This window comes from Adiantum capillus-veneris, chromosome 15, assembly GCF_014529385.1.
Source record: "Adiantum capillus-veneris isolate H3 chromosome 15, ASM1452938v2, whole genome shotgun sequence".
Classification (NCBI taxonomy): domain Eukaryota; kingdom Viridiplantae; phylum Streptophyta; class Polypodiopsida; order Polypodiales; family Pteridaceae; genus Adiantum; species Adiantum capillus-veneris.
This window is the reverse complement of record NC_140945.1, coordinates 150,589,012-150,661,100: the sequence shown is the minus strand read 5'-3', so window position 1 is coordinate 150,661,100 and position 72,089 is coordinate 150,589,012.

Below are 72,089 nucleotides of genomic sequence, written 5' to 3'. Positions count from 1 at the left end.
GAGGTGTTTTCCCTTTCAAAGCCTTTGTGTAGCTTTGATTGAGAATGTACACTAGTGTACTTACTGCTTCGGCCCAAAAGGAATCTGACATACCCTTGGATTTGAACATACACCTTCCCATTTCTACCACCGTTCGATTGCAACGCTCCACAACTCCATTCTGTTGTGGTGTGTAAGGTGTAGTAAGGTGACGTTTTATGCCATGCTCGTTGCAGTAGTTGTTGAATTCATTTGAGATGAATTCTCCTCCTTGATCTGTGTGAAGCTTCTTCACCTTCTTTCTTGTTTCATTTTCTACAAGCTTTTGCTACATTTTAAACTTTCCAAAAGCTTCAAACTTCTCACGAATGAAATACACCAACATCTTTCCTCTAAAGTCTTCAACTAGCATCAAAAAATAGAAAGATCCACCCAAAGAGGATGTAGACAGTTTACCACAGAGATCCGCATGAACCAACTCTAGAGAAAAATGAACTCGATTACTACTCTCTTGTGGAAATTCTTTTCTTTGTTGCTTGCCTATCATGCAAGCTTCACAAACTTCATTCATATCTGAGATTTAAGGCATGCGTGCCACCATCCCAAATTTTTGCATCTCTTTAAGAACAACAATGCTTAAGTGACCAAATCTCTCATGCCATAATTGAGTTGTATCTTTTTCTATAGTGACTGTAAGTGCAGAAAGTTTGTAGAGGTTGTTGCGTCCTACGCCCTTTCCCGCTGTGTTGCCTTTAGAATCCAAGATTTTTGCTTCACTTTTCTTGAAACGGACTTCAAGATCACGATCAGTGATTGTAGAAATGGAAAAAAAATTCTTCTTGATTTGAGGCACATACAACACACTCGAGGGGTTCACCATCCAATACCTCCTATATAACGTGCATTCGTGGGATATTAAAAAAACCCCTCTTTTAACATGTCTGAATGAATTATATGACCCCTTATTTTTGTAAATTTTTTCAAAATTGAATATAAAACCTCCTTATTTTAATGTATCTCTGTTAAATTGCCTAATTTTGTTGCATGTTAAAATCCCTCATTTCAAACTCACGTTATACATTAACATGATTACATAGTGCACCACCCGAGACAAGACATTAGAGAGCTCTTTAGTTTCACCTATAGTAGCTGATAAAAAGAAATTTTCCTAGACCCTTTGGTTGGACATTTGGCATTATTCCCTTCAATTACATTTATGGGTTCTTGTAGAGGCTTCCAGGAACTATATCAGTCTTTCTTACTACTCATATGTCGGGATGCACCACTATTTAGAATCCAAGAACCATCAACAAGCGGAATTTGTGCTCATGCAAATACCTCTTCTATGACGGCCCCCATAGTTCAGGGTCTGTCTTTCAAATTTTGAATTTTGGTGTGCTTGTGCATCTCATATTGGCAAGCCAATATGTTCCAAGATTCATGTGATGTAGTGGTATGCTGAACCAAAGTGAGGAAAGTATCACTTACACACATGAAAATGGCCCATAATGCATTTGCATTCCTTCTTTTCCACGCACATAGAGGAGTAGCATCTAGGGAAATTATAATGCTTGGATTTTCCGGATCATTTGTTGTTGTAGTGGGCTCCAAGTCTGCACCATTTGGCCCCAAAATCGTATCTAGCAGTTCGTATAAATCCACAATTGCGGAAATTTTGAATTTCCACAATGTGTAGTTGGTGCCGTCAAGCTTTCCTTCGGTGAATGCTGGTGGACGAATACGAAGCGGAGTAGCACCGGCTTAGATGGTGATTTAGACAACTAGAGCAAGTAAGAATACAAGGGACTAACAATCCTTCAACAAGGATGTGTTGTGTGTGTCAAGTGTGCACAACATTGTACCAAATTACTCATGAGAGGGCCTCCTTATATACATATAAGGGAGCCTTTAAATGCCCATGTGTAGCCGCTTTTAGATATCCAAGTCCAAGTAGGACTCTCCCATGTGCTCATGTGTAGCCACTTTTGGGTAGACAAGTCCTGCTAGAACTTGGCCACCGGCCCAGGGAAATCTGGCCAAAGACCACCGATGGCCGACCGGCCACTGACCATCGGCCAAAGACCACGGACAACCGGCCACTGGCCACCGGATGACCATTTTTCGATTGTCTTTCGGCCAAGAATTATGGCGAGAGGAATATTCCAGCGAATAAAAAGTCTTGAGGGCTTCCGCACTCAAAGCCCCCAAAGTTGGCCCTGAATTTGCTTCGTACCATCCATGATCACAAATAGAGATCTCATCAGCGTGCAAAGTTGGAATCCATTAAATATATGTGCACCATTGACTTCTTCTCATATGGAGGCCTTACAAACTGTGCAGCATATATTGTGGTGGCAAAATTGAGAGAGGTGGCCGTTGCAAGTATACCAACAAAAAGAACTATTATGTACATATTTACACACACTTAAGGGATCATATATGATGTTTGTCTCTTACTCTTGATATACCTCATCTTCTCAAGGCATAAATTAGATTTTTTTGTCAAATGCAAGATCAAGTGAAAATAACACAAAAATCAATAAAACAATGCTCATTTCTCATTTGATCAATAGGTAGAAATTCAAAATGCCTCCCCCCTCATAGTTGGAGTCTCGTGAATGACACCGAGCCGTCAGGATTGTGGTGTGCATGGGTATCAAAGCAGTGTTTATGCAAGCCTTGTGTTAGCATGTCGCCGCGACGGGCGTCTGCAGCATAGCTCTTTTGTACTAACATAATGTCAATATGCAAGGAAGAGACTCAAGGTGGGGCACGAAGACTTAATGAGGGTGTCAATCTCACCAAAGTGAACTCAAAGACTACTCGTTCGTACAACAAAACCAAATCAACCACTTCCTAGTCAGACAATCAGTATGCATCCATTCTCAACTCTCAACATAATCACGCCGTTTCGGTATCCAAACGAATCTGGAATGTCACGAAACTTAAGGAGAGGTATTACAACACTTATGGGCTCAATCCTACCAAGTTCTGTCACTATCTGGGGAGGTATATAAATCACGATCCATCACAAAAAATGTGCATAAAACTGAAACAGAAGTACTTGGAAAGATCCTCCTTAAGCATAGAAACACTTATCCAAGGTCAAAACATCAAAAAGCAACCATTTTAACTCCCAAATCAATGCATTTAGCTCACAAACAACTCGTCGCGAACCACTATGGAATTGGAAATGATTACACTTAGATGGAAGAGCAAGAGACAAGGAACACAATGTACTATTTGGAATAGAATTCTGATTATCCCTTCAGGAGAAATGATGATTACAAAGTGTAGACACACGAAGCTTTTTGTAGCACACATTTTCTTCTCCAAGCTAATGATAATTATCCCTTCAAAACTAAGGGTTTTGACTTTAAAAGTTAGGAGGCTTTCCCATGGCTAACCGGACTCTTACAAGGGGTAGACTCGGAGAACATAAAAAACAATATGGTCTAATCTTCTTCTAATTACAACTCATTTGTGGCAGAATTATAGGATTTTTGCCGAAAAAATAGAGTATCCTCCGGGTTTGGTGTGCATACGCCTGCTCGCTCGTATCCACCAAGCATTCCCCCCTTCCTATTCATTTGCACGCCCTCGTGCAAGCTGCATCTGAGGGAAGTCACTTTAGTGCCTTCTTTGTAGCGTTGCAGTGAGATTTCTGAACTTTTGCACTCTAGCTTCAATCTCGACTTTGGTTACCAGTTCTCTGAAAGGATTATTTGCAATGGTGCTCTAATAAGCGATGTGACGAGGTGTCAGATATTTCGTCATTAGATTGAATATGGAAGAGTCCACTTCAAAGAAATCTGTCATGAAAGCTTCTTTGAAGGTTTGCATGTATTCAGATGTCAGAAACATGACTCTTGCATATAATCCCATGATGATATTTCTGCTGGGGATTTTTGTCTCCATGTTCCAGTAGATGCCCCGTGTGCCCTCGACAAATACTTGCCATGGATGCTCTGCCGCTTCAATGTCTCTGAAGGCTGTAATGCACGTGATGAGCATTTTGGAAATCTTTACCAGCATCTGGCAAGCGAGATCTGGAATCTCCTTCATCATATTGATGACTCCTTTCAGAGTTTGCACCATGTAATGCTCTGATGGGGGGTTGTTATTGATCAGCTTGGTTATGATAGGGTAGTTCAACACTGCCGGTCTTTTGCTTTGCCAATTGTAAAAACTATCCCAAGATCGCCGCCTGTTGATTAGACAGTAAGTGGGGTCGATCCTGAGATGTTGGGGTGCATTCCTGTAATACATTTCTTCATTCGATCGCTGATCAAACCATTTCTTTCTCTAGAGGGGTTGATTGTCAAGGACTGTTTCAATCTGAAGAGCTGTAATTGGGACCTCTCTGTAATCCCCTCTGATGTTTGGTTCAATTTTTGGGAGCATCTTTTGCTGCCATAATTGAACCTCTTGCCGCATCAACGGTAGAGCGATCATTTCGTGCCCAAAATTTTTTACAACCTCATCTGGAGTGATCATGAGGAGGGCAGCTGATTCCAGTACTTTCAATTCATATTCTAGATATGCCTTGTGCAACAGGTCTTTGACTTTTGAGATCCAACGCTAAATTTCATCTTTGGCCAACTCCAAGGTGGATGTCATGGTTGGATCTGCAGACTCTTGCGTGCCTTTTCTAGTGCTTATAGTTGCTATCTCTGTTTGTTGAGTTTCAAACTTGAATTGATATGATCTTTCTCCTTGCTCAAATTCTCCGGTGTCCGGCTGATCCTTTGTCTGATTGGCTTTCAGATCCTCTACTTCTTTTCTTGCCTCAACCAGCTGCTTTTTCAAGTCTTCAATTTCCTCCTCTTTTGCCTGTTGTTGCAGGGCCCTATGACCTACTGTCATGATCTCTCTATCATATTTTTCTTGTTTTAGGGCTTCTTTTAACTCCTTGATCTCCTGGCTCAAGGAAGTAGAGCATGCCGGCATAGTCGAAGAGGAGGGTGTCTCCTGTATTGGCAAGAGTTGAGTGAGAGACCTACTAACCACGACGTACAAGCCTTGTAGCTTTTCATTCTATTCCTTTTCCCTGGTTAGCTCCTCCTCGAGGCGTTTTTGTTCAATCTCTAGAGCCGAGTTTACCTCATTGAATTGTTGCACTTCTTTATAATAGTAGCTTGCATTTTCTCTTTCTCTCTGCAGCTCCGATTGCACCTGGACTTGTGCGTTCTTCAGTGCCTCTATTTGTTGCGTCAATTGCTCGGATTCTGCTGCTGTTCTAGCTACCTCCTTTTTGTTATCTTCCAATTCCACCTCCTTGAGGTTATAAAGGGCTCTTTGACATTGAAATTGCAGTTTGATCTGCTCCAGTGACTGTCAATATCAAAGGAGCTAACCATCTCAGCTCTTTCTTTTATGGCCGCTTGAGTGCGTTGCATTCTTGTCCCCTGCTGATCTGAATGCTCGACCGCTTTAGCTTGCTTTTCCTTTTGTTTTAAACCCTCTCTTGTGCCAGAGGTCATGGCAGGCTGCGTCCGTGACTCCATTTGTTGATTGCCTTTTGTTCCGTCTGCTTTTCGTCGGTTTTTGCTCCGACTGTCCTGCACTTTCCCTTTTTTCTTGTTCTGACCTCTCTGAAACTATCTCAGCATCCTTGGGTGAACTGAGGTCTTGGTCTTGTTCTTCTTATGTCTCGTGTTGTTCCTCATCTTGCGAGAGACTTTTCTCCTCTTTTCTTTTTGTAGATTCGTCAGATGATTCTAAATCATCGACACGTTGCTTCTTTGATTCTTCTTGTTGTCTCTGCTCCATCTTTCGTTTCAGCTCATTGTGAATTCTTTGGCGCATGGCACTGGCAATTTCTCGTTTCTCTTCAGCTTCCTTTCTCTTTTGTTGCTTGATTTTTTCCAAGGCCTCTGTCTGCCTGCGTATCAGCGGAACATCCTTGACTTCATCATCTTCTTTCTCGTCATCCGCTTCTGTCTCTTGGGTTTGCTGATGATATTTCTTTTGTTGGCGAAGCTTTTCCCTCAATGCATGTGCCTCTTCCATTGTTCTTCTGGCATGAGTGATGGGGATAGCTTCTGCCAAATGTGTAGCCTTTTTCTTTAATCGAGTGTATCCCAGGGTGTAAGGGGTATCCTTTTCTTCCTCCGAAGATTGGTATTCAGAAGGAGTATCCCGTGGGTTGGATCCCTCCTCTTGGCTGCTGTGAGCATCCGACTCTATTTTCTCACTGTCCAAATCCCTTAAAGGTGCACTTTGCCTGGTTTGTTTGACTTCGGGATTTGGTCTCGTAGAAGGCCCTGCCACTAGTCTCATGGCTCTTTTGGACCTATGGATTAGGTCGATTTTCGCTTGGGCAGGTGGTAGATCATCAATCATGCCCAATGCTTGATAGGCTATTCGTGTGAGCATGGGTCCTCCATTCATGTAAGCTTTACTTCGTTGTCCGCCCTTTAAGTTTTCTTCCACAATCAGTCAAGGAGGTAGTTGCCAAAGTCACAACTGACCATCCTGCCTTCTGCCAATCCCATCGCCATCACCACTGCCATATGCAACAAAGGTTCAGTATATCTGGGTAGCTTCTGTACCTTGAAATGCTGGGATATGAGACGCAACGGCAGCTCCATTTTTTAGTAGATCAAGTCCTGATATGTCAGCTTGTGACCAAGTTGCTTCAAAAAGGTCTTATCATTTTCGATGGCCTTCATTTTTTGCAAGAGGTTGTGCGTCCCTTGCGGCATATTTCAGCTTTAATTTTTACCTTAACGACTGCCCCGTCCTTGTCTGTCAGAGTTGCTTCCCCATTGTACTGAATTGTGCTTATGAGCTCGTGAGCCCCTCTGAAATCCGTTCCCCAAGGAGGCAGTCTCAAGAAATTGTCGAGTTGTAAACACCTAACCCCTACTTGCACTTCTGGATTCTGGTGCAAAGTCCACATTTCCTGAGGAAAGATGGTGGTCTTTACAATTTCTCCGTTTGCGGCTTGGAACCTTCCAATGAAGATGTTTGCCAGAATTGCTTCAAGTACTTGTTCTATGAGGTGAGATTTCTCGTTTGATGAGATGTCGATTATCTCATAGGGTGCCACATGCCACTCCTTCTGTGCTTTCCTTCGAGGCATCCTGTTGCCAATTTGCAAGTGAAATCAGATTTTAGCCATTGATCAAAGTTGTCGAAAAGTGTAAACTTGACCATAAAATAAAAAAGTGAGCTTAAATCTGTCAAAACTACTCCAAATTTGACCAGTGTACCTAGGATTGCTATAGGCACAAAACTGTAATGAAAGAGATAGATTTTGGCAAAAAGGAACATGGATCGCGATCCATGTTGGGAAGCATTTTTAAATTCTAACCTTGGGAAGTTGTCCCTGGGCATAACGGGATGCCATTGAGCAATTTTCTCTAGATTTAGAGCTAAAGGTACATGGATCGCGATCCATGTTGGGCAAGATTTTGGAAAACTGCTGATACCATCTGGTAAGGTTCATCTTGAGTACGACTTGGTCCAAATAATTTGGGATTTGGATCAATGGTTTGACACTTGGGCTAAATTTTGAAAATCAGGTACAGATTCAAAGATTTTGGCTTTTGGAAGTGGATTTTTAAGATTCAAATGGCTTGGCACTTCATGGCTTGGCTTTCTTGATCATCCTGAATCAAATAGCATGGATTTTACTTATTTTGGCTCAAAAGGTACATGGATCGCGATCCATGTTGGGAAGCATTTGAACACAATTTTTGTGCACATTGTTTCCTATAGGTTTTCCTAGTACAATGGTGAAATTTTTCAACTTTGGACATGTTTTTCCATAGTTTGCCCCATTTCTTAGTTTATGGCCATATTTTTTCCATTTTGACCAAATCTATTTCTGGCCACCACTTTTGGAGTCATGCTTTGCCTGAAATCTCTCCTTGCATTGATTTCTGATGGTTGAGGTCTGTAGTTCATAGCTTTGCTTGGTTCCCTGGCAAGTTTCCCCAGACTTTGAATTCTTTTGGGAAGACAGACTGAATCTTGCAAGTTTCACCATTTTGCAAGTATACTTTTGCTTGGTTTTGATCTCATCACCCTTCTTAGGTTACTATTGCTTGTTGATAGACTTCGAGGAAAGTTTGAAGTTTTTGAAATTAATTTAGTAGTATTTTTGACCAAAAGACCATTTACAAACTGACTATAGCAATCCAAGTGGATCTGATGAGCTTTAGAGCATTGTTTGTGATCATTTTGCAACTCCCAGGACTATTGGTACATTGTCCAGCTAGTGAACCTCTTTGATCCTAATTTTGGCAAAAAGGTACATGGATCGCGATCCATGTTGGGAAGCACTTTGCAAAACTAGTCATGGGGTTTTGTTCTAGGCCTCTATAGTTGCTCCTGTAGGAGTTTCCTTGATTTTAGGGTTTTGGGAACATGGATCGCGATCCATGTTCCAGCACCTTTTTCCATTGTTCTTAGTTTGGTTGTAGTTGGGATCTACTGATGAAGTTTTTCTTGTTTTTAATGAGTTTTGGACCCCCACATTGGCCCTGTGAGTTTGCCGGTTTTGTGACCTTGTACTGCTTTTGATTTGTTGTTTTGGCACTGTTGATGCAGTATGGGTCAGACACACATGCTCTTGCAAGGTTAATGATGATACCTGTCAAATCTAGTGTAGTGTGATCCACCGAGGTGGTCGCAGTAGGCAGAAGCAGTTCTGAAAACACTATGCTCCTGTGGCTCTCTCTCTCTCTCTCTCTCTCTCTCTCTCTCTCTCTCTCTCTCTCTCTGAATGCAAATGAGCTCTTGCTGCCCTTTTTTGACTATATGATCCCAGTCTACCCGAAATGCCCCATTTATACTTACCTTCATTGCTCATATCTTGTTGGGCACATCACCTGTAGTTTGAACCATTTGTCATTCTGATGCTCGGTTTACAAATGGTGTTCGATCTGCAGTTTTGATCCTTCAGAAGATGGTCCAAAATTCATTTTGTGTTGAATTTTTCCATATTTTCCATGTTTGTAGTCCTTGCTTTGAAGTTTTGGCGTTTGCTTTCAAAAGTCGATTCTGACTTTCATGGCTTGTTGACTTATCAATTTTTTGTTGATTACCTGTCATTTTTTGCGTTTTTGTAAAAGAAACTTATTTACAATGATTATTAGTCGGCCAAAATTAGCCAAAATTAGCATCACCTCCCTTATATACATACTCTTATTTTGGTATTAGATCGTGACTGTATGGCTCATGATTATGCCGACTAAGAGTGTGTCAGGCTCTGAAAACTTGTGTTTTTAAGGGAATGGGAAAGAAAGGAAACGAAAAGAAAAGTAAAGAAATAGGATGATAGTAATGGTATATACAAGTGGTACTCCACCGCTTTTCTCCCCTTCCTAAAGTGAGCCGTCTGCGACGAGCTTATGTCAGAGTGCATGGCAATAAAGCACGTGTCTATGCATAGCCGTATAGTGTGGCTCTATGATGCTTATGGAGGATATGCATGGGAAAACAAGTTGCTGTGCAAGAGATAGGTGCTGAACAATATGTTCAGTGGCTGCAGGTGGCGAGGTTCCTTGGAAGCTGCATGGCCTGAACAATAGTAATTGTAGAAGGCGTGCTCTGTGTTTGACTATGCACTGCAAAAGTTTTCATGTTGCCGATGGTGGCGGTTGTTGGCATTTTTTGGTTGCCATCAAAATTCCCGAGGTGTGTATCCACTAGAAGAGGCATCATGAAGGAAATGTTTTTTTGGTTGCCATACCCATTTGAATGTGGTTGGATGACGAAGAGAGTGGTCCATCAGTTTAGGCCGTTTGACAGCAGCGGTGGGCAATTCGTGATGGTTTAAATTTTTTGTAGGTAATTGTTACTAGTATGGATTTGGCGTTTAGGCATCCACAATTGCCTGGGCTTAGGTAATTGTTACTAGTATGGATTTGGCGTTTAGGTATCCACAATTTCCTGGGCTTGGTTTCCATGATTGATTTCTTGACCCATATTTTCGTAACCTTGGTGATGGATGATTGCTGAGTTATCGCATGTGGCGAAGGTAGAGGTTCCCATTCATAGTCCGTTTGTACGAATGACGTGGCTAAAGATTGACCCTCATGTTCGATGCGTAAAGTGTTGTCCTACCAGTTTGGTATTGCCTGATAAGTGCGCATCCATGGTACGCCTAGAATAACTGCTTCGTTGAGCTGATGATCTTCGACCACATGAAATTGATGTGGATACATTGTTCCATCAATGTTGATTGGCAAATTTATGTGGCCTAGACTGTCCATAGTACCTTTGTTGGCGACCTTGAACCCTATAGTGTTTGGCATTAGAGGTTCCTGTGTGATTTTTCTGAAAGTGGAGTAGTTAACCACATTGGCTCTGGCCCTTGTATCCACTAACGCTCTTTCAGTGGTGCCGTCAGCAAGTTGTAACTGAATACGTAGATCCATTCCTCCTAACCATGTAGTCGCCGTTTGTATGGATGCTATAGAAGCATGTTGATTAGCTCTGCCTATTGTTTTTTCCTCTAGAAGTTTGATTGTTCTCTACGTTTCAATATTCTGAGTTTGGCCTCCTCCTGTGCTTGTTTCTGAATGTCCTGTGCTTGACATCTGCGTTGAGTTGCTGCATGGAGTGTTGCGAGTTCGTATGGTGTCAGCGGAAGAAGATATTTCCTTAACCTGCAACCACTCGTCCAATTAGGAATCTCCTCTCCTGCCAATGTTGCAAGTTTAACGGCACCACTTTGAGATATATCATGGATCACAAAAGGCCCCATTCCTCGCTTTTTGAGTTTCTTGGAGTGTTGTTTCAGGGTGTACATGAGAACGTAATCCCCTTTCTAGAACTTGTTACCAATCATGTGTCGACGATTCAAAGCTTTCATTTGCTTTTTCTGAGCATATATCCCAGCTATCGCTTTGAGTCTAGTTTCATCTAACTGTTCTAGGGTGTCTAATCTCTCCGATAGCTCATGGCCCGTCCATCCTAATTGTGTTGCCACCCTAAGGGATTTTACTAGGAATTCCAATGGTAGTATCGCATTAATTCCAAAGACCAGGTTAAATGGAGTCCATTGGCACGACTCAGTGTAACCTGGTCTTTGGAATTAATGCGATACTACCATTGGAATTCCTAGTAAAATCCCTTAGGGTGGCAACACAATTAGGATGGACGGGCCATGAGCTATCGGAGAGATTAGACACCCTAGAACAGTTAGATGAAACTAGACTCAAAGCGATAGCTGGGATATATGCTCAAAAAAAGCAAATGAAAGCTTTGAATCGTCGACACATGATTGGTAACAAGTTCTAGAAAGGGGATTACGTTCTCATGTACACCCTGAAACAACACTCCAAGAAACTCAAAAAGCGAGGAATGGGGCCTTTTGTGATCCATGATATATCTCAAAGTGGTGCCGTTAAACTTGCAACATTGGCAGGAGAGGAGATTCCTAATTGGATGAGTGGTTGCAGGTTAAGGAAATATCTTCTTCCGCTGACACCCTATCAAAAGTCCGTTGGCTTGCAGATGATAGGGTGCTGACTTTCGATTGACCACCATGAATTCATCAAGGAGAGTCTCAATGACGTCGTTCACAAAGTGTGTTCCTCTATCGCTTACTATTTCAATTGGTAGTCCATACCGCGTAAAGACGTTTTCAAAAAGGAACTGAGCTATAGTCCTTGCATCATTTTTTTGGGTTGCTTTGGCTTCCACCCACTTCGTCATGTAATCCGTTGCTACAATAATGTATTGCACGTGTGTCCTATATCTAGGAGGGTTGATGGGACCAATGAAGTCAATGCCCCATTTGGCAAAAGCGCGAACTCCCATCATTAGCCTCAGTGGCATATCATCTCTCCGTAGGGGTGGTTTCGTGTGTTGACATTCATCACATCGTTTGACGTATGTTGTTGCATCCATGAATAGGGTCGGCCACCATATACCTGAGTTTAGCACTAGTTTTCCGTTTTATCAGTGGAGAAGTGTCCTTCGGTTGTCCCGCGTGTGAGTGATCTAGGATGATGTAATATTCACTTTTTGTAGCACATAGCCGTAATTGTTCGTCTTTCCCCCGCCCATACAATTGGTTGGCAATGAGAAGATAGTGTCTGGCCTCTTCCTCAACAATTTTCCTTCTTGATTTGTCCCATTCCTCTGGAAAGGTTTTGTTTTTCAAGTACTTAATGATGTGAGAACTCCATTTCGGTGCTTGTACTACTCGAAACATTGTGTCAAGTTCCACTGGTGGCTACTCGAAACATTGTGTCAAGTTCCACTGGTGGTTGTATTATACATTTATCGCAGGATTTTACATATTTATGGACACTGTATTCCATGTTTGGCCAGTAGACGCCCAGTCTTTGTAACCGTTGGCATGTCTGTATTTCACCAGCGTGAAACCCCGTGTTTTGTATATGAGCTTGTTTGAGGTAGTAGGTGGTATCTTCAGGTTGTTCACATAGTCTCAGTATTCCATCCTTCTCGTGTTTGTACAACCATCCTGGTAAAAGGATGAGATTCCGTGTTTTGTGGATCATTGAGGGTTGTCTTTCTATCTGCAAAGAGCCGATTGTGAGTAGTGGCATGACCTCTTCGCTCCATCGCGGCACCATTTCTATGTTGAACAGATATGAATCAGGAAGTTCATCATCGACACCCACAGGTGATTCCCCATGAAATAGTCGTGAAAGATGATCTGCTCTGTGGTGTGTGGTTTCCTTTTTTACAACCACCGTGAAGTCGAATTCAAGCAACAGTATAAACCAGCGAACAATTCTTCCCATTTTGCAAGGTTTGTTCACTAGATATAGCAGTGCTTGGTGATCCACGAAGAGGACAAACTTATTTGCTAGAAGGTAGTGTCTAAATTTCTTGACAGCATAGATGATTCCCAGGCCCTCTCTTTCCGTAGTGGTGAAATTTCGCTCGGTGTTTTTTAGTTGTTGACTGGAGTAGAAAATGGAAAATTCCATTTTCTTCTCTCCTGGCTGGGCTAATATGCACCCAATGGCATAGGCTGACGCATCCACATGGACATGGAAGATTTTGCTCCAGTCAGGGGCTTGGAAAATTGGAGCTGAAATCAAATTTTGCTTCAATTTTTGGAAAGCCTGCTCACATTCCTTCGTCCATTCAAACTTAGTTATGAGGACGTACAATGGCTTGGCTATTACATCATACATATATATGAATCGCCGGTAATATCCGCAATGCCCCATAAATAATTGCACTTCTTTTATCTTCGTTGGTCTCGGTAGTGCAACAATTGTCTTCACCTTTTCTTGATAAGTTGAAATGCCGTTTTTTGACACTATGTGGCCCAGAATTCTACCCTGTCTCACCATGAAGGCACATTTTTCCGGGTTAAGCAAATACAATACGTTCTGCATTTTTCAAAGACTTTACCCAACTAAGTGATGTGGTCACCCAGCTGAGTGATGTGGTCACTTCGTTGGTGGGAATGAACACAAGATCATCCATGTAGATCTCCAGAAATTGTCTAAGATATTCTTTGAATGCGTGGTTCATTAGTCTTTGAAATCTGGCTGGGGCGTTGGTCAAGCCGAAAGGCATTACCCTATATGCAAACATACCCCACTTTGTCGCAAAAGCAGTCTTATGCTAATCTTCCGCCCTAATCATCAACTGGTTGTAGCTTGAGAACCCATCCAAGAAACTATAGGCCTCTTTCCCTACTACCCTCTCAATAACATGATCAGTTATTGGCAGTGGATAGTTATCCTTAATGGTGGCTGCATTTACTTGCTTGAGATTTACACAAACCCGTAGTTTTCCATTCTTTTTGTATACCACCACAATCAGGGACACCCACTCTGTGTGCTCAATCTTGTAGATAAACTCGGTGTCCTTTAATTTGTCTATTTCCTCCTTGAATTTATGTGCAAAAGTCTCATTGTACGTGTAAGGACGTTGTCTGCGTGGTCTGGCATCGCTCTTAAGGGGAATCGTGTGCTGGCATATCTTAGGATCTATCCCCTTTAGATCTTTGTAAGACCATGCGAAGACATCTTTATATTGCCTGAGCGTATCGACTAGAAGTTTCTCTTCCTCTTCAGTAAGGTCCGTGGCAATATAGGCCGGTTGAGGCTCCTCTTCGGGTTCTGTTAAGTTGATGTGTTTCGTGTTTTCAGGCCTATCATATGAAGTTCCTGGTTCTTTGGGATCTCGTTTGGCTTTTTGCACCACTATCTTCCTATCTTGAATGGTATACTTCTTATAGTGGGATGGTGCACCGAATTTATCATCATTTGATTCCTCGTCAGTTTCCATTTCAGTTGTCCAAACTTCTTTCAATGCCCGTTTTAAATCATTGTATTTGACTTTGCGTTCCATTTTGGACAACTTAGATGGTTTTTTGGTATGTTTCTCTTTTTTTGGTTTATGTTTTGATGATGAGTCATGTTTCATGTACTGCTTTGATATCCTGTCCTTGAGGAACTCAGTCGCTTTCACTAATCTCAAGTACTACGTTTTGTCAGTTAACAAAGATACTAAGTCCTTCTGGTGCTTGTTGTGGTTGTTTCTACATTTATCTAGATACCTACATTGTCTTCGAGGGTTTTGGTTTGGGAAATCATAGTAGATCACTCGAAGATCCTTCTGTTTGATGCTTTGGCTCGAGGCTAATGGACAACTCATCGTCCGTGTTATCCTCTAGCACCCTATCAGTCGAGTCTTGAAACTCTTCTTCGTCATTCGTTTGGACAAGGTCCCTTACAGAGATTTCGTCCACTATGTGTCGGCACTCGACCATCCCTTCCTTGTCAGGTACGTCTTCCTCAGTCTTCGGAGTTAGGCGAACATTCATCATCTAGAATGGAATGATATCGTATCCTTCCTCGTCGCAAAATTTTGTGAGGGTCACTTCATTGACACAAACATCAAGAAAATCTAGTATTTGTTGCCATCCAAACGGTTTTAGCATCTCCTCTGGAAAAGGCTCTGGTATGTATGCTTCATGTAGTGCAGTCCTATCAAGAATGCAGTCTTCCTTTTTTAGACTTCCAGAATCCAAAGATTCTCCTGTCCATTGGTAAGCTTTGTTCTGGAGCCAGGCATGTATTCCTCCTTCCTGGTCGGTTGTGGAATGCAGGTCTTCTCCTAGGGCCCTCTCTATGTCTTTATAGCTATGATCGGTGACACTAATTTTTGTAGTGACATCCTTGTTCCTTAGATAGATATAGTCGTAACCCCAATCTTGGACCATTTTGAGCTGACGAATCAATGGTCTACCCGGAATGATGTCGAAATTGCTACTCTCATCGAAATTCATGATAGCAAAGGTGTGTTCGGTTGCAATTCCAAAAGAGGTTACTACAATCTGCTCCAAGATGCCAATAGGTCTCTCCAAGTACCCATGTGCTAGTTGAAGTTTCATTCTTGTTTTTCTTAGAGAAGGTTTTTTCCATTTTTTCCACATTGCTTTGGTGGCTATGGCAAGTCCGGATCCACTATCCAATATCGCTATCCATTTTACATCCTTGTACTCTACAGGAAGGGTAGTATTTCCTTCTTCACCTTCACAATAATCCCCTACCTTGTTGACTGGCACTAGCTCATGTTTAGTCTGCTTCGAGGGTTGTGTTTTTAACGTGTTTCAAGAAACCTCGGTTGAAGGAATTAAAAGCCCTATTTTTCCAAATTTTTCGCGACCTCTTCCCAAAGATGCGGTCTAATGTTCAGCAACTCTGACAAAGTCAGTGTACAACGGATAGGTGATGACATCAGCTCATGAAGAGTTTTAGTGTCCATCATCTTAGGATTGTCTTTCCATTGAGATGGAACTTTCCTTACCTCTGATCGAGTTTCAGGGTTACCAATAAATGAAGGTAAAGTCTTCAACAATTGTGGTTTGCTATCTTCCGATATTGATGTGCCTGCATCTCCATACAATGATTGGATGTCATTTGGGTAGAGCTCATGCTCCAGTTTCCGGGATAGGAGCTGACACAAGTGTGGCACTCCCATCCTTCCTATTCTTGATTTGTTCCCATAGCTCTTGAGGCCATTGTTCTTCTACCTCCGAAATTGATAGTGGTACCTGAGAATGCGTTCCATCTGTTGTATTGGCTACTACCCTCATGTCCAAAGGTGTTTCATCGACCGGATTGGGTAGGTTATTCACTTCAAATCCCCTCTCATCTAGCTCCCGAATCTTTTCTCGTATGAGTACCTCGGTTTTCGGAGTCGTAGGAAGTGATGGTTCCATAAGCGCTTAAGCGGCTTGAATGAGCTCTTTGCACATCTTTAGCCTCTCTTTCTCATACCCTGGATGAGGGTACGTTAACCATCGATCCTCTTGGGTTTGGTTAGGATTTAGCATTGCTTTGTAAGCTTTCAGAATTGCGTCCAAGGGTTCAACCACCTTGTCTACTAGGACTGACTCCCCGGATGGCAGCTCCGACAGTTTCTTTGTCTCATTGTTAGCATTAAGGCCTCTTTATCTTTGAATTTGTTCCTCTGTTTTCCGCAATTTGGTTTCCAATGCTGTTTTTTCCTTTTCTCTCTTGGCTTTCATCTTGTTTTGTTTTGCCTTTCAGGATTTTCTAGGGGTTCGGACAGACAAGTTGTCTATCTCTGTTTGGCTGGCAGGGACACTCTTTGCTACCTCATGTGCTTGAGCTCTAGTGATTGCCTTTATTGGAATATTCCATTCTATTTCCGATCCACTTGAGCTTGGCACAATCCCTATTTTGTTCATGGTTGCCTTTCCTTTATTTTCGGGGTTTTTTGGGCAATGTGGAATAAGATGGTCCGTCGTGCATCTGTTGCAAAATCCAAAAAATTTCACCCGCTCCCCTTTGTTTGGACACACTCTAGCCCAGTGATCCCCACCGCATTCATAGCATGGTCCTACATGTGGTGGAGAAGCTTGAGGAGCTCCCATTGGTTGTCATGTTCTAGGAGGGTAGCCTCTAGGTTTGTAGCCTTGATTTGCCATAAACATTAGCATATTCTCATCGACCAGGTAATGATTTTTGGTTGGTTGTGCTATGTATGAGGGCTCAGGCATTTTCTCTAGAATTATCCATGGATTATATCCCTCTGGAGCATATGCATTCCTATCACTTTCCCTTTCATAAGTCCTGTTTGAATCTTCTAGGTGTGAGATTACCTGGATCATACTCTGATCAGATGGTGGTTCTATGGGTTGAGAAATCCTTACCATAGCCCTATTTTCCTGGGGTAAAGGAGGTTGATGTCCCAACACCGGTTGAGCTTTTTCTTGACCCAAGATTGCGTTATTTGGCCCCACTTGGTACCTTGAAGGGGGTGGAAGTTGTTGTCCTCCAGGTGGTCCGTATTGTCTCTCTCTAACATAGTTCCGATTGTAGAAACATTCGTGAGTTTCATGGTTTGTCCATTTTTGCTCTGTAGCACACCATTTCAATATCCACTGTGCGTTAGCTCCTGGCCTTTGTTGAAGGTTGCACCACTGGGTTGGATGGTCACCCCCACAAGTATCGCATTTTTGGGTGGGCGGTTGTCGTGTGTTTGGGTTCGTCCTGTTTCCTTGGTTCATCCTCCTGATCACTTCCTCGATCACTCGATCAACGTCCGGTACAGTTGGGTTTTGCCCTCTCGATTTTATTGTGGACTCACTCGTAGTTGAAGAGGTGCTACTAGTCCCCTGATCTGTGTCTTCAGTCACCTCCCCATATGCTTTGCAGTTATCTACAAGATACAATGCCTCTTTCGTGACTTGCTCAAAGGTGACACAGGCTTTCAGGTGCAAGTCCTTCTTGAGCGTGTCATTTCGTAGTCCCTCTATGAAGAGGACTGATAGTCTTTCATCCTGAGGTAGTTCTTGAGCAGGCCATCTTTCAATGTACTGCCTAAAACGAAGCCATGCTTCTTTCACTTTTTCCTTTTCCTTTTGCCTAAATGCATAAATTTGGGAGACAGTGTTATGCTTGATCCCTCTTTTTGAGAATTCCTCAGTGAATTCTCGGCACTCGTTCATGTCCATAAGAATTCTCCACTCTTGTTATCAAGGGACTCTCAAGTACAGTCTCAGGTTTGATGTGAGTGGTCGTGGTTTTTTCAGCTTCCAGATTTACATAGTATTGGTGGAGTAGTCCTCCAAAATATGTATACCTCTCTAACTCCGTCTGGTCCATTGGGGAGTACTTTCGGCCATACTTCTCCATTATGACCACCTGAATACTTCTACCCTCCGTGTAAGTGTAAACATACAAGTTTTTTCGGCTGGTTAATTCCTTGATGCGAGGCTCATCACATCTATAATAGAGTGTTTGGTCTCCATTATTGAACTTATAAAGCCCCACATATGTGTTGTCTGTGTTAAGGCGCTTAGTCTCATTGGTGCGTCTGAGTACCGCATTTTGTTTCTCCATTTTGGGTGGTGCATTAGCCGGTTCATTATCTACCTTGTCCTTGGTGCCGGTCATTCCCCATTTATCCACAATATACGGGTTATGAACCACTAGGTACATCATTCCCTCTCGGTCAAAATACCTATCCCCGTCATAATCAACATCTACAAGGTCTCTGAACTCGCTTGGCCTATTTTCCAACTTAACACAGTAGCGGCCCATTCCATCCTTATAGATTTCAAGGCTTTGAGCACATTTTCAAATTGAAACTTCAGATACAATAACTTTACATCAGATGTGGGCTGTGAAGGACCTGCACCCATCAAATCTGTTCCCTTAGGGTTTGACTTGTTAGAATCTTTAGTCATGAGGCCGTATGATCTCTCAGACGTAGTGTCAGAGAAATTCTCCTCCAAAATGGGTTCCAAAGGCGGTAGTGGTCTCTGATTCACGCTTTCTTCTGTTGAGTGATTACTCCCTTGATCAAAGATGTTGTGGTTCCTATTCTGGTACAATCTTCTCTGATCGCAGATTCATGAAGAATGGGTAACAAGAAAAATCCAAACCGAGTTACCTCATTAAATAGTTTGAATCTCCCATTTGTTCCTACTTGCTGAAAATATCTTCTAGTACCTGTAACCTGTCAAGAATGTGCTTGATAGCTGTACGCTTACAGCTGTTATAGTCAGTTTTTGCTTTTGTTCGACAAAACTTGGCACACAATTCCCTACACAACCTCCACAATTTTGATCCAATTTCAATTTTGAAAGAAGCACCTAGTTGCTATGGCCTAGCTCCTTGTGTGGTAAGTTTCTGTCTCTGTTCTTGCTCAGAGGTACATGGATCGCGATCCATGTTGGGAAGCCATTTGAACTTTTGTTGATACCCTCAGCTTCAGCATGGGTAAGGAATCTTATGGTATCAAAATTTTCAGAAATGAATCTTTGGATTGGAAGCTAAGTTGATTTTGTCACTTTGCCTGAGCTCCTGTCAGTTCTGAGCTTTTGGAAGGGTTTCTTGCACCCAATTTCAACTCTGTAAGGACCACTAGACTCTCTGTGATACTCTCTAGCTATGGTACTAGTTTGGTGTCAATTTGTGTCAGAGGAACATGGATCGCGATCCATGTACCTTTGTGACAAAATACACTGAATTTTTTCCTACAGCGAGTCCTTGGTCTAGTGATGCTGCCTATATGGTCTTTGAATGCTTTAAAGCTTTTTTGGACAGAAAAAAGTCAATTTTAGGGTTTATGTCAGTGGTTTCCTCCCTTGACCTGATTTTTGCCACCTTTTGCCCTCTTTTTGAGATTTCCTGACAAGGGTCCTTTAGAAGAAAGTGCTCCAATTGTTATCAATTCCCTGCTTGTCTTTTATCAACTCAAACTTCCAAAAGGGTACATGGATCGCGATCCATGTTTGGCATGATTTTGGACTGACACTTTGTGAGCTGATCACACAAGCTATGATGATACTATTCCCCAAGTATTTTTGGATATAGTCAATTTTTTCCAAGTGAAAAGCAAAGTTTTCTGTCTATTTTGCGGTTTTTTGCAAACCACTCCCTTTCTGGTATTTTGACCAGCTTTTTTCACTTTTTGTCTATGGCTCCTTTTGGAAAAGTTGTTCAACTAATAATCAGGAGTACACTGGTCAAATCTTGATGTTAGATGCCTACCTGGAACATGGATCGCGATCCATGTTGGGAAGCACCTGGGCATGAAATTTGGTTCAGTGGATTCCTTGTTTCTAGTTGGTCCCAATTCTCATCTCTTTTTGGATTTGGCCAACTAAAGGTTCAATTTTTTCTTGTTTTCCCCATTTTCTCCAAGGTTTTCTGTCTAATCACCCAAATCTTGATTTTTATGATCTTCTAGTCCTCTTCTTCTCACCAAACTCAATGGTAATGTCGGAGAGCCTGTTCTAAGCAAAGGAAATAATTTTAGCACATTTTGCCAAAAAGGTACATGGATCGCGATCCATGTTGGGCAAGATTTTTGACAGGTTTTGCACATACTTTTTCAACAAGTGTTTTTATCCCTTTCTTGAAAATTTTACTGGGTTTGGTCCAGTTTTGAAGCTCTAACCATCACATCTTCAATTTTCCCGAGTTATGGTCTTCAACACCAAAATAAGGTTTTCGACAGTTTTTTCCCTCAATCCTTTTGGCCACAAATGATGGTGTAATTTGTTACCTAACCTACTCCTACAACTGAAATGAATGTGCAAACATAACAGAACTTAACATTACAGAAATAACAACAATGTGTGTGGTGGAATAGCCCTTTCCAAGCATGTGAAAAATCAAAGAACGAAATACTATCTTGTACCTCACTCACAGCTTTCTTTGCTCTTAAGGAATAGCACTGGCTAGTCTCGGACTCCAGTCGCAATTAGCATTAAACCTACGTCTAGCTGCTTCATTGTCTATGTATAAACGGAACGAGTATCAAAAGCTTGAAGGGAGATTTCTCTTTTTGTTTTTTTTGTACACTGAGTCACTCACCACCTAAGGATCGGTTTCCCCGGCAGCGGCACCAATGTTAGCGGGTCGCCGTGAGACGGACGTCTGCAGCATAGCTCTTTTGTACTAACATAATGTCAATATGCAAGGAAGCGACTTGGGGTGGGGCATGGAGACTTAATGAGGATGTCAATCTCACCAAAGTGAACTCGAAAACTACTCGTTTGTACAACAAAAGCAAATCAACCACTTCCTAGTCAGACAATCAGTATGCATCCATTCTCAATACTCAAATCACGCCATTTTGGTATCCAAACAAATCCGGAATGTCACGAAACTTAAGGAGAGGTATTACAACACTTATGGGCTCAACCTACCAAGTTCTGTCACCATCTGGGAAGGTACAAAATCACGATCCATCACAAAAAAAGTGCAGAAAGCTGAAACAGAAGTACTGGGAAAGATCCTCCTTAAGCATAGAAACACTTATCCAAGGTCAAAACATCAAAAAACAACCATTTTAACTCCCAAATCAATGCATTTAGCTCACAAACAACTCGTCGCAAACCACAACAGAATTGGAAATGATTACACTTAGATGGAAGAGCAAGAGACAAGGAACACAATGTACTATTCGGAATAGAATTTTGATTACCCGTTCGGGAGAAATGATGATTACAAAGTGTAGACACAAGAAGCTTTTTGAAGCGCATGTTTTCTTCTCCAAGCTAATGATAATTATCCCTTCGAAACTAAGGGTTTTGACTTTAAAAGCTAGGGGGCTCTTACAAGGGGTAGACTCAAAGAACATAAAAAAGAATATGGTCTAATCTTCTTCTGATTACAACTCCTTTGAGGTAGAATTACATGGTTTTTGCCGAAAATATAGAGTATCCGCCGGGTTTGGTGTGCATACGCCTACTCGCTCATATCCACCACGAGTGTTTTTTTTTTAAAAGTGAGGAAGCCTCTCTATGCCTAAAACACTTCTCAGATCTCACACAATCAAATAGTTTTACTAACTAGGACTAGCAGTCAAGTAAATGAGCTAACCTAAAGTCATGGCCTCCTAACCTCAAGGCTCACCTACTATAAGACTAAACTCTAGGTCAATTAAGTAAAACAAAGACAAATTTATACATCTATAATGGCATATAGAAAAACATAGCTAAATGCACTCAATCAAACCATGAAAAACCACAATTAGCAAATATAAATATGCACAAACATGAATCATAGGATGTAGTACACCTAGAGGTATGAGATTTTTCTTCTCAATAGCTCTGGAAGCAAGCTAGGATGTTGAATCTTGATCTATCATGCTACATGAAATCTCAAGTCTATCTATGCTTTGAAACTCATAAGCAAAACACTACCACCTAGAAAGACGTGTCAGGATAGAAATAAAATTCTTATTTCCTAACTTTACGAATAAAAAAGAAATCCCATACTAAGGTCTAATACTTGGATGTCTAGAGGGAATCTCCACAAGTCAAAGGTCTAGTGCAAATGAGAGGGATAAGAGAACCCTCTCCAAACAATAAAATCTACAATCTCCTAGCTCTCAAGTCTAATGGTCATCAGCTGGTAGTACCTAGCTCCCATATGGATAGTAAAATCTATAGGACAACTAATGGCTCTTAGGATGACATCGGCTTATGACTTTGTGGTCAATGAACTCTGTGGCTCAAGATCCCTCAGTGTGGTTGACTCTTGCCTAGATCTAAGTCAATAGCATGGTCACTAGAAATATCATGTGATCTATGGCTCGTGTCAATCTGTGGTGTGATAGGTGGTCGGCTCTTTGGTAGCCGAATATTCAATGTCCATAGTATCTCTACAAGTGTAAGTCGAGGTCTTCTCACATGTGGTCGTGACTATCTAGCTTGTTGAACTCTAGGTCTAGACTATCTTGTAGTAGAATCTCAAGTTGTCTTTGTGAACATCTCGTATCCTATTGTGATCCCTCTACTAGACACATCTATTTCAATGTCTCAACTCTAGGAAGCATAAAATAACTATGAGTGTTCATCATGGGGTGTGCTACTTTGCAACCTCTAGGAACCCAAATCTGTCTATGTGCGTCATAAAATCCTTGTGCTTCTAGTGGCTTCTAGAAGCTATCCATCTGTGTGATGCACCATCATGTGCTCCATGGCTTTTTATCCACACAATTGTGTCATCACTAGACAAAAATCTATCAAGAATCTCTCTATGGGGCATAAACCTGTCTAGTATTAAGGTAAGCTTTATGACTCAAGCTATGGCTAGAATCTCTCGTGTATCCTGCTAAAGAAACACTACTCTGGGGTGTAGAGGACAAACTAGGCTTCAATGGTTCTGCTATTTGTGGTGTGGCCTCTACTATGTTCTCATTAGCGTGGTCTATAGGAACCTGATATGATAATGTGTCACAAGTCGTATCTATTCACTCTATGATTGGGGAATGTGGTCATGTAACTACAAGAATAGATGGCTCCATGGCAAAATCTATATGATGTGGCTACTCTATATGTGTATCACTCAAGAATGTTTCACTTTGTTGTGTCTCAAGATGGTGAGAAACACATGCTGGCTCTATATCATCAGTCTCATAAGCTAATGATCTAAGCTATGAAGCTCACTCTATGGTAGGCTAGGCTCTAGAGCTACATCTAGTGGTGGCATAGTCCTCGGAATCTCTATTGGCAAATCACAATCACTCATTAGTCTAAGAGGTGATCTATAACCTGAGTGTGCTAAAGCTATTGTAGGTAGTCTAGTGCTATAAGGTGCTCGATCAATCAATGGCTTGGGTGTGTATCTCAATCTAGTAGCCAACACATGCCTTTATATACTTTCTCTTGTGGGTCTCGATAAAACATAAGCATAGCACTCACACTCAGAGGTAACTCACTAGATGTACTAGACTCTTGTGTGTACCTCCATCTGTAGTCTCGTCCAACATATGTCTACGTCTACTCAAGTCTATGCAACTCCACCAATGTCAGATGAGTACATACATCTAGGGACTCATCATAAGATAAAGGCTCTATGGTCTGTAAGTCAATTTCAAACATCGGTAAATATATCCCATCGTACTTCTCTCTAAAGGATCTTGGCATGTCTGGGCTAGGCATAACTCGCACTAGCTGATGTGTGGAAGGGTCTTGAACAAAGTGCTTGATTTCTTACAGAAACTATACCGACTCAAATCATGAAACATACACAATCCTAACCTCTCACCACACAAGAATAACATGGGTCTATCTGTCTGCAGAGTGGTGGCTAGCAAGTGTACTCTTGTCTAGTCGTAGCATTAGTGTCGCTCATCGAAACTATAGCCTCATGTGACACAACTCTATCATGGTCATGTGCATGAGTAATCTCCTCAAATGTAGGCTCTGGTGGGACATCTACCTCTATGATAGGTGCAATGGAATCATCAATAAGTGTATGATCTAGCACACTACCCATCTCTGCCAACTCAGGTCTTGTCTTTGGTGAGGAGAAATCTTGCAAGGTTGTACCTCCTGTGTAGAGCAAGAGGGGAAGGGAGGGGAGGGGGGGTGGGGTCATTATGTATAAATAGTGTATATCTCGTTCATTCAAGGACTATTTATACATGGAGCTCCTTATCTGTAAATTTTAGACTCAATAGTGTATATCGAATGCGTTCAAGGACTATTTATAGAACTCCTTATTTGTGATTGTTAGACAAATAAAATACATCCTTTTCCTATTCAATCTGTTATTTTTTTTCCATTCCATTTTAGGGTACCCTTCTGTATGTGAAAATGTGAGAAAAAATGAAATTTAATAACCCAATATAGCCACATAATTATTATAAGTGACCCCCCCCCCCCCCCCCCCCCCCAAGGTACTCAAGTAGCAGCCTCTAGAATAGTCACTCTAGGTGGCCCTATGATAGTTCTATCTCGTAACTCGTCTTGTCTTCCTCACCTCAATCGCTCTAGACTTCAACTGACCAATTGTGCTTTGAGGAAAAAAAATCTATGTGATGGAGATTTGAGAGGTGACCTGGTAGGAGAAATATGTCTAGTAGGTGTATGTGAACTCTTTGTGGTCATCACTACAAGATCTTGGCCATGCCCTGGAGAATAGGTCAATCCAATCATCGAGGAATATTGGGTACCATTTGTGTCCCTATAAATACTATCATGAGGACCTCCAACAAGATATTCCATAATGCTCATGGCTGGCTCAAAACGTCCTATGATTTTCTCTTGTTGATATCTACATCCACAATCATCAGCATAGATCAATGTGTACTCCAATCTATGTAATTGCACTATCCTAAGATGTATCGTGGTGTCTAAACAACCATCAAAATGTGCTTTGTTCACAACATCGTATGGGCTGATTGGCAGGGACATGTATGTGCCCTTGAGCTCTTCAAAAGAGCTCAGTTGAACCATAGTGACGTCTTTGAACTTTAACTACCTACCATATTGAAGGGTCATGTCATCCAAGAAGGTGCCTCTAGTGTAAGAATGTCCATCAAAGTCAAAAATCCAAGACATGACTCCTCTGTAGGCTAAGAAATGTAGCACAAGGTTAGTATGGTGCTCTCTACTCATCATAGAAACTCTATCCCCAAGTGGTGCATGCACGGTGTCTCTAGGTGGTGATCTATGTCTCGTTAGTAAATCTGATGCATGCAATTGAGTAAGCTTAGTCTCCTCGGTGTACTCGTGGTCTGTGGTGCAATCTCTACATCCCTCTCTAGCATGTGTACTAGTAGCATTCAAGGAATGTTATATGGCTATCTCTATGCATGATAACTTTGGATGTGTAATGGTAAGGCTCTGGCTCCTTCACTCCATATCTACCCTCACCTTTGCCATGATCTCAATAGATGTGTGTCTTCTAGGTGGTCTGGATGATGTAAACCTTGGAGGTGATCTAAGTCTTGTCAACCGTGTAGACGATGTGGTCATAGGGTCTACTGTAGGATCAACTACACTATACAAAAAACAAAAATAGGGTCGTCCACATAAAACATATACGTAGCTCCATTGTAAATGCTCCTATAGTCACCTTGTAAGGAATTTGGTGGGAAAGCACTGAATTTTTGAGAGGTAGGGTACTCTCTAAATCTGGCTCTAGTACTCATGTACATCCTTAGCATAAAGGGATCCACCATCACATAAGCACAAGGATAGGTAGCTCCAAGGTGTCTAGGAAATCCTCACAAAGGGCTAGCATGAAACGCATTGGACTATCATCTGTCATAGGTCTATATGATGTACCAAAACCATCAAAAATGTGATATGGCAAGATCGGGTGTGCTCGGGCTCTAAGCACCTTAAAACTAGGTGTCTGATGGTTTGTAGGCTAAATCTAGATATACCTCTGCTAGGTGTCTGTATTTGTGTATATAGGCAATGCATCTAACTCACCATAAATCCACAATAACCTATCAAATAGAGCCTCTAGATCCATGATCACCAAAATCTAGCAATCTAAGCACATGCACCAACTATGGTCGAAAGATATGGAAGGCCAGCCAAGTACGAATCTCAGATCAATGCATGTGAAAAAGCTCTAAAAATTTTCTCTCGACCCAAGTCACGATCAAAAAATCAATCAACGAACCAAATCAGGCTCTAATTGTGTGCAAGCATGTGACTAACGGCTAAAATCAAGCCAAGTCATGACCAACGGCTAAAATCAAGCTAAGTGAAGATCTTGCATGTAAACATGCTCTAAATACTGTAATCTAGTCAGTATCAAGGCCACAAATAATTTCTATAGCAAATCGGGGTCAATGTGGTCAAGCATGAAATCTGCAGTCAAATCCAACCAAACTCGAATAATGCACGCGAACAAGCTCTAAGGCTGGTCAAGTGGTTGAACATAGACCAAAATCAAAATCTGTGTACAAACATGGTCTATGCATGCAATTTGACTCAATTATGGTCAAATCTCACGTAATCAGGTACAATCTGATAAAATCGAACTCTCTGGACATATCTATTCTAAACATGAGTAATTGTGCATAAGTGCACGTAAACAGAGCGTGTACGGTGTGCGAGACGCATGTCTGAAGCAAGGAGAAGGAAAGGTAATCATTTTGACAACCATAAAAATCCGATCACTTCAAATCAGTCAAGTGGCATCAATATTGCCACACAATTGTACTCAATTTCATGCACTTTTGCCTACATATAAGTGCATACCAATACACACAAAATTGAACCAATTTTGTTGTGTTTAATTTTCAATTAAAACCTACACCTAAATCAGCAATTGAGTGGGTTACCGCACTCACATTTACGTCTAGAATTGCATTGAATTCCCACTCCAAGTGATGACTCCACCGGTGTGTGTGTGTGTGTGTGTGTGTGTGTGTGTGTGTGTGTGTGTGTGTGTGTGTGTGTGTGTGTGTGTGTGTGTGTGTGTGTGTGTGCCATCAAAGGAGTGGAAGCACAAGAGAAATCTCCATTACACTCATCACCATCACCACCTTCCTCAAAAGCTTTCCATGAAAGCTTTACTCTCAAAAAGATAAGTGAAAAATGACAAAATTTCACTTTTATACCTAGGGCATAAAAAATATATCCGACCGTCCATGAGATGCATAAAATTGTGTGCATCTCTGCAGGTCCTAAGCATCATGGTAGCATCAAATATACAATCTAGAACTCATGTAGAGCCCATAAATACATTAAAAGTGCAAATGATATGTCTGCCAAAAAATGAAGCATCATATGCTAAAAGTAGCATTACTGAAGGTCGTCCCCACTGCCCACTGCTAACAATTACTTAAAAGTACCACATAAATTTAAAATTGAATTACCTAAATATAAAATAATAAATTATAATTGAATCTAGACAAAAAAAAGAAAAAATATCTTTTTTAACACTAGAATGGTAACATGACTTGAACAGTTTTGTGTCCTGTTAAGTGACCATTTTTCTTGAATTATTTGAAGAGTATGAAAATGAATTTTAGGTGCTATATATCCACAAAGTTGCTTTATGAGCTGAAAAAAAAACTACATTTGTTTTTGAAATATTGATCTCACCAATAACCTTACTCTTGCACAACATTTTTGAACCTAAATTGTGTGAAAAAACGGGTCCTTTTTTGTTTTTTCTCAAATTTTTTAACTATATCAATCTAAACTTCATGTTTGTGAGGTTTAGATTGCTATATAATAAGCCTTCATAGTTCTCAACATGTTTTGATGCTTCTAGGGAGAACTAAGTGTAAAGATTGAAAGTTATGACCAACTTACAAGAATTGCATAATCCTGGTTTTTTAACCAAAATTAACACTTTTATGATTTTAGGGTGGCTTTCTTGATATCTAAATTCAATTTTGATTGTGTAAGTGGAATGTATAACATAAAGTTAATCTTCCTTGAGTTTTGGGGGACCCAATATGCTATATAGAATAGTATATGATAATGGTTGAGCTTTTTTATTGTTGAAGAATGTGAGACATTTTAGTGTAGCAAGTATAGCTTTCTCAATATTGCTAGTTTCTTAGTCCAATTATGTGTATTTTGTAGGTAGTAACCATATCTAATCATAAACTACAAATTTGGCTAGATATTGAGTAGTTTCTATGGGATTCTAAAGGTCATAATGCTAAACCCAGTTTTGTCATTTTTGTTGTATTTAGCACTTCATCATTGTCCCCAAGGTTCCACTTAGTAAGAGATCCATTATTCTTTTGACATTCTCCATGGTTCCTTTTGAATCCAAAGGCCCAAAGGAAACTAAGAAAACATGAATGAAGTATCAGTATTGAGCGTGACTATAGAAACTTAGATGATAGGTCCACAGAATGGCAAAAATGCAACTTTTTTGAACCTATTTATTTGGCCCCAAAATAAAAATTGTGGAAAAATAAACCCTAATTTTGATCACCAACCCATTGAAGGTAATGGGGCATTTTATCTCGTGTCCTACAAAAAGCCCCACTCTTATTTATATGCAATCAACCATAAGAAATGGCTGTTTTGGGCAAAATGCATTGGCCCATCAACTTTGGAGGCTTTTTGTGACCAAAAGATGAAAAATTTACAAGTTTCTCAGTTCTTTTATATGTAGTAGTCCTTGAACTATAAGCGCATCAAAGGATTTTTCAAAATGAGTGGATCCACTATGGTTTTGAATTTTTTTTCCAAAACCTTGAAAGAACACTTTTATGTCCTGTTAGGTTACCAGACTAGTGTTAAAGTAAATATTTACGTTAAAAAAATTCAATTTGTTTCTTTATGATAATATTATGTCCAAATTCAAAAATAACAAATTTAAGTAAATATCTTTATTAAACAAATTTCACTTAGTTTGTTTATGGTAAATTTATATCAAAATTCAAAAATAACAAATTTCATTGAAAAATCTATTATTGATTATAATATTTTATTTGAAAATATATGTGTGAGTGCATAGTGTGTATATTTATGTGAAAATATCTGTGTGTGTATTTATTTATTTATCTAAGCCAAATCATTGGCTTGGCAGAGAGCCACTCTCAAGAAGTGAATGAAGCTAGAGTAACCTTGCTCGAGAGTGTCAATAGGAAAATTCCCCAACCTGAAGTTAATCGTCTTGAGATGGCCTTTTCTGAAGATGATTTCTCGCTTGCATTGCAAGGTCTTGGCAAGGAGAAGTCCCCGGGTTGAGATGGTCTGACCACTAAATTCTTCAAGGAGTTGTTGGATGACCTCAAGGTCCCACTTATGTATATGGATAACCAAGCTTTTGTCAAGAGGTCGCTTGATCTTGGTGTGAAAAGTTGGCTTATCAAGACTATCCCAGAATAGGTTTGTTGCTCACAGCTTAATCATTGATGTCCCATCACTATGACATCTCCTCATCAGCACGGGTTTATCAAAGGAAGGTCAATATATGACAATATCTTGGCAGTAATGGTAGGCAATGAGATATGCAGCTTTCATGAAATAGGAGTGCATTTTGCTTCATCTAGACCTAGACAAGGTGTATGATAGATTTATGTGGTCCTTCATTGAAGATGTCATGAAATCATTGGGCTTTGGGCCTCGCCTATGTCGTCTTATATACACTCTAGGTGCAGGCGGGGAGATCATGTGTAAAGGAAGGATATTTTGACATCTAGGCACCCCCTTGGGGGTGGATGTTACGCACAAGCAATGGTTTCAATGGGTCATGGAGAAGATCCATAGAAAAAGGAGAAGGTGGGAGTATGTGTTGCTCCCCTTTCCGAGTCGGGTCAAAGTGATCAATTCATTTGTGCTTCCTTATATTGCCTTGACCAGCCCACTCCTCAAAATAGCCAAATGTAATTGGAAGGATTTTTTGAAATTTGTTCAAAGATTTTTATGGAGTAACAACACTAAAGCCTCATCGCCATGGCAATCGTCAAAGTGGGAAGTTATAGCTCGACCAGTGGTTTAAGGTGGCCTTGGAATTCTCAACCCTACTTTTCATGTTTAGGCCTTATGTGCCAAGTTTGTGGTCTCAATTGCAAAACAAGACCAGTCTTGGGCTATCATGCAAAAGTTTTCTCTAAAGGTGGGTAGTGGAAAGAGATTGAGCTGCATGACATACTATTTACCCCAAAGTGGTCTAGCTTGAATATCACATGTGTTCAAGGGCTACTTGAAAAACCCCTTATCTATAATTTTTTTAGGAAGAAAACATACCATTTTTCTATTCAATCTATAAGTACCCCCTTTTGCTCAACAACACCATTTCGTTGCAGAGTATAGCTTTGTGAAAACTTCCTCTAAAATACATGTTTTTTCAAAAAAACCATGGAACTCAATGGAAAAGTATTCTCCTCCTCCATCTAACCTCAAGCACTTTGCATTCTGTTGAACCCATGTGCTACACTAATATACTTATAAGTGACCCTGTCGTCTATGGGTATACAAATAATATCCAAGGCATGAGAAAGATTTAAGGTTTGTGCCATAGGGTAAGAGAAAGAACGTTTATGAGCATCTATCTACTATAGATTATAAGGGTATACACTATGATGATTTGAAAAACAAAGAGGATTCCAATTATATACCAAATCCAAAGTTGTGTAATGGGGTTTCTTTAATTTTCAATGCTAACGAAAGTGTTTATTCAAAGGGAGTGCAAGATGATCGGCAGACCTTTATTGTAGTGTATTTCAAATGAGAGGTGTAGAGAATTTATTTGAAAGAAGTGAGAATATTGAGGAGAGGCCTTGTAGATGGCTGGATAGTTTCACCAAGTAGGAACGTTCTCTTATGAGACGGGCAGTGAACTAGTTAAGTAATTACTACGGTAATTACTAGGGTAAATCCAAGGTGTATAAATAGGGCCCATTACATTGTAATCGGGTTGGCAATTGTTGGCATTTGGGTTAGCATTTTGGCGACATTTGTACTTGAGTTGTCAATCATTGGCAGTTGTTGTCGGCTGCACTCTCTCTATAAATCATATCATACTCACTGTAATCTTTTATCTGTAATTCCAATCATGGCCGATATTCCAGTCACACTTACTTTGTGTCCAATACTCTGAATCTGAATCTGAATATTACTCTCAGTACATAGTCTGATTCTTATTCCAGTATCCAAATTCTAGTCCAGTTTCTGATTTCTGTCCAGTCTACTGTCTGAAATCTTCTAGCACTAGTAGCTAAAATCTTCTAACACTGGAATTAGTTGTCCCAAGAGATCAGCTCCAATTCCATTTTGGCGATCATGGTGGCTCGAGCCGAACCTTGTTGACTGAAAGACTCTTCTTCCAGTTGGAAGTTTTCAGCAATGGCACCCAAATCCAGTCGTGGCCGGAAATCCACCATCCGTGTTGATCCTATTCATGAGGAGTCAGGAACAGAGTCTGACCCTAAGCAAGAGGAAATGACTGACGCTAAGGCTCAGGAGGAACATAGTCAGGCTGATGAGACGCAGGACTTACAGCAGTCCAGCCAAACTCAACACCAACGGGCAGAAAGGGAAGCACGGAAAGCCAAGAGTTCTCGGTTTCAACAGGGGGATGAGGGTACCAAGGGAAGTAAAGGCAGTCACCGCACTTCTAGCAGACAAGCCAAAGAGGACACTGACACCGAGACAGAGACAGATTGATTGGGATGCTGCCACTGACAATTGCAAGAAGGCTTCCAAGCGCCGTTATGAATCCAAGAAGAGAAGCGGCAAGATCAGTGGTAATCGGAATGATTACACAGCTTCCCTGAAAATTTCTTTTCCAATATTCAAGGGAGGTAAGAAGGATGATCCAGACATTCACATACAGGCTTTTGAGCAGTATGCTAAACTGAAAAATATTGATGAAGATGATTGGGGGGAATACTTTCCGCAAACCTTGAAGGAGGCAGCGAGGAAATGGTATTACCATTACCCAGCCTGCATGCCAGCTCAGATCATACAACAAATTGCTTAAAGCCTTCAGACTGGAGTATTCCGACAATAGAGGGAATGAAGATATCCTCTGTGAATTGGATAAAATCAAGCAGCGGAATCTATCAGTCCGAAGTTATGTGGAAAAGATCAAGGAGCTAACCAGGTAGTTACAAGAACCGCCATCTGAGAAGAGGTTGCAAGCATGGTTTCTAAATGGTTTCAGAAGCAAAAAGCTAAGGGAGCAGGAGGTACCGGCTCCTACCAAGAAATTCAATGATCTAGTACAACGGGCACTGAAGCTGGAACATTAGGCCAAGAAGGAAAAGAGTCACAAAAAGAGAAGGTCTAGTAGCAGTAGCTCTGATACTGAGAGTTTTGATTCCAGTGAGGTGTCCAACAGCTCTGAAAGCAGCTCTAATGAACGGTCCAAGGAGAAGTCAAAGAAGGGATCTTGGACCAAGAAAATTGAAGAAATGGCTAGACAGATTGCCAAGATTAGCCACACCAGACAGCCAGTTCGGAAGATGGAGACTTGGTGTTCGAAATGCAAATCCAAGGACCATATCTCCAACGAGTTCCCACAATGTACCTACTGTAAGGCTTTTGGTCATTTATGGAACAATTCTGGCATCAAGATTCATCACTTTAAGAAGGGCAAAGACCTATCAGTGGTCGCCTATACTAAACTCGTGAAGGTAGAACCCGCCAAAGTAGCTCAAGAGGAGAGACCAAGTACCAGTGGTACTGGTCAGGGGCGTGGCCGATTCCAAACGAGTATGGGCCGAGGCAGAGGATGTGGCAACTTCCAAAATTGGAGTGTGAATTGCTACACTGTACGGCCATTTCGTAGCTCAATGCCCAGACGCACCTGCAACTACTGCTACTGAGGCTAAGGCACCAGAGCCAGTCCCAGTACATGTAGTCACAAGAAGCAAGGGTGTAGTGATTGAAGAAATTCCAGATACTTCAGAAACACTAGTCAATACTACCAACAACAAGTGGGCTCAACAAAGAGAAATTTGGAAGGCCAAGTGGAAAGAGAAGGTGGTAGATGAATGGCAAGAGCAGAGAGAACTAGAGGCTAAAATCACGGAGGATTTAACCAAGAAGCTACCAGAGCATCCAGAAAGTTCTGAAGCCTAAGTCATTCAGAGGATACCATCCCAATCAACTGATAACGATCAATCAATACCGGCCATACCTGAGACCATGCTGGCTGCGGTACAAGGAATGGCTGATGAACTGAGAGTTGATGGAAGGAGTGGAAGCACTGCAAGAGAGGAATGGCAGTGTGAAGATACAACTAGCTCTTTGAGCTCTGACAATCAGTCTGACCAAGAGAAGGAAGAAATCCAGATTAAAATTTGTGATAGAATTCAGAAGCTGACTATAGAGCTGGAGGATATCAAAAAAACCTTGCCTGAAGTGGCAAACTTCATCAGACAGCGCAGGAAAGTTGAGGCGGAGGCCGGAACAGTGGACCTGACGGCCATCCGAGATGATGAAGTTCCGCTCATTCAAGTGGACTACAAGGTGCGGAAGCAATGGGAACCTCTTTCAATTGTTATCTTGGATGGAGGAGCGGGAGTAAATATAATGGGAGTTCATCTCCAACAGAGAATGGGTATCACGAATCTAAAGCCAGCACCATTTAAAGTGTGAATGGCAGATCACAGAGTGGTACAAGCTACGGGCATGATTGAAAATATGAAAATAAGAGTGGGCAAGGAAAAAATTAAAACCAGTTTCTTAGTTCTGGATGTGCAAGGGGCATATGGGATGTTGCTAGGGCGCCCATGGTTGAGAACAGCACATGCTGTTCATGACTATGCAAACCAAACATTAACCATAGAAGGGGCCAGCGGCAGAATTCAGATCCAGATGAACAATACTAGGAGCTGGAGAAAAGAACTAACGCCGAAGGAGTTATGCCAGAAGTACAGAGCCAAGAAGATCGAGCGAATGTTAGAAGTCCTGAACATATTTCCTTTAGCAGAGATTGACTTGAATGCACTTCTACTGAATAAAGAGCAGGCTGATAAGAAAAAAAGGAAATTCCTAGAGCAGTTTACTGAAATCAACACAAGGGAAAGAACAGTTCAGTTAACTGGGAGGTTGGTGGAATCAGCTGATACTGGTATGGTAGAAGAGCCAGTATGTTCTGAAGAGCACATAATGGATCAGAATGCTGATTCAGAATTGAATGGACCATCCTGGGATTATGCTGAAGAGTCGACCAAACGGAAAGGAGGTGGGCATAATTGGTTGCTTCCAGACAACCAAGAAGTGGAAGAACGGAACCTAGGATCGGAAGATAGTCCTAGGATGATCAAGGTCAACAAGCATCTCAACCCGGCAATGAAGGAAAAGGCACATAGGATGTTCCACACCTACAAAGACGTGTTTTCCTGGGGACACACGGACCTGAAGGGAGTGGATCCTGAAGTATGTCAGCATCGGATACCGTTGAAGCCAGATGCTAGGCCAGTACGACTGCAAAGATACCGAATGAACCCCAACCATGCTAAGAAGGTCAAAGAGGAGATTGATAATCTTCTCAAGGATGGGTTCATCACAGAGGTGGCCAGTTGCAATTGGCTATTTCCCATAGTCATCGTTCCCAAGAAAAATGAGAAATTGAGAGTTTGTGTCGAGTATAGGAAACTCAACGCCCAAACTATCAAAGATCCATTTCCATTGCCTTTTACTGGCATGCTGCTTGATGAGATCGCAGGATATGAAATTTATAGCTTTATGGATGGTTACACTGGCTATAACCAGTTACAGATCGCTCCTGAAGATAGAGCGAAGACCACTTTCATCACCGAGTGGGGAGCTTTCATGTATCTGGTGATGCCTTTCGACCTGTGCAATGCACCAGCTACCTTTCAGCGGTGTATGATGGAAATGTTTAATGAATTCCTTCATCGGTTCCTCACTATCTTTATGGATGACTTTACTGTATATTCAGATGAGGACAACACCTACTATTCCTATAAATGGTTTTTAAACGCTGTTAGGAGAAGCGGATTTGTTTAAATCCATTTAAATCTATTTTCTTAGTCTGGAAGGGACAGCTACTGGGACATGTGGTTTCCCAAAATGGAATAGAAATGGCCAATGACAAAATTCAGTGTGTTCAGCAAGCTAAAGCACCCAAAAATGCTTCAGAGCTGAGCTCTTTCTTGGGTTATGTTAACTTCTATAGAAGGTTTGTACATAAGTTTGCTTCTCAAGCAATACCATTATATGAGCTTACTAAGTTCAATTGGACAATTGAATGTGAGAAGAGATTCCAGAATCTGAAAAAAGCCATTATCAGTAAACCAGTTCTTAGGCAACCAAACTGGGATATTATTTTCCATGTACATGTAGACGCTTCGGGATTGGCAATGGGGGCGATATTGGCTCAGCCAGACGGAAGGACTGATTATCCGGTTTATTTTTCCAATTGCAGATTCAATCAGGTTGAACAAGGCTATACAACTACTGAGCGAGAAGCCCTTGGAATGGTTTTCAGCGCTACAAAATTCAGGCATTACCTGTTGGAAAAGTTGTTCCATTTTTATGGGGACCATCAGGCTCGTCTGTTTTTTATTAATAAAGTCATTATTCAAGGCAGACTGATACGATGGATGATGTTCCTAATGGAGTTTGAATTCAGAATTTTTCATAAGCCTGGCAAGAATCACTGTGGAGCTGATTTTCTTTCAAGGAGCATGGAAGGTTATTCAGAATTACCCTTGCGGGATGAACAGTGGACGCTGACTTATTTCAGCTAGAGATAGGAGAATCAGTTGATCCTGAATGGTATGATGTTTATCAGGTTCTTTCTCAAGGTGCTTTTCCAGAGGACTGGAAGCAGAACCAAAAGAAAGCTTTGGTCATCAAAAGCTTGAAGTTTACTATCATCGAAGGGTCACTCTATCGATTGCGTGTTGATGGTATACTTCGGCGTTGTGTGCCTATGGAAGGACGAATGCAAGTGATTTCAAAAGCACATAATGGTGAATCTAGTGGACATTTTTCCAATGAAGTAACCTACGAGAAGATTCTGCAAGATGGTCTGTGGTGGCAAACACTGATTGCTGATGTTAGAAGTTTTTGTAAAACTTATGACATATGCCAAAGAATGAGTCGACCAACAACTCTAGATATGACTCCTTTAACGCTAGTACAACCACTGGGCGTGTTCATGAAATGGGGATTAGATTTTATGGGACCTTTTAAGAAGGTTACCCCCAGGAAGAACAAGTACATAGTAATGGCTACTTGTTATGTAACTAAGTGGGTTGAAGCTAAGGCTCTTCCTGACAACACAGCCAAGTCAACTGCAAGGTTTCTATTTGAGAATATTGTCTGCCGATATGGATGTCTAGTAGAGATTGTGTCAAATCAAGGAACACATTTAATCAATGACACCATGGAAATTCTATTGGATATGCTTTCAGTCAAGCATCGGAAATCTACTCCTTATTATCCCAGATGCAATGGACAGGCTGAAAGCAGTAACAAGACAATCAAGACTATTCTCACTAAGGTTGTGCAAAAGAAACCAGACCAGTGGGATTTAAAACTCCAGACTGCTCTATGGGCATATAGGACAGCTTACAAGGTCATTACTGGGTTGACACCATTCAGAATGGTGTATGGCACTGAAGTTGTGGTTCCTATGGAGTTTGTTATCCCAAGTCTGAGAATGGCTGTGAAGTATGGCTTAGACTTCAACCACAATCTGAAAAAGCTCCTAGATGAACTTATGCAGTTGGATGAACTCAGGCAAAGGGCTATGCTGGAACAAGAAATTGTTCAACAACGAAGGAAGCACTGGCATGATCGCCAAATTAAGGTTCAGGAATTTCAAAAAGGAGATTTGGTGCTTCTCTATCAGTCTAAACTGGGTCCGAAGAAGCCAAACCTGAAGATTGCCTCAACAGGACCATTTGACGTAGATTGGGTCTTCTCCAATGGTACAGTAAGACTGAAAGATTTATCCGGATTATTGTTGCCAGGAGTATACAATGGTGCAAAGATCAAGATTTACTATTCAAAAGCGAGAGATAACAAGGTACTAAGGAATTGGGAACTGCAGATCAAGAGATACCAGAATTGGATATTTTTGGGCTTTTTCATGTGCAGCTAGTTCCAATTTCAGAACCAGTACCAACAGAACCAAACCAGACTGATCTTAGAATCAGTACCAGTGTGATCAACCCAGACTAGAAACCAGTCTAGTATCAGTGGAAACACACTTTTCAATTTTTAATCACCCAACGGTCAGATGGCATGCCAGTAGTAATCATTTCAAGGATGGGTAGCAGTCTTGTCCAATGCATGTCTGTCACACGACAGCAACAACGCACACAATTCTAGGAGCGGCGAGTGGTGGAGCTTTTATGGCACAAACAAGTATAACAATCAGGAGAGTTGGCATTTTTTCCTCACAAATCCCCTGCGCGACGATTTCCTCCCGTTATTCATTCGCCATCGCCAAGCTCCGAGGTTTCTTCGCTACAGCCACAGACCTCGTCCTCTGAGGAGACAATCGACTGTCGACTAGCTTTGCCAGCGACACCAAGGAACGGCTTTGACGCATCAAGTAAGTCTTCTTCTTCTTCGCCTGTTTCATCGTCTTCACAGTGTGTGTGTAGTAGGAAACGCTCAGACAAGATGCAGGAGTCTCTTGAGGAAACCCAAGCCATAGTTACTGATGTAAAGGCAAGCCTTCCCATCATCCCGTACAGTAAGAGTCAGCGCTATGTATTCACCGACCAAGCAATGGCTTGTGGCTGAAGTAGTAAGCCTTAAAAATAATCCAACGTATGTATCTGAGAAGGTCTTTGCTATGCTGTTGGCCAAGAAATTGGATTCAAAGGTCTATATTAACCTTTGTCAAAACCTGTCACACAATGTGCTCCAGAAAACTGTGAAGTTAAAATCATAGAATGTTTTTAAAGCTTGGTATGTTTGGCAATTTTTGTATTGGGCTGCTGTTGTAGATGCTCATGAACAGGTAAAAAAGGCTTGGAGTGAGAAGACGGTTTTAGAACCCAAGAACATTGATCTGTCCTCAGGTGACGAAGCCACTCAGACCACTCAACCTGATCTGAAAAGGAAGGCCACTGAAGAACATGCTGGCAGTTCGAAGAAGCCAAAGACTACACTGACGAAGAGCAGTGCGTTTCTGAAGCAGATAAAGAGCCAGGTCAAGAATGTGAATACTAAAAAGGCTATAGTGAGCCAGACTAAGAAGGAACCTGCTCAGAATACTATGCTTAACCAGTCAGTAGGACATAGTGCAGTCGCTACTGGTTCTGGCAAAGATCAGGCAAAGGCAGCAATTTCTGAAAAGGTAGCAGAGCAGTCGGCGGAGGACAAAGGCAAAGGCCAGGTGGACAAAGTCAAAGGCCAAGTGGACAAAGGCAAAGGTCCAGCTTCTTCAACTCTACCAGGTGGTGTCTCTATTCCAAATAATGAACAAACTTTGCACCTAGTAAAGAAGGACAGGTTGCAGCAGATGCAGACCCATCCACTGAAAGGACGTCTTCTCCTACATCAAGCTGATTATTCAACTCTACCTTATATGGCTCCAGTGACTGTATATGACCCTACGTATTCTGACCCAACTACAGTAAAGGATGGATGTTCAGTCCTCATCCAGTCTTCTTGGAATACTATTGTCAATTGTATGGGACAAATGATGGATGCTGCAGGGTCAGAAGATGAACTGAAAAAGGTTAAAGCTGATTTGAAGGAAGCTGAAGACCACATTTAGAAGCTCAAGATAGCACAAGATGAGCAGAATATGCAACATAGGGTACTTGAAGCTCATTCAGATAGGGTTATTGAGCTATTAAACAAGAATCTAGCTAAGGCGGAATCTGAGATGCTAGTCATCAAGGGACAAAGGAATGAAGCGCTGAGAGCTGCAGAGAGAGCGGAAAAGATGTTGAAAATGAAGAGAGTTGACTTCAACTCCTTGTTTATTTTCCATACAGCTCTAAAGGCATCCCTCACTGACAGATACATTTATAATAGCCTTTCTGAAATTCTAAATCCAGCAGGCAACGTCGTCTTTGATCTGGAGAATTTGAAGTCTTCGATGGAAAGTATGCAGAGTGATTTGCAGGACAAAGTGGCTGAGTATAATAATGCTATGATAAATCAAGAAATATTGGATTATATTAAGCAGCAAAATTCCCTGGATGAAGCAGAAGAAGACAAGGAAGAAGAAGATAAGGACAAAGGAGCTGATAAGGAGGAGGATGACCAAGAAGAAGGGCATACAAATGAGGATGATGATGACCCACCGCCATCTCCACCTCCAGGACCTGGTACTAGTGGTATAGGGCCAACTGAAGGAGGTTAGTCATAGCCTGACCAGCGAGATCAGAATGAAGGCCAGAGTGAAGGGCAGAAGTCGGGCGGTCAGCAGTCTGAAGAACAGCAGCCCAGTCACACTGTGAATCAACCAGATAATCAGTCCTAGCTCAGTAGGAGGCTAAAGGGAAAAGCAAAGTGCAGGATGAGAGTCCTTATAGCTTATTACCCTTAATAGGCAATTGAGACATCAGTAGGCTTCCATAACCAGAAAATATCTGGAGGATGATGATCTCCTGTTTTATTTGGAACGGTTTCAGAGGCTGTATGTTGGGTCCATGGAAATGGTGGAGCATTGGAAATCAACGGCTTTTCATGATCAAGAAACTTGCCGTTTACCTACGCATCCCAGCAAAGTCCAATTGTTGGAAAGGGTTCCTGAATGGATAATCACTGCTGAAGAGAGAGCGACCAACCCACACTTGCAAAGACAGTCTGCTACAGATTGTCGCTCTCTTGCACTTGAATTAGAAGTTCTGCTGGGAAACAAACCAGCTTACAAATGTATGAAGGATGTTAGGGAACAGTTAAAGGACGTTTTGGTGCAGATGCAAAGTGCCAGAGGAGTCTTGGATCAGAGAGTAAGCGACATTCTTGAGGATCAGACAACCAATAGTAAAGGGCCTCAGACTAGAATGTCAATCGGAGCACAGGCAACTGCTCTCCGCAAATTGTTCCAGCTAGTGAGAATCACTAGAAAGATGATGCAGCAAGAGAACCAGGCTCTGATTCTCCAGTTCTCTTGTATGCCTTTCCAGCAAGAGAGACGGAGTTGCCAAGATTCTTTCCAGCACTTTATCCTCAACATCCAGAACCAATTGATCGCCTTACATACTTCAAGATTATTGATGAGCTCCACGATTGGTATGAGCGATCGACTGTGGACTGGAAAACTTGGCAAACGCTGTTATTCAGGCACTGAAAGAGGAGATGCATAGGATCCGGATGTGTATGGGTCAGTGGAAGATTCAAATCAAGGGCCTGACCTAGATCACTAATCAGCTGCTGCAACTTACTGTCGAATCTTCTAAATTGCCTGAAAAGGATATTACAGCTAAGGCAGGCCTAGCACCACAATATAGGGAGATGGATGAGATCCTTTTCGAAGCTCGGGTCAAAACTAATCAGCCTCTTCCAGAAGGATGGATCCATACTGCTTCGCATTGTCACAAGCTGGCCAGAACCAGGATCACCAAAGGCAGACGTACACTCTATGATCCTGACACCAAAACCTATCATTCCCTCACGCCTTATGAAGTAGAGATGACCACAGAAAGGTGGGATCAGCTTGATACCGACTGATTTAGAAGTAGAATGCTGGTACTGGGACTTCTCAGGTGCCATCCAGGTCAAAGGGCAAACGGAAGATGGTTCAAAGGAAGGATATTGGGTAGTTCCATCCCAGAATTCAGTGGCAACTTTTCTTCCTCAGCTGGAAGGTTGATATCAGTTTGTGTAGACGATGAGAGCTCTACCTTGGCCTTTTCAGTTGCCTCTCACAATACCTTGGCCTTTTAAGCTACCTTTCGCAATCTTTGTATGGCCACTCTGTCATTGGTCAAGTCCGATCTCGAACATCAGAACCAAACGGTGGATTTTTTAGTCTCAAATCAAAATCAGACAGGGGAATTTTTCAGAAATTTTGGAATCTTGCCAAAATTCAAGAAAGAAGGGAAGGATGTAGATGGCTGGATAGTTTCACCAAGTGGGAACGTTCTCTTATGAGATGGGCAGTGAACTAATCAAGTAATTACTACATTAATTACTAGGGTAAATCCAAGGTGTACATTGTAATCGGGTTGGCAATTGTTGGCATTTGGGTTAGCATTTTGGCGACATTTGTACTTGAGTTGTCAATCATTGGCTGTTGTTGTCGGCTGTACTCTCTCTGTAAATCAAATCATACTCACTGTAATCTTTTATATGTAATTCCAATCATGGCAAATATTCCAGTCACACTTACTTTGTGTCCAGTACTCTGAATCTGAATCTGAATATTACTCTCAGTACATAGTCTGATTGTTATTCCAGTATCCAAATTCCAGTCCAGTTTCTGATTTCTGTCTAGTCTACTGTCTAAAATCTTCTAACACTAGTACTTGAAATCTTCTAACACTGGAATTAGCTGTCTCAAGAGATCAGCTCCAATTCCAGGCCTGCAAGAGTTGCCTCATATGCCTAAGGGTTCTCTAAAATATGAGAAGGTTTATCTAAAGCATTCTTTTGATAAATAAGATGTAGATCTTATGGGTCTTCCATATAAAACTTTAGAAAGATTCTGGGATACCAATGAGTTGAAGAGTTGTGATGATGATATGAACAAAAAATTCTATGTTATTTTCTAGAAGCATGCAGAGTATTGAGATGGCACAAAGGTATTGGAAAGAAAGTAAGAGGATTGAAGAAAGGTTTACCATGCATATTCCTAATGTTTCTCTTTGTAAAAATAAGGTTTTCTAGAGGGTTCTTTTGTGAAAGATGCAAAAATAGACTTCTTTTCATTGTTCTTGTGCGGAAAGTGGGCCAGCTCTCCAAGCCTATCTATTCCAATAGTATGGTTATAAGTCATGGGGTAGATGGCCCACAACTAGATTGAACAATGGATGGTGACTTTAGTGTTTCCATACCAAAAGTTCAAAGTGTACGTAATTGTTCACAATTTTTATGTGCTCACTTTTAATAATGTCTTGCTTGAAATGGTTCTACATTTGAAGCTACCAAAGTATATCAAGAACTGGATGTTGGAGTTACCAAAGTTTGAATTTAATATTGATCAAACTATCAAATCTAGCTTGGAAAACATTTTGATGAACATGAGTGCAGATTTACTTATGTAACCAAAGGAGAAGTAGGAGGCAAAGAGCAAGAGATAGAAGGGGCCTTTGTGATGTGGTTCAATAGTTTGTATAGAAGAGTGGTGTAGAACGTTAGTGGAGGAGTTTTCATTCAAGATTCTTTTAAGGTAAAGTAATATTTTTTCCGAATCATATGACCTTGAGAATGCTCATACCATTAACAAGGTAGAGTATTACATTTGGGATTAAAGCAGTGCATAGAGTTTGGGATTTCTAGGATCATAGTGAAAAGTGATACTCTTCTGGTCATAAAGAAACTTTTGGGGCAATGACAAGTAAAGAGAGATTCTCTCAAGCATTGGTTTTATTCCATTAAGAAGATTTTGAAGTTTCTTGAAGCGGTAGAGTTCAAGCATGTTGGAAGGGAGTAAAATTAAATGGAAGATCAGCTTGCAAGAAACTGCTTGTAGATGCATGCAATAGGTTTAGATGTGGCACCAGCCATGTATGCAAGGCGGGAGACTTTGAAAGATTTGGATGATTTTTTGAGTACCAATCAATGTCTAACGGCCATGTCAAAGCTACAAAAGACAAGGGTTTTCTAAAGCGTGAGTTTGGGATTTCTAGGATCATAGTGAAAAGTGATACTCTTCTGGTCATAAAGAAACTTTTGGGGCAATGACAAGTAAAGAGAGATTCTCTCAAGCATTGGTTTTATTCCATTAAGAAGATTTTGAAGTTTCTTGAAGCGGTAGAGTTCAAGCATGTTGGAAGGGAGTAAAATTAAATGGAAGATCAGCTTGCAAGAAACTGCTTGTAGATGCATGCAATAGGTTTAGATGTGGCACCAGCCATGTATGCAAGGCGGGAGACTTTGAAAGATTTGGATGATTTTTTGAGTACCAATCAATGTCTAACGGCCATGTCAAAGCTACAAAAGACAAGGGTTTTCTAAAGCACGCATACGTTCACTCGTGTGGGAGAGAATCTTATGGTATATGGTTGAGATGGAGTTCTAAGAAGATTCCTCTACAAAGAGGAGATTGGAATGGTTTTAGAGAAATGCCATGAAGAACATGGAAATCAAGGTAAGGATCATGTAATTTTTCATGTTCTCACACTAGTTTTTTGGCCCTCTATTGTACAAGATGTTCATTCCTGGGTGGTGAAAGACTTGCCATGAGTACGAAATCATAGGAGACCAAAGATTGGTAGTAGAGTCACAACTCACAGAGAGCTATCATTACTCATAATGTGTTTGGGAAATGGGGATGCAATTGGTCCTCTTCCCAAATCATCTAGCAGTAAGAAGTATATTATTGTTTCCATTGATTGTCTTACCACGTGGGTGAAAGCAAAGGAAATCAAGGAGGTGAATGCTCACATAGTTGTGGAATTCGTGGGTTGGACTATATTTGATGTTGTTTTGGGGTACCCTGGGTCCTTATCTCTAATAGATGTCAAGGACTCCGTAGAAAACTAATGTGTTCTTTAGTGGAAAAGTTGTCTTTTCAACAAAGGTTTTCCTCAACCTAGCATCCTCAGTGCAATGGCTTGGTTGACAGTGTGAATGGGCCAATCATCAAGATGCTCACACAATATATTTACAAGGAGGAGTGGGAAGCTTCCATGAAGAAGACTTTGTACATATGGTAGAAGGAATTTTTTTGCTCCATTAGATTCTTGTCTAGTGCTGCAATTGTAAAGTTAAAAAATCATGCTTATGGTTGAGCATGAATTTCCAACAAGGGGGTTGGACAATGATTGTACAACCAAAGTTTTTTGGTGCAAAAATCAATGGAAATTCAGCTATAGATGCTAAAAAATGTATGATAGGGTGTTTGGACAATTACAAAGGGACTTGCATGCAAGGGGATCAAGATATGTTTATCTTATGTGGTTTTACAACAAAAAATGCGCTAATTTGGTTCTATATGGAGAAGGTTACTAGAGCTCACTAAAGTTGTAGATTTTTGTTGGATTTGCTTGTATTCATGGCTCTGTCCAGTTTTGTTTAAACGGCTTATCAAATAGCGATTATCAAGATATGGCCAGTTAAAGTCAGAATGCTTTGCAGATTTGTGCTAGATGGTACTAAGTGATGGTCGAAGATGTAGATTTAAAGTTTTGATGTTTCCTTTGATCTGAGATTTATGACTTTCAAATCAGAGTCCAATCAGATGGAGTTATAGATGCTTGAAGTTTTCATGGGGTCCATGTTTGTTGTGGCTTGGTACTCCTTGGTATGCATGTATTCTGTAATTCTCTACCTCACTAGATGCTAATATTTGGTGTAAGTTCCAAGCCATAATTGACGGTTTGTGAATCAAGTGTGTACGCACAAAGAAATATGCAATTGAAGCTGGAGGGGAATAGTAGCCGTGGAGAAAATTTTGAATTTTATTGATCATCGTAAACCAATTTGTGGGGTTGGGAATATTAGAATTCCATGTGATGACTCAATATCAAAATCTAAAATACCAATTTATTGCCAATCTTTACGGACCAGCCATTAGATCTAGGATCAAGAAATTATGTCAAACGAAATGGACCCAAAAATAAAAGTTTTTTGGAGAATTTCAAGGGGATCTTCCCTCCAACTTCCATGCCGTGCTCATTTTATCCCATAAGCAATGTGGAAGTTTGGCGGGGGGGGGGGGGAGGCATAGTATATATATTGTTTCAAGTGGTTTTCATAAGAATCTCAAGGGAGATAGAGAGCTCTCTCTCAATGTCTATGGTGGTTCTTCTCCCATCCTATGGATGGGCATGCTGGTGTTGTGTGTGTAGGCGCTTTCACACAGTGGAGGTCAGGTTGGCAATTGGTGGTGCTATATTGCTAGAGTTGATGGCTCTGTAAGGGGCCATTTGCATGACGTGTTTTTTCAAGCACCCTCTAGGGTAAAAAATCCCCCCCTTTCTTTCCAATTGAAGTGGAAATTAAGAGAAGGTAACGACACCACCATTGTTTCCCCACTCTTCCATAGCTTGAGCATGGGGGACATTCCAAAAACAAGCACAATTTAGAGGGATTTTGTTAAGTATGGAGCCTGATTTACCCCTTGTAATTTTCTATGGTAAAAGCGCACATTTGTAAGGCCCCCATTATGAGGAGAAGCCATCGTGCATGAAGGAAAATCACTCACCGGAAACCAAAATTTTCACGGCGGCCAAAATTCAGGGGGAACTTTAGGGGCCTCGGAGGCGGAAGTCCCCGAGACTTTTATTTTCCCCTCACCGGAATATTCCTTTTCGCTGGAATATTATGGCCGGATGGCGGCCGGAAAGTGGTCAAAAATCGATCGATCGGTTGGCCGGTGGTCGGAAGTCAATGGCCGGTGGGCCGGTGCCCGAATTCAAAAGCGGACTTGTCTTCTCAAGGGCGACCACACATGGGCGGATTGGAGGGTCCGATTTGGACTTATCTACACAAGGGCGGCTACACATGGCTGCCTCTCATGAGAGAGGGCAGCCCTTTTGGCTTATAAAAGGAGGCCATTTCTACACACATTTGATAGTGTGTGAAGTTGATGCAACAAGGTGGGTGTGAGGTGGTGAGAGTGAAGCAAGGTGGGAGCTCCAAAAGGGTATAATCCCTTTGTAAACTACTTCTTATTTTGAAGTACTAAAGCCATTGAGTGGCTGCTTTCCCGTGGACGTAGCCCACATTGGGTGAACCACATATATAGTGTGTACTCTCTCTCTCTGTCTACTCTATAATCTTGTGTATGTAAATCTGTCTCTCTCCATTAATTAATCTACTCAATTATCTATTTAGCTACATCTTATTTCCTAACAGATTTCATGTGCATATAGACAGTAGGTCCCAAAATAGGCTGGAGGAATTTAAAAAATCAATTTTCTTGTATCTTCTTTTAGAAAGTATTGGAAGATTCCATCAACAACAAATGCCGGCTCCAGAAAGGAGATGCTTGAGAATATCTTTAGCCTTTGTAATAGAAAATGATTGTAATCATCTTGCCAAAAAACCATACTCTCTCTGTTCAATTATGAAGAATTCCGAAACATGAGCTCTCAAATTGTATTTTATGCTATTTTGAACCAAGTCCAACCCTTGTACATGAGAACCTGAGCCAATGTATAAAAGGAAACTTTTGTAAAGTTTTAAGGAGGATCATTATTATTAATCAAAGTGAGCAAATAAGGTTTCTTTGCACATCATATGTCGTCTCTTACTACTGTGTATTTATCTCATTGCATCACACCGTATACTCATCGTATTGAATTTCCGAGAGCACCATTGTGCTAGTTTCAAGAAGCACTATGCATGGATATCTACATTGCAAGTGTTTTGTGAGATCCAAGCATTGACTCCCACAACCTTCCAGGTGACACATCTCACCATGTGAGTGTTTCTTTGAGATTTTGTTGATTGTATCATATTCAAAGCACTTTGGAGCACCTAGTAGGTGTGGTGGACGTCAGATTTGGTGATGTGCAAGTTTGTTGTTGGAAAAGAATGCATCTTTTTTTGTGTGGACATTTTAGGCTTGCTGACCTATAAGTGTTTCTAACCATGCATGTATAATGCCTATTAATTTGAATGGATCATAGAGATAAAAACCAGGTTTTTTGTAGTTAGAACATCCATGAAAATTTTAACGCACGTAGATAGTTTTAGCGGACTGTATTTTGCTCAAACAAGAGATTGGCAACCACTTGGTGTGCCGCCATGCCTTAGTCGAATCACTTGCTTCCTAGGATTTACATTATAGTCCTGGGTCCATCTCTTCATGAGATGTGATAGGTGATAATTGTGTAACTGCAAGACATTGGTTCCATTGTCGGGGAAACAAGTACCTAAGCTAGTGTGGACACATATAAAACTGGAAGAGTTTCATTAGTTAGACTAGTTGAATAAGGTATATTAGGAGTGGACATTGAGATATCCTTGATCTTTGTCATTCATGGTGAGCTTTAGTCATAGAAGTAGTAAAGAGACAGGGTAGAGTGTTGTGAGTAAGTGTGGAAGCTTGGTGCGTAGTTTGTGTAGAGAGTTATTGATTTTAGTTGTTTTTTATGTTGTTTTTAGATTATTTTCCTTTGTCATACGAGTAGGGTAAGAAGAGCATTGACAAGTAATCTTATCATTTGGATTTGGATTGACTCGGAAAGAGCATCACTGCGGGGTTGAAATTAAGTGTGGTGAATGTATGAGAATGGAAACACATTAAATCAAGTTGTGGTTTGAGAGCATAGATTGCATGTACATGATTGGCACATCATTAAAAAAAAAAAATCAAAAAATTGAACGAGCTTTGTGAAAAAAAAAAATCGTTTTTTTCCCATCAAGCTGATATGGAGAAAGTTTGCACATTTTGAATTGGCAAGAGTGTTTGGAAGTGGTTTTTGAATACTTGTATAAGAGTTGGGTGCAAAAGAAAGCATATTTTGAGTGCAAGAGTCAAGGGACTTAGTGTTAGTAAGGTCATATGCGTGTTGACTCCAATTGGTAGGAACAAAACGCCATACATACCATTCAATGTGCTTAATAGGATTTGAAAGAGACACCAAATCAAGAAAATAGGGAAAAAGAGTTTGGGAGATTACAAGAAAATATGCATTATTTCTAAGACAACCCGAGAAGTTTAATTTTGAAAATTTTCTTGGACACATATATTCATTGGATGTTTGAAAGCTAGTTTGTGCTGGGAAATTGCATGCTTGTTTGTGGACACTCACACACACAAATATTTGAGCTGTTGCAAATATAGACAAGAGCTTAAAAGATAGAAAGGACAGTCAAGCTTGACCAAAAATGGGTTTATAACAATTTTTGAGATTGCTTAGTATAGTGCAATTGTCAAAAACCTAATTGGACTCAAGCATGGGTAGAGATAAAAAACAATTTTTTTCCAATACTCTGCCCCACACAGGAGTAAGAACTTATCTAGAGTTTCCCAAGCAAAGATCCATTTTAACCCAAGAAAGCAAGCCATCAAATCAAAAGTGATTTTGGGCATATAATCCTAGTGTGGGGTCAAATTCAACTCTTAGATTGAGAAATTGCTAAAATTGGAGTTAATCTCAAACCAGATATCCAAACATTGTGGAACTTGGTGAGTGCAGACTTGGGAGAGGACAAGACACTTGGGGATTGAGGAAAGTTGCAAAAAAGTGCCAAAAGCAAGAGCAGAAGAAAAAAATGTATTTTTTTCCTGATTATCTGTTGGAGAGGGAATTTTTGGCCAAGTTTTGGATCAGAGGGGCACCTTGATGCAAGGATCACACTTATCAAGTAAAAATTGAAATTGGGAATTTGCACATCAGATGCTAAACCAAATCCTAGTTAGAAAGTTGATGGAAAGTGCATTAGGTGACTAGTAGAGACCATCAAAAAGTTAAAAAAGTAGGATCGGTGCATGATTGCACTCATAGAAGTGTGTTGCATGCCAAGGAAAAATCTATAGGGAAAATCAAGTCATAAGCTAATTGAGAGAAAAAAAAATGCGTTTTTTCCTCCTCAAAGAGTAAGGAGTACACATTTCCAAAAAAATTGATTCCTAGCAAGGATCCAAGCTCTGTATAGCATAAGTAGACCTTTGGATTAATAAAAAGTTGTGCAAAAGGTGTTATCAAATGTAGAAGGTGTGTACATCTCAACTGCTAGCCTGACTTAACTCAATCGATACTTTAGATTTGTGATGAGTATTTTGCGGATAAAGAGTCCAATGCCCGAGTGTATTTAAAGCAAGGTCAAAATTACAAAAGGATTTAAGGAGTTCTTGGTAACAAGTTAGGTTTTACTTTCCCATATTGTTCATGTTCTTGAGGTCAGGAACTTTGAATGGGTCAAGTGAAATACTATCAAAAGATGAAGTGAGTTGTGTGTCTACTGAACAGAGTGTCAAGCCACAAAGATTCCACCACATGCAGAAAACACACACATAGGTTCGGGAGCACCAAGAGTTCCAGATCCTCAGATGAGAGGGAGTTACTCGTCAAAACCAAATCCTATAAGATGTGGATTTATCGTCATTACAAAGTCATCCATGCCACACCCTACTAAGTGAGGGGTGCCAAATGTGATGAAGAGAGAAGTACCAAGAGCTGTACCTAGAGCACCACACTACTACAAATCAATGCATTATTGATGCCATGTTATTAACATTGTTAACAGGCATCGGTATATGCATTGCAAAAACTAGAGGGGGTCTTAAATTGAAAAAAAATCAACTTTATAAATATCAACACGTATACCGATGGGTATACTGACGACTATCCCGACGCTCTACTGTAAAACAAAACCCGTGGGTTAATTTCCGTATTTTCGCATCATTTTTTTGTTTCTCCTCCTTCCTCCTCCTTTGTGCTTCTTCTCCATACTTAAAGATCTATTACATTGGATTGCACCCAACCTTGGATTTCCACTCACACACCCTCTTGCAGAGAAAAGGTATGCTTTTTTTTTAATGTTAGAGTGAGTGTGTATTTGTGTGTGTGTCTGTGTAGCATAGTGTGTGTGTGTGTGTGTGTGTGTGTGTGTGTGTGTGTGTGTGTGTGTTTTTGCAGGTTTTGCTTCAATTCCCCAAGCTCTTTGTGCTCACATTGGTAAAATGTGAGTGCTCTTTTTATTTTTACACACACACACACATAATCAATTAATAAAAGGTATACCCAATGGCGTCAAAATAAATATATTCACTTCTTAAATAGTGCAAGGACACTCTCAAGACAAGAAAACGCCAAAGGAAAATGAAGCAAAGAAAAACACAAATGTAGTAATGTGCATCCTATCATCTCTCTTTATATAAACACAAAATTTCTTTTGACTTATGGGTCTTTTCATTTCCTAAACTCACCCTTCATCAAAGACATGGTAATTCCTGGCCTTCCAAATATTACAAAAGAAACAATATGTGACAATTTGCATGCATAGTAGAAGTGCAGGGCTTCAAAACTGTTTCCCAATCAAGACAGAGATCCTTCTTGAAAACCCCTATCTTCCATATTCTTTGTACCAATTTGCACACCCGCCCTACCATGCCTCTAATTGTTGGGAAATTCATGAAAAGGTGGGCGAGGTCTTGCAAAAGCTCGACTGAAGGATACAATGATTGGGTCCTAATGTATGATAGTAGCCTTGACAACCAGCACATCACACAAATAAAGTTTGCAAAAAGGTGGTTTCGGCCATATGTTTTCAAGAATGTGCATGAAAATGCTACATATACCTTGAGCGAGCTTGCTAGAACATAGCTAAAAATTTGCATAGCAGGGAAAAGAATCAAGATGTTCAAGAGAAGAAATCATAATAATCCTTTTTATTTACACCAAAATAAAGATGAAGAACCTAATGCATTGCCATAGATAAGGATGAAGAAGCACAGGATGATCTCTCAAAATTTATAGAAGATGAAAATGACATCCAAATACTTGTGGATCTTAATAAAGATTAATCCTACATAACAAAAATGTTGGCACATGCGGATGTGCAGGTTCAGAGGGGGTTATGGCACGTAAATAATGTGAAATAGAAAAATTCACCTCACTCTTGGAAAGTTGTGATGCATGGAAATAAAAGAAATCATGTACATATAGTGATATATGATGAAGCGGGTACTGCGGTCGCTCTATCATATACATACCTATCTAGGGAGTTGTGGCCCTCGATGTGGCACCTTTGCATGTTTTTCCACTTTGATAAGATTCCTAATTTGGTTTTGGGATGCATATATTCCAAGCGTTTCATGGAAGCACACTCACCTCGCCTACAAAGATTGATGTAGACAAAACTGCCAAAAATAGTCAAAAATAGCAGTTGATAGACGACATCACATAATTGCATGGAAAGTGACCCAAAATGGAATATTGATGAAAATTGAGGCATTCTATGCCTTTTATGCTTATTAAAGTGCTCCCACAAATTTAGGGATTTCTTTTGGCTCCATTTGGGAATTGAAAATGGCATTTTTTGGATAAAAAATGACCTAGTTTTGGTCCAAAGTGAAACAAATGGCCCAATAATTGACACATCAGTTGAAAATTACATGGGGAAGATAGAGAAGGCTTCTTTTCAGTGGAAAAAACTGCAATTTTTCACTATTGTGCAATTGCTTTCATGGTTGCTCAATTTATGTGTAGTGGAGTCCTGCCTCTTTTTTGCAATCTTGTGTCTCAGCTTGTGAGGGAGTGAATTAGGGTTTCACCTTATCAAAATGGTGTGTGGACTTTATTTTAGAAGCTCTTCAATCTCTAGAAAATTAGAAAATGGTCACCGTGAAGGCGAAAGCTCGTATATTCCTTTCAGCTGTTTGATGTTATGACTATGTAATTGAGGGCAACGCTACATGATTCCATGAAAGAGGTTTGGGCTCTGATTGAGATTTGTGTTTGTATTGTTACCATATACATATGGTAGTGATGTGTGTGAACACATTAGGACCGTCGGGGCATTTTTTCCCTCTTTAGGAGGTTTTTTCCCCCGAGCATTGTATACGCCCATCACTCTAGGGCTATCTATCTTTCCATTGCACACTAAGTAATACACTCTCTGTTGTGTGCCTTGAGCTTCCTCATCTTTTCCAAGCTGTGTACGTTTTCTGCAACCCTAATTCCAACAATTGGTATCAGAGCAGGTTGCGTCCTCCCGGGCTTAGTCGCCAGTTGCTCCAGCACACGCCTACTCACTTTCTCCAATTTCAGTGAGCTTTGGCAAGCGTTCGTAGGTCGACAAAAATTTTGGGTGAGCTCGTAGATCTCAGTCTGCTCAGATTTTTTATTCGGGCTCATTTCGGCCTCCGTTTCTACTACAGGCAGGTCTGCACAGGCAATTTCGTCATTTTGTGTAGAATTTCAGTTAGTGTCGTTTTTTGCATAGCAAGTTCTTTACAGTCTTCTACCGTTTGTGCTATATAGCACGTGTTGTTCCCGTTCCATTTCTCCTATTTTCGGGCAGTTTTCACATCAGGTGCAGTATTTACCATGGCTGACAACAACAACACAGATGTGTTCAAGATGTTTTCTGTTGAGGACAGGCTGGATGGGGACAATTACCCTATGTGGGCTTATATGATGCAACACGTTCTTGTGTCAAAGGGCGTCTGGAATATTGTGCAGGGCATTGATGTACGTCCTAGTTTTGAGGATGTAGGCGATGTTGAGGATGTTGCAGGTCTTGCTGCAAGGATTGCTACTGTTAGAGTTGTTTTGCCTACGGTAGAACAAGCTCGTTGGGATGTTAAGGATGCGCAGGATCATGCATTGATTGCGTTGTCTGTGAAGCGCACCATTGTTCCTCACATCCGTTCAGCAAAATCTGCAAAACAGGCTTGGGATATTTTGGCTGGTCTTTATGCAAGTCGCAATGAGGCTAAAATTGCTTTGCTGCGTAAAGAGTTGGAGTCAAAGATTATGCATGAGGAAGATCATATTGACACTTTTCTTGCTAGTGTCAAGGATATCAATGAGCAACTTATTTCTATAGGTGAAGTCATTTCAGACAGTTCCCTTGTACAAACTGTTCTTGATGCCTTACCAGATTCTTACCAGACTTTTGCTAGTACTTGGAGACATATAACCCAAGGAAATCCTGAAGTTGTCAACTTTGATGCATTATGCACATTGCTGTTGCAAGAGTCACTTTCCAGAAAAAACAGGACTAGGCAACGTGCAGTTGAACAGGCTTTTATTGCTTCTCAAAGAAAGGGTGGTAACAACAATGCAGCCACTTCTTATGGTTTTGCTGTGAGTGGCAGAAATTATGTTCCTAATTCTTTTGCTGGCAGCAATTCGTCTAGAAACTCTGGTGATAGGAGCCAAAAGAAGATGCGTTGTCATTATTGTAAAGCCAAAGAGGCTAAGAAGAAAGAAGGTGGTTCCACTGCAAATGCTGGTTCCACTACAAATGCAGCCAATGTTGAGTCTTCTGTGAAAGGAGACTGTGTTGCTGATGTTGATGTAGAATGTGCTTTTATTGCAGAGTGCACTTACAATCCTGATGTCCATGATGCATGCTTGTCAATTGCTGCAGATTCACATGTGTGGTATTTTGACAGTGGTGCTACAAAGCACATTACCTCACATCATGAATTGTTTACCTCTCTCGAGTCTGTCCCACATGGGATTTTAGTCACTTGTGCCAACAATGCCTCTTATCCGGTTCAGGGAGTTGGAAAGATTGTGCTTACTGCTGCAAATGGCAATTCTTTCACACTTTTTGATGCACTTTATGCACCTGGGATCAAGAAGAATCTCTTGTCTGTATTTGCACTTGCTAGACTTGGACTTGTAGTCAAATTTGTGGATGACAGATGTACACTTCATGATCTCAGTTTTGGTGATGAAATTGTTGCATCTAGCCTTTTGTGAAGTGGGCCCGTGGGCTATATAAGCTCACTTTGTATGAAAAATTTTGCAAATGCTGTTGCAGATTCAAGGGCTATTTCAGATGTAAAACTTTGGCATGCACATTTTGGTCATCTGAATTTTGCCAGTTTGTTGCATTTGCAAAAATCTAATATGGTTGCTTCTTTGCCGCCTCTTGAAGCACCTGTCAAACATGTTTGTGAAGGCTGTATTTTGGGTAAGATGCAACGTTCTAAGTTTCCAAAGGATGGTTCAATTCGGGCCACATGTAGATTGCAGCTTGTGCATAGTGATGTTTGTGGGCCCATGCAAACTCCGTCCTTGGGAAATTACCTTTACTTCGTGACTTTCATTGATGATTACTCTAGGCATGCATGGGTATTTCTGCTTGAAGCGAAGTCCGAAGTTTTTATGTGCTTCAAACAATTTCTGGCTATGGTTGAAAATGTCTCGAAATGTACTATGGGCACCCTGTGTTCCGATCGAGGGGGGGAGTATATGTCTCATGAATTTAATGCATTTCTGGCTAGTCGTGGGATAAAACACCAATGTACAGTGCCTTATACACCTCAGCAAAATGGTGTTGCCGAGAGGAAAAATAGGTCACTAACGAAAATGCACGATGTATGGTCAAAATTCAAGCTTTGCCGCATTCTTTTTGGCTTGAGGCCATCATGTGTGCCACTTATGTACTAAACAGGTGTCCTACAAAAGCTTTGCAGCCTATTACTCCATATGAAGCATGCATGATAGAAAGCCTTCTATTGAGCACATGCGTGTTTTTGGCTATTTGGCATATGCTTTGGTGCCACAAGTGCAACGTAGAAAATTGGATGATAAGGCTGTCAAATGTATTTTTGTTGGTTATAGTGTTGAAAGAAAAGGTTACATGTTGTATCATCCACAAACAAAACGGATTCTGGTTTCACGGGATGTAGTGTTTGTGGAAGATTCTGTTCAGCCCTTGCTGTCATATACTAGAGATAGTAATGTAAGCTCACAGGACATTTATGACACTTTGTTGCCTCTTTTCAGTGGTGGAAATACGAATTTAAGTTCCAATGAGGCAATTGTACAGCCTATGGGAGTTTCTACAAATTATGAGCAGGCTAGAGGTATGCCAAAATGGCTGGTGCACACTTTGCGTGACAGTAAATTGGATGCACCTTTGTCTAGTCGTACTTGTTCAGGCTCTTGCCATGCATCTTATGCATCAGATTGTTATGCTTTGGCTATTTCTAGCTTACATGATGTTGAGGAGCCTTTGTCTTTTGATGAAGCACAAAATTCAGAAAATTGGATGGCTGCCATGCAATCAGAATATGATGCACTTATAGAAAATGACACATGGACTTTATGTGATTTGCCTCCTAGTAAAAAGGCCATTGGTACAAAGTGGGTTTACAAGTTGAAACGCAAGCCGGATGGTGAGATCAATCGCCATAAGGCTCGACTTGTTGCAAAGGGTTATGCACAGCAAAAGCGCATAGATTATGAAGAGACTTTTTCTCCCACTTGTCGTATGACTACTGTGCGTTTTCTATGTGCATTGGCAACTCATTTTGGTTGGGATGTACATCAATCAGACATTGTTACTGCTTTCTTGAATGGTGACATATTTGAGGAAGTTTATGTAACACAGCCTCGCGGTTTTGTCATAAAAGGACAAGAGGACAAAGTGTGCAAATGTAAGAAGGCTTTGTATGGGTTGAAGCAATCTCCTCGTGCTTGGTATGAGAAAGCTGACACTCATTTGGTTAAACGAGGCTTTTGTAACAGTCCAACAGAAAGCACATTGTATGTAAAGCGTGAGGGTGATGTACTTCTCATTGTGGTTCTTTATGTCGATGATTTGTTGATCATTGGACCAAATGAGAGACATATTGCTGAGTTTAAGGCTGATTTGAATGCTACTTTCAAGATGAAAGATTTGGGGCTGTTGCATCATTGTTTGGGTATACAGTTTAAGCAGTGTGATGGTGGTATTGCCTTGTGTTAGAAAAGTTACATAGAGACATCGCTATGTAAGTTTGGACTTGAGGATTGCAAACCTATTGCCACTCCCATGGAAACAGGTTTGAAGTTGAGTCTACATGATGCCGGCGATCATGCTGATGTCACTCTTTACCAAACTACTGTTGGCTGCCTCATTTATGTATGCAACACGAGATCGGATATTCAGTTTGCAGTCTCACAAGTCAGTAGATTTATGCATAGCCCAGGGTCTAAGCATTGGAAGGCCGTCAAGAGGATTTTTTGGTACCTTAGTGGCACTTTACATCTTGGCTTGTTTTATCCCAAGGGGGGATCATTGCTGTCAGACTTACATGCTTTTCGGACTCAGATTGGGCTGGCTGTTTTGACATGCGAGTGTCCACAAGTGGTTTTTGTTTCATGCTTGGTAGTTCATGTATATCATGGTTGAGCAAGAAGCAACCTAATATGGCCACTTCGAGTTGTGAGGCTGAGTACAGGGCAATCTTCACAGCTATGGTTGAGTGTGTATGGCTCAGACGCCTTATGGTTGATTTGGGTGTTGGACAAGACACTTCCAACACTATCTACACTGACAGTCAGAGCGCATTGGCAATTTCAAGGAACCCAGTTTTTCATGCTCGCACAAAGCACATTGAGGTGCATTACCACTATGTCAGGGAGAGGCTCATGTGCCAACATAGGACAACCTTGCAGATCTTTTCACAAAGGCATTGTCTCGTGAGAAGCTTGAAGCTTTCCACAAAGCTTTGGGCTTACTCCCCTTTGTGGACTGATCATGTCCTCAGGGCATGGCACTTCCCTTTACTCATGTTCCAGCTCTCGTTCACCGCATCACTCCAGGGGGGATTTGTTACTATATACATGTTGTAGAGATGTGTGTGAACACATTAGGACCGTCGGGGCATTTTTTCCCTCTTTAGGAGGTTTTTTCCCTCGAGCATTGTATATATGCCCATCGCTCTAGGGCTATCTATCTTTCCATTGCACACTAAGTAATACACTCTCTGTTGTGTGCCTTGAGCTTCCTTCGTCTTCTCCAAGCTGTGTGCGTTTCTCTGCAACCCTAATTCCAACATGTATGAGCATTGAGGTTTCATGACTGAAACTTTAGTGTTTTCAATTGATCTTTTTAAGTAAAATTTAATGTGATTTGGTGATCCTTTTATCATAATATCGACTACCAAAACAAGTTTATTCCAAGCACGATAGCAAAGAACACCATATTGGAGAGTTTGAGATTTTAGAGCCAATTTGGGAATCACCAATGTCTTGAAGATTCGATCATAAGGACAAATCTCAAACTATTTTCTAAGACCAAAGGCTTCCATAGGGTAGTGCTTGAAAGGTCTTTTGAGCCATGTTCTCAAAACTTTGGCTAAGATTTGGCCATGTGGTCAAATATTAAGATTTTTTTGAAAGTGGAAATTGAGAAATTCCCAAATTTACTAATATAGTGTTAAAGAGGTTTTGTGATTTTTGTCATGAGAACTCTTAGAGTTTAAACCATCTTTAGGAAGAGGGTTGGTGATTCTCCATAAACACTTTTTCACAAAGTGTTTGTGATTCTTATCACAAACTCTCACAGCCATAGGTTCTGCACCTTCCTAGTTAGACCGCACACAACCCCACAAAGGGTGAGATCATGTCTAAAGGAATGGTATTTTGATACATGGGCACCCTGTGGGTATTGACATAACCCACAAGAAAAGATTCTAGTGGGTCTTGGATAAAGTAATGTACAACATGTGAAGGTGGGAGTATATGCTACTCCCCATGCTGAGCTGGGTGACAATGATTAACTCGTTCATTCTCCCCTACATTTCCTTCACTTGCATGTCCTCAAGATAGCCAAGTGCAACTGGAAAGAATGTTTGAAATCGGTGAAGATATTATTGTGGAAAATAAACACCAAAGACTCAGCTCCTTGTCAATGGTCCAAATGGGAGTCAATCGCTAGGCCGATGAAGCTAGGTGGTATCAAGATATTGTTCATGGTAGAGGCTCAATGTGCCAAATATCTGGTTGAAATTGCAAAGCAAGACCACGAATGGAAAATCATGGCAAAGGATATGATGGAAAAGGAAAATCTCTTTTTGGAAAGTGGCCAATGGAAAGGGGTAGAGGTCCATGACAAAATGCTTGCCCCTCGGTGGTCTTATATGAGACTAGGTTGCATGACAGGCGAGCTAGTACAAAAATGTGCCAGAGCAATGAAGGCTATAGAGTGGGGAGAGATAACTAGATATTTTCAAAATTCCATTACGCATTGATCCCCTTAGCTCTCTAAAGCAGAGAGTCAACTATTGAACCATTTCTAGAGGGAAATCGCCAAAAAGGTGAATAACTAGGGACTCAAAGGATTGGCTCCTTTTTGGGACAATGATAGACTATCCGTACCAAAAGGACCTCTATTTTCCACTAAGGAATCTTACAAAGAATCCCACAACAATGACAGATGAAGCATCGATTATCCTTGATCGAAAGGCCTTAGAAAAATCTAGCTAAGCTTGGCGTCCACAGTGTCCTTCAACGTTTTGGGGATGAAGACCACAAAGGACTTGATGAAGTCACTTGATGTCTTCTACGAGAAACCATCGGCATCCAATAAGGTATTTATCATGAAGCGCTTGTTCGATCTAAAAACGATAGAGAGCGGTTCAGTTGCAAAACACCTAAACGAGTCAACTTCGATCGATGAAGGTCAATTTTGACGACGAATTGTGAGCACTCCTTGTACTATCGTTTCTACCAGATAGTTGGGATAGCTTTGTAATGGTTGCAAGTAACTCTATCTCTGACACAAAGACTCTTAAGTTTGATGATGCTGTGTGGGTGTTCTCCTAAAAGAGGAAATGCTAAGCTGAAGCATAGGTGAATCATCAAGTGTTGCAGTCAGTGGAAATGAGGGGAAGATTGAAGGAGAGTTTCAAAAATTGAAAGGGTCCTGATCTCTTATGACGACAATCTTCAACTTGTACAAAAACTATAGAAGTCGACAGTGTGGTGTGGTACTATCGGCTTGGGCATATGAGTGCCAAAGGAATACAAATCTTGCAATCAAAGAAGGTTCTACCAGGTTTGAAAGAAGTGGACTTGGAGTTCTATGAAGATTGTGTTTACGATAAACAAAAGAGGATAAAATTTCAAAAAGCAAAAAATAAAACAAAAAATAAAAAACTTGAATTTGTCTATTTAGATGTTTGGGGTTCTGTAAGTACACCATTCCTTGGTGGCTCGTTGTACTATGTAACATTCATAGACGATGTAACTAGGAAAACATGGGTTTATGTAATGAAGAATAAATCTGATGTGTTTTTCATATTTCAAAGGTGGAAACCCTTTGTGGAGAATGAAGCACGTACCAAGATTAAATGCTTCAAATCCGACAATGGAGGCAAATATTGAAGCCAAGATTTTGAAAGCTTTTGTGCTAGCAATGGTATTTGGAGGCAAAGGAAAACTCCAAGGACATCTCAACAAAATGGCATTTTAGAAAGGATGAACAGAGCAATCATGGAGCAAGGACGAAGCATGTGGCTACATGCAGGCCTACCTTTTGAGATTTGGGCAGAAGCAGTAAGTATGTATGTGTACTTGATCAACCGGTCACCCTCAACGGCATTGGATGGGGTTGTTCAAGGAGAGGCGTGGACATATAAACTAGTGAATTATGCATTTCTCAAAGTGTTTGGATGCGAGGCTTTTATGCACATAGATAGAAGCCTAAGGTCAAAGCTAGATGCAATGTGTTTCTTCATTGTCTCTATGGAGAAGCAAACCAAAGATGGTAGAATATTTAGGATTAGGGATGTAATTTTCAACAGACAAACTATTTAAAAAGATTACTTGGAGAGAAAACAAACAAAAGATACAGGTGATGAGTACATGGAGCTTGAGAGCGGTGAAGACTCAAGGAGTTCAAGTGGTGACAACATGCAACAAAGACAACCAAATGAGGAACCTCAACCTATGCCCTAAAGATCTACGAGAGCAAGTAGACCTCTAGAAAGGTTCATTCCTTCCTTCAACCATCTCTTGGTCTCAGATTCTGGAGAGCCAAAATCATACCAACCTATGTAGCACGAATCCAAAGAAGAATGGGTGAAGAGCATGCAAGCGGAGATGGACTCATTACATCGTAACCAAACATGGGAGTTGGTTGAGTTTCCTAAACGTAAGTAGGCACTGCAGAACAAATGGATGTACAAGCTAAAGAAAGAAGAAGGTGGGAAGAAAAGGTACAACTCCAGGCTTGTGGTAAAAGGGTTTTCTTAAAAAAATGCATTAACTTCAATGAAGTATTTTGTATTGTTGTGAAAGTGAACTCAATTAGGCTTGTCTTAAGCCTTGTGGTGGCTGCTCATGACTTGAACCTTGAGCAAATGGATGTGAATACGGAATTCCCTCATGGTGACTTGGAGGAGGAAATTTACATACTTCAACCAAAGGCATATGAAGTGAAGGGTAAGGAGAAAATGGTTTGCAGATTAAAGAAGAGCTTGTATGGTCTAAAGCAAGCATCAAAACAGTGGTACTTGAATTTTGATCGATGGATGCTAGATCACGGATTCAGAAGATGTAACTCGGATCATTGTGTCTACACAAAGAGTTTGGGAGATGGGAAGTTCATCATCCTAATGTTGTATGTTGATTACATGCTAATTGCAAGTGCTAATATGCATAATATCAAAGACATATAAGAGGAGTTGTCTAAATATTTTTCAATGAAATATTTAGGTGCTGCAAAGAGGATACTTGGTGTGAAGATATCAAGAGACAGGACAAAGAAGACAATAAAGTTATCTCAAGATGATTACATCAAGAAGGTACTAGAAAGGTTTACAATGAAAAATGAAAAATTGGTTTCTACACCTTTGGCTAGTCATTTTAAACTAATCAAGGATACATGTCCAAAGACACAATAGGAGATAACGTATATGTCTAAAGTTCCATATACTACAACAATAGGTTCTCTAATGTATGCTATGGTCTGGACAAGACCAGACATCGCACATGCAGTTGTGAGTAGATTCATGGACAATCTAGGTAAAGAGCATTGGCAAAGTTGTGACGTGGATACTTAGGTATCTAAAAGGGACAGCAAGAAATGCTTTGTATTTTGGAGGCATTGATATTTTCTTGCAAGGACATGCTGATGCAGATATGGTAGGTGACAAAGATACTTGGAGGAGCACTATTGGCTATGTCTTCACAGGCACAACTGTAAGTTGGGCTTCAAAGTTGCAGAGAGTGGTCTCACTATCTACCACGGAAGCGGAATATGTAGCAATGATGGAGGCAAGCAAAGAAATTATGCGGCCTCACAGATTCTTGGAGGAGCTTGGATACAAGCAAGACAATTGTGTCTTGGACAATGAAAATCAAAGCACCATTCATCTTGCAAAGAATTCAACCTTTCACTCAAGGACAAAGCACATCGATGTGAGATATCACTTCATACATACTCTTTTGGAAGAGAGACAACCTAAGCTAGGAAAGGTGCACACAAATGAGAATCCCGCAGACATGTTTAAAAAGGTGGTTAACAAGGAGAAGTTGAGATTTTTCTCATCTTCAATCGGCATTCAAGGATAAGAAGCTAGGATGGAGCGCAGCCACAGGTTTGTTGTGGAGATCAGTCTGTAAGTGGGAGATTGTTAAGTATGGAGCCTAATTTACCCCTTGTAACTTTTAATCTCAAAAATGCACATTTGTAAGGTCCCCATTATGAGGAGAATCCATTGTGTGTAAAAAAACTCACTCGCCGGAAAACCAAAAATTCACGTCCAATCTCGAGCTTTGGCCTGAATATTATGGCCGGATGGCGGCCAAAAACTGCTCAGAAAATGACCGATCGGTTGGCGAGTGGTCAATGGGCGGTGGACGAAAGTCTTTGGTTGGTGGCCACGATCTCTAGGCGGACTTGTCTTCTCAAGGGCGGCCACACATGGGCGCATGGGAGAATTCAACTCGAAATTTTCTAGACAAGGGAGACTACACACGGCTGCCTATCATGAGAGAGGGTAGCCCTTTTGGCCTTTAAAAGGAGGCCTCTTCTACACACAAAATGCATTGTGAAGTTGATGAAACAAGGTGTGTGTGAGGTGGTGAGAGTGAAGCAAGGTGGGAATTCCATTAAGGGTATAATCCCTTTGTAACTTACTTCTAGTTTAAAGTACTAAAGCCATCGAGTGGTTGCTTTCCCGTGGACGTAGCTCACATTGGGTGAACCACGTATATCGTGTGCTCTCTCTCTCTCTCTCTCTCTCTCTCTCTCTCTCTCTCTCTCTCTCCTTCCTCTGTAATCTCTCATGTGTGAAAATTCTCTCTCTCTGTTAAGTAAACTACTTTAATATCTATTTAGCTACGTCGTATTTCCTAACTGGAAAGAACCAGACCAACTGGCTTCCCAGTTTCACCTCAATGGCACTAAGAGCTATAGAAGAGCTAGTTAATTTTTTGGGGCCTATCGGCGAATCTACTCTCGAATGGAAAGCTTAGCGGTAGCCAAAGAGCAGACATTTGTGTAAATTACAAACAAAGAATATCTACCACACTTTAATGGTCAAGTCCGCTTGGTTCTCCCCCCTTAACAAGAAATGGAGCATGCAATGGCCATAGTCAAGATGGGTGGGGGTTGAAAATAAACTCTAGAGTCCACAGTGGCCAATGTATATGAAGTTGCTTCCATGGAAGGAGGTGCTATGCCGAGAGGTGATAAGATATTAGCCAGAGGTATTAGGCCAAGTAAGTGCTCGAAGTGCAAAACAGCCAATGTGAACCCCCTTCACCTCTTCAAGGAGTGCCTGACCAGTACGAGCCTGGCAGGCAAGATATAAAAGTGGATCCAAAGAACTTGGAATATTGATTTCTTCAAGAATGTTTTTTTCCTAGGAGGGAAGGTGTTGGGAAGCCAAGTGATTTTAATGTGCACACAAATAATCAAATTCTACTTTTTTTTTAGCAAGTTTGGAAGGCTAGAACTCGTTGGGTATTCGAGAATGAGCTATCATTCGCTATCTTCAATGAGATTATCCATGAAAGCAAGCAAGGAAGTGATAATTGCCTAGAGCCGTCATGACAGTTAACGATGGGTAAGGTGGGTTATGCCTCACTTTGTAACCTTATGGTGGATTGTGCAGTCTCTCAAGGCTCGAAATGAGCTTCAAGCTTCTTTGTACTTTCTTGAATTCAATACATCCACCCACTATTGTGTGTTTGACTTTTTTTTTCAAATATTTATCACGTAGAACTAGCGCCGCCCCTCCCCCAAGTGACACGGGCATAGGAGGGTGGGTTCAACGATAGGAAGATTGTGGGCCATAGATTTTGGTGGCGGTGCTGAAAGTAATGTAGGATACCCTAAATGACTTTTGATGGTTGTCGCCTTGCACACGTGTTTTAAGTAAATTAAAACCTCCATGTGTCAAAAGCGTGTGCAAAGCGAAGTGGTTAGGGCATGTGCCGCTCATGGGTGAGGTTGCGTGTTCAAACCCCACGCACGCAAATAGGGTACCCTAGATTACTTTCGAAATGTGGGTACCCTAGATTATAGAAAGTAATCTAAAGTATCCACATTTTAAATCTACGACCCACAATCTTCCCACCGTAGATCTCACCCTCTCATACCCGTGTCATTTAGTAATGAAAAAGTGTTGTTCCGAGATTAAAGTTTGTTAAAAGGAAAGGCTGTGCAAACAAGAGGTCCCCGGACCAAATGCTCGAAAAAAACCTATCTTTAGTGTAATCTCACCTACAAATTTTGAGAATCAAGTCTCACTTATATAGTTTGAATCTCGAGGCTCCCGCCCCTTTTGCTCTCATCCGCCTTTGGCAAATCGCAAGCTTGGCGCCTCATCTCCATATGCACACATTGACTGAAAAGCAACACAGCATCTTTGCCATTTCTTTCCTCATCACATCATCTCAAACCTACTCTAATCATCTAAGCATTGAGGGAGGGCTTCTTTCCTCATCATATCTCTATCACCTAGCCTACTCGATCAAGAAGAAGCTGCCATGCTCCAAGGAACCAAAAGAGCGAGTGCTAATCGCTGCAGAATCTAGATCGAGAGATGTCAATCCACAATTCAAGGAGCGGTTAGTTTCTCTCTCTATCTCTCTGTCGTTTAAACATTTGTTTAAGTAAAACATTTATGTAAATCATATGCCCAGTAGCAGCTAAACTCCAAAGCATAGATTCATTACTTGTGCGCTCTGTGTGTGTGTGTGTGTGTGTGTGTGTGTGTGTGTGTGAGAGAGAGAGAGAGAGAGAGAGAGAGAGAGAGAAAGAGAGAGTGAGAGAGAGATATCATCCTGACCCCCTCCTTATAGCATCGCCATGACCTTTAAAAGCCTGGTGAAGGAGTGTAAACGTGGCTAGTGAGAGACATCACAGAGAAAGAATGCAAGTAGAGCTATGTAAAGTATCCACAAGGCATGTTGAAAACAGGGCACGTTCACAACATGAGTTGGAAGCCGGCTGCTAGTGCAAAACATGGCATGCCCATGTCTTCGAGAGGGTCATGCCAGCAGTGCGGCAGTGCTGCACTAGGTGGAAGCCTGCGCTTTTGCAAAAGCAAGAGAACCAGGGTGTCGATTCTTAAATGATGGCCGCACACACACACACACACACACACACACACACACAGATTGATTGAAGGTTGCAGGCTGTCGAATGCTGAGAGTGCGCGGCTGTCGGGTGCTGAAAACACACAGAGCAAGACTCTCAATGATGGACCCCTGTGTGTGTGTGTGTGTGTGTGTGTGAGAGAGAGAGAGAGAGAGAGAGAGAGAAACCGGCTCTAAGTGGTCGCCCGTGAGGTCTTGATCGTTGACTCCTCATCCTGACTCTTCATGAGAGAGAGAGAGAGAGAGAGAGAGAGAGAGAGAGAGAGAGAGAGAGAGAGAGAGAGAGAGAGAGAGAGAGAGAGTACGCGCTCATTGCCCAATGCCCATCGAATGTAGAAATAAAATGAAGTGAAATGTTACTTCAAAAGTCTAAAATGACCTACAAGCTACAAGACCAAAGTCTAGTTTTGGTGGATCTAATACAATGCTTGGGTACAAAATTAAAATGAAGTAAAGTGAAAAACTAAAATCATCATCATCGTCAATGTCTGAGGATGCCCAACATTGGATATTGTCTAAGAAAGTATTGCATCAGTCGTTAAAGAGCATTGTCAATGTCCACTTCTGTAAATAGCCGTGCTAGATATCTCTCGTATTGTGCTATGATCCTTTGATGGAGTTTTTCTCGATGTTGTGGTTGCCCTTGTAAACATGGGCGTCTAGCTCTCCCGAGCTCAATGGCTCTATCAACTAATATTCCTGTAATATAAGTGGGAGGGGAGAGAGAGAGAGTGCGCGCCAAAGGAGCCTAGATGAAGGGTAGGATTTTAAAAAGGTATGATAATAAGATTAATACTTGAGTAGCAGGTTCTCAAGGTGCAAAATTTTGGGATAAACTTAATTTACCTATGTCTATTAATCTCCTACTTTTTGAAATTAAGACAATAGAAAAAAACTAGGTTTTATAAGACTAAAAACCAAGGTTTTTTTCGAGCACTGCCCGGACCCCTATACAACATACAATCAGAATGTAAAAAACTTTTTTCCCGCTAGAAACAAAGGGACTGTTTTCAATTGTAGCGTACTAATCAAAAGGTTGTGGCTTGTACTAGGCAAACATAATGATAGTGTGGCAAATCTGCACTATTCTCACCTTTTCACCTTTAGAGACTTTTGGAAAGGGCAAAGCAATATCATGATGTATCTTGTAAAAAGCTACAAATTTTGGCTCTCTCCTTCTTGGGACGAATAATTGAAGGGTGAGTTTACGAAATATAAAGCCCATGAAAATGTAAAGTGAAAAAACTTTTCATCGAGTGGGTGTCCAAAACGAGTTTTTCATTTCTTTTATCTAGAATCTTAAAAGATCCTCTTCATCTTTCAATAGAAAAGGCGGGGTGGGGAGGCACGTGGAGAGAGAGAGAGAGAGAAGAAGAAGAATAAGAAGAGAGTTTTAACGTTGTACGAAATTGTGCCAAAAGACCTTAAAAATCTACTCGGTGACTCGAGGAGGATAGGAGTCTCCGTTCATTGTAGGCATGATTACAGAGCAGTGTAGTGGCTTTAGAAAGAGCTGGCTATGGGTCTCTCTCTCTCTCTCTCTCTCTCTCTCTCTCTCTCTCTCTCTCTCTCTCTCTAGTGCAAGAACACCCGTCTTTTGGCATTGGTGTGTCTACGATGCAAGCGCTGGTTTGTGTGCAGTGGACAAGAACGCAGATCAGTGCCCGAGAATGCAAGCGAACCAACATGCTGGAGGGCGAAGTTGGAGGGATAGAAGGAGACGGCAGGCAATACAGAGAGGGTTCATGGTAATGAACAGGGGGAAGGGAGTGCACAGCATTGAGGCGAAGGAGGTGAAGAAATTGTAGGCGCAATAATTGGGAAATGGCCATAGTGAACATAGGTAGAGAATCCACCACGCAAGAATGGTCTCCAACAGACTTTGCTTCAAGTTCAAAGATTCGTTTGGAATCGAATCATGCAAATTAATTAATGAAATCCAGGATAAGACCCAGTAGACCAGAGAATGTGGTGGAATGTGCTTACCTTTCTTTTAATCTTTCCTTCTCTCTCAAATTTTCTTTCAATATGTAGGGTAGAGGAGCCACTAAGTAGACTTGCCCCAATAAGAGGACACACCACCCCCTCTGAGCACACAAACGTGCATGAGTTGTTGGCGTACGAGAGTAGACATGTTGTTGCCTGTTTCCTCAAAATAAGGGTTCAACCTTGGTGCATCTCCATCTCTGTTTCGACAAGGTTGCATCTCTAACCCTTAAGCGACCACATTTTGCCTCGTTAATCATGCTAATCCTTTGCACAAGTTGTGTGCAGGTCCACTTGAGGAGATTCTATTTCCCCAAAATACCTCTTCTCATCGCGCATCTTTTACGCCTCACAGAGCCCAAATTTGTGCATAAACGGATGGGTAGTGGCCTCCTCAATTTCATCGTCTCAATATTGGCTCCTCTACCCTAGGTGGGGTTTGGCTACACTATGTAAAGTTCACTAGTGAAGTTATTTATTTTGAAGGCATTAGGAATTTTATACATTAGGGTAAATGTTTTCTTCTTTTTTAAGAGGAAATTATCAGTGTAAATTTTTTCTTCTTTCTAAGAGAAAATTACCAAAATACCCCTCTAATTTGTGAAAATGTTTTCTTCCTTTAAAGGGGAAAGTACCAAAATACCCCTTCTGATTCCCAAAACATCAAATTTCTTATTCTTTTTTGGGAAAAATTACCAAAATACCCCTCTAAATTGTGGATATTTCCACAACACCCCTTAAATTTAAAAATTTCCCAAAATGCCCTTCAGAGTTTCCAAAATTCCCAAAATACCCCTCGTTGTGAGATGCTAAAACTAGAATTTCAGTTGGTTATGTAGGTTTTGGAGATGAATTGCAGGGGAGTCTATTGGACATACTGGGTCTGTTGGACATCTATTAATTAATTACATAGGAAGATTCCGTTTTCAACTCTGCGCAAAGTAAACTCTTCCGCGTTTGGTCCAGTTCCCACGTGGTCATCATCCGCTTATGCGCCTATGTGTGCGTCCAGCATGACAACCCTCTGCTCTCCACTCTGCGCCTTGCCCACCTGCACGGCGCCGACGTCCAGCAAGACGGCCCTTTGCTCTGCACTCTGCGCCTCGCCCACCCTAGTCCACGCGACTCTCCCTCCTGTGCCCATCACGCAAACCCCCATCCCCATGGTTTACTCCCTGCGCCTCCACCATCTGTGTGCCATGCGCTCTGATCAGAGCACACGCTGCTCAGTACACGCGGGGCCCATGTTGTAGAACCCCCTCCATCCGCGCAGCTCGCACCCTGTCAGGGCCTGCCATCTGAAAAATATCTCTATTTCCTCCAGCTCGCACCGCGTCAGGGCCTACTGTCTGAAGAAACAAGAGACATACTGAAGCTGAAGCGATTGCACGGACAGAGATGCTTGCATACAGACAACTCGCGCGCCAGCAATCTCTCTCTCTCTCTCTCTCTCTCTCTCTCTCTCTCTCTCTCTCTCTCTCTCTCTCTCTCTCTCTCTCTCTCTCTCTCTACCGTCGGCCTGACAAACAGCGACCTCTCTCTCTCTCTCTTCCCTACACGTGTCACTCCTCCCCTTTTCTCCTCAAACCATTCGGAGCATCTTGCTAGATCCCGGTTAATTCCACCTGCTTGCAAAAATTAGGGAGACATACTTGCTTCATTATTTTTAGACATAATTGCCCTTTGTTGCAAGATAATTTGTGACAAAGTACATGCTAAGCACTTAACGGATCTCAATTATATAAAAGGAGTAAAGATTAGAAAATTTCGAACAATCCAACCAAAATGGCTACACGAGTATTTTGACGTTTTTTTAATTTGAAGGGTATTTTGGGAATTTTCACAAATTAGAGGGGTATTTTGGTAATTTTCATAAATTAGAGGGGTAATTTTGGTAATTTGAATGAGGGAGGCATCCATGTATTTACCACTGCACATTGTTGTACATAACACCCTCAAGGGACAACCATGGGAACAACCTCCCCAATGGGGGAGGAGGAGACACCTAAGAAAACATAGCCTTTGTGAGCCTTGAACCCTCAACGTTGGGTACATCACTAAGGTCTCACCAACCGAGCAAATTTCGTAATTTAAGTGCTTGGGCAAAAGTTGAAGTCCCTTTTGGCTTGCTAGAAAACAAAGAAGAGTTTTTCAATTGCAAGGTACTCATTGAAAGATCGTTCTTACTGTGACATGTGCTCATCTCTGCCAAAACCATTGGTAGAAAGGACCACATCAGAATGACTCTTTGTCTTTCTGAAGACTTGCTAATTTTTTGGTTGAATTTGGTGATCTTTTTCGGTCTTGTGTTGACATTTTTAGCTTTAGCTTTCTAAAATGTTCACAAAAATCTTTTTTTTTTCCGGTGCCAATCAATGAAAGTTTAATTTAACCATTTAGGAAGGGTGAAATTACATCAATTCGGCACTGTAAGTCAAAATTCGCTCAATCAACTAGAAAGTCAAAATTTGAATTTCCAAACTAGCATTGTATCAATTTTGGATACATTGGTCTAGTTTTTTTCTTTCCCAAACTCACAATAGTGAGTGTGTATATATATTACGAAACCAAAAAACTTACATTGTAAGCCATGCTCCTATATCGAGCCATGGCATCAACAGCCAACTAAGAAGCCGGGTTCAAATACATTGCTACATTGGCTGATATAAGGTGCCGCCCTAACAACATACAACTAGGATTGGCTTGGGGTTGCCACCAAAGAGAGGGCTCTGCCACAACACCCCCGTTGACCTCAAGCCGAAACGAGATATTGGATATATTACCTTTTTTTTGCCATTCTTTTTACCAAGCTTATAATGGTAGTCGAAGAGCCTGATCTCTTAGCCATATGAGTAAGGAGATCTAGTTTTGGCAAATGCAGTTCCACCTCCTTAGTTACCAGCTCTAATTTATCATGTACCTCCATTGATGGGCATTTTGTTTCTTCACCACTCCTGCCAAGGTTGCTAGTGTATGTGCTTATCGTCTCTGGCTTATTTTGAACCTTTTCAATCAGACGTTCTGTCCTTACGCTTATCGACTCTGGCTTATTTGGATCTTCTTCAGCCCGATATTATGTCACTTTGTTCACCTCTCTCTGATGCATCTCACTATACACGGCCTCTTCTGAAGACAGGTTGGATTTTGAAGGAGGCCCTGTCTCCCCAAGTTATTTTGACCACCAGGTTGCGAGTAGTAGCTGCCTCAGAACAATTTCTATCATAATGTCCAATTCTCCGACACTTATAACAGGCGTTGGGAAAAGAGGCAAAGGCGAGCTCTTGACGATAAGCACCAAAGTCTCCCATGTTAAGATCCAAGTATTTTGGTATGGGCTTTCTCATGTCCCATAGAATACATACTTTAACATCTAAGCCTAGTCTGATATGTTGCATTTTGGGAATAAACAACACTCGGCCCATCAGCTTAGCAATAGAATACACATGGCTCAGAATCCAAAGTGGGAGGTTCTTAAGTGTGACCCACACTAGACAAAAACTCATAATCTCTTCATTCAGGAAAAATTCAAGCGTCTAGGGCATGGCGTATGCAAAGAATGAAGCTCCTGAGATGCCTCCTCTAATAACAAGATCCTGCACTATATGCTCGGATAGACACTCAGCCAGATAGAAGCCTTTGCCAAGAGATATTAAGTGGCAGATGGGATCTCTATTGTTCGTCCCATCTATTGCCCTATCCCATAATCTTTTGGCAGCCGCCGGCCCATAAAGTACGAGACCATTGAGTGGGAGCAACATGCCTCTAGGCCCTGTAAAGCTAGCCCGTGGTTGATTTGAACTTGCATCACAAAGCCATCATCAACCTTGTTGAGGCTGAGCATATTCACCCCGTGTAGAATTTATGTTGTACTGCTGGATTCATAACCTTCTCAGGCCTGAAAAAGCATTGGCATCGCTCGCTCTCTTTCTCCCTTCCGTAGAAAACATGAAGTCCGTGCCGACAGACCTGCCTTCACCCTCCGGCTTGGCCTTTCCCCTAGCGAACTTCCTCCACTGTCAAGTTCCATAGTCACCGAGCAAGTGTCAGTGAGATCCATCCCTTAACCAAGGGTGTGCAAGGGTTGTGTATCAAAGTGTGCTTTGCCTCTTTTTTTTTTTTTTAAAGGATTGCGATCCGTGAACTAGAGCAAGGATTGCAATCAAAGTGCAAGCATCGCCTTACTCCCAAGACTATGTAGGATCGCGATCCTTGGGCATCCCTCAACTAGTGCGCAGTAGATTCTTGCCTTCATACCCGAGTACCCTCGTCAAGACATAGTGCAGTGGCCAGCAAACGCCATGTAATGGAAACTGCCTATGAAATTTGAGAGTAGCGGAATTAGAAAATTAGGTAAAGCACTTTTGAGAGATTATTTGTGAGCATAGCGGTTGAACTTAATTGATGGTAGCAGCATAAACATGGTACTTAGTTAACTTGGCATGAACAATACTTTTGCAAGAGAGAGAGTTTAGAGAACATGACAATATTTGAGGACCGGATTCATATGGAGCCGGTCCCCCCTCCAATAGGCATTTGTATTATAGTTTCTCCCATCAAGGGAGACTTGGTACAATACAATCTTTGTGTTCCTTGTAACCTAGGTGATGCAATGAAGATGGAAAGCTTCATGCAACACAAGCATGACTCAAACTTGAAGAAAGCATTAGCTATCCCAAGCCTCATTCCCAAGGCCTCAAACACCTTCAAAGGTGGAGAGAGCTAGCGGGGAATGAGGATAGGGAAGAGGAAGAAGAAACATTCCATAGGAGAAAGAAATAGTTCCTCACTTATCATTACTCTTCTTGCTAGCATACATAATAGCATAGTAATGGAGATGGAGAAGATGGCAAGCTTAAGCATTGAAGCATGAATCTTGGTTGGATTTTCATTCCGTAGCCAAGAGTGTTGGTGTAGGCTTTCACTCTCACAAGCTTGGAGAAGGAGGTGGTGTTCTCCAACTTTCACCAAGTGAGAATGGCCTTGCAAATGAGTGTGTGTGTGTGTGTGGTGTATATCCCCCTAGCACCCCCCCCTCCTTGCTTTGGGCAAGTGGTGACCTCTCTGCATGTTGTCAGCTCATTAAACCCATATCCCCCCAGCCAATCACATGTAGCATGCAGTCAAGTACTTGGGTAGTTTTTTGACAAGTGTCCTCCTTACCCCTGAGAGAGAGAGAGAGAGAGAGAGAGAGAGAGAGAGAGAGAGAGCTTGAAAATATCTAGATATTTATTAGATGGAAGTAGAAGCTCATTGGACCCCTCTTTAGCCCAACCAATAGCATTCAAGCACACCATGTGGTTAAGCTTAGTGAGAGTCTGACATGTGTCCCATGTTCTCTTTTAGAATTCCCCTAACTTTGAGATTTTTATACATAAGAAGTTTCTCAAGCAACTTCCTCATTAAGTGTGTAGGTTCTCTTTTTTGACTCAAGCATCTTATCCCCCATGCATAAGAAGCTTCTATCTAGATATTTGTTAGATGGAGACATAAGCTCATTGGACCCCTCTTTAGCCCAACCAATAGCATTCAAGCACACCTGTGGTTAAGCTTAGTGAGAGTCTGACATGTGTCCCATGTGCTCTTTTAGAATTCTCCTAACTTTGAGATTTTTACGCATAGGAAGTTTCTCAAGAAACTTCCTCATTAAGTGTGTAGGTTCTCTTTTTGACTCAAGCATCTTACTCCCCATGCATAGGAAGCTTCTCAAGCAGCTTCCTCATTAAATGTGACAAGTACCTCAAGTACCTTAGTCATCAGCATGACAAGCACCTTAGGTGGAGTTCCCACCTCAAGCACAACCCTAGATTTCTTAGATTTAGGTCGGGTTCCCACCTCAAGCACAACCCTAGCTTGCTTAAGTTTAGTCGGGTTCCCACCTCAAGCAC